Here is a 72,089-nt window from a genome sequence, read left to right on the forward strand (position 1 = left end):
TTTGAGATACAGAATTTATATCTATATTTAGTTTCTTACAAACAATCGTCCAAACCTATGACAGAAACACAGTTATTTTTTGACAGGTAAGAATTGATTGATTGATGTTTAACGCTACTTTCAGCACTATAGCGTTATTTCGTAGCGATAACTTTTTATTGGAGGAGGAAGTCAGTTGTCCAGAGAGAACCACTACCCTTCGGTAGGAAAATTGACAATCCCAGTCAATTAAGATTTAAGTCAAGCGCACCTACCATGTGCGGGATTCTGTTAAACGTCCAATGGTATCTTTAAGCACAATGTAACGATATGGTTTATAGTTTGCCTTAATAACTTTATAACTACACGTAGGAAGTGCACATGTGTACAGTGTATCTATAAAAGATAACGCACGTTTACTTCCACACTGATTATACATTATTTGTATATTTACAAACACCGCGTTTTAAAGTGTATATTTTAGGGATGGCAACGAGTACTCGAGTGTACTCGATCGACAGGCCGAGTACTCGAGTACAGTTTTACTTTAGTACTTGAATACTCGTTTGACTGGTATACATCTTGAGATATTTCTCTTCACATTCCCACTCTGACACTTTAGTTCTTTTCAAATAACCCATTCGTAATACTTAAATAAAATCAATTAACAACATAAATATAATATATTGAGGCTACTTTTGGTTATAGTAGTACCAGCAACGTCCTTTCCTTTCGAGGGAATTTTTCCATATACATTTATTGTAACAAAAATAGAAAGTCAAACAGTCTTTCGTCTGAAATTGTTGACCAGATCATATTTCTAAACAAGAACAAAATGACCTGCGTTGAACCCTACACAACTGATTACAGACATTTTTAACGGTGTTTGTACACGATCAACACTTTCATGGATTAATAATTAACTCATCACAAGCCGTAAAAACTTACCTTTCAGTTTGTTTGTTAATCAAGATTTCTATGTAAACGTAATTGGTATGAGATGTATATTTAAATTAATTTAATTACTCTGTATTTGAAACTGAACCTTAATTGTTCTATTTCCAATTTAAAGATATAGGACAAGACAAGACAAGACAAGACAATATTTTATTTAAGTCTCACCTCTTCATTATATAAAACATACAAACAGTTGCTAAAACAACATTATAAAACATACAAGAGCCACTCTAAAAAGAGTTATGAGAGACTATCTAAAATGTATATACAATATTTACACTAAAATTAGCTATATAAAATACATTTTCTTTTCAATAAAATGTCATTGCAGATTTTGGCAGTATAAAAGTACATATTTTCATTTGTGAATAAAAATATAAATTTATCGTCATCAGACAATTGCATAAAATTAACATTAAATAGAGATGCTTGATAAAATAAATAACAACGCAAATCTTCATACACAGGACAATTCATTAAAACATGTTTTTCATCTTCAATTAAAAGATTTTCATTACAAATACTGTTATAACAAATTCTATTTTCAACTAAAAGACCTTCATACCTTCCGGTCTCAATTTTCAAAGGAGCCGTACCACTTCTAAATTTGGCATAGGCACTCCTATATTTACCAGGTATAAATTAAACATTTAATAAATAATTTTCTTCACCAAATTCATTTTTGAACAGTCTGTAAGTACGTAGTTTACTACGCTCGTTTGACATTAAATCAATATACCATTGCTCTTTAAATCTATTGAAACAGATATTCTCAATATTTTTTATAACATGTTTATCAATTATAATCAAATTAGTATTACAAAAATGTTCCATATCAAGTTCTTTAAACTTTGTGTGTACTCTGAAATTCCAATTTTTCAGTCTATTATTGCATATTAGCCCATATAAAAACTTTTTTGTTTATTCTATTATCACACATTTTTGTAAATCTACTATAAGTTCTAAAAAAACATGTCCATTGTTTTACAATACATGGCATCCAGCCCATATCACCATATAGGGCTAAATTAGGTGTGTACTTTCCAACACCCATGAAAAAACGCATTGCCCTATTTTTTACAGCATTTATACAAGAGTATTCTTTACTTCCCCATATCGCAGCACCATATTCAATTACAGACATAACAAGAGTGTGAAAAAGCTTAGTAAAAGTAGAATATTCAAACCCGCCATTTGCTTTACATTTAGCAATTAGTAAACCTAACGATCTGCTGGCTGATTTTGCTACAATTTTCGCCATCTCGTTATAATCCAAAAACTCATTTAATAATAAACCAAGATACATATATTTTGATACAATATCTAACTGGTTTCCGTTCAACATAAATTCAAAATTTGTTTGTGTCACAGATTGTGTTCTAAAATGAACAATTTTTGACTTGTCCATATTTACAATTAAGTCATTTACATTACACCATAAACTTAAAACATCTAATATTCTTTGAAGGTCATTTTCATTTTCGGCTAATAAAACTACATCGTCTGCATATAACAATATACAAATCTTTTCACCATTTACATTTATACCAATATCTAAGCTCTTGATGTCATCAACTAAGTTATTTATGAAAATATTAAATAATAACGGCGATAATATGCAGCCTTGTTTTAGGCCAGAATTTACTCCAAACCAATCAGTCAAATTGCCATTTATCTTGACACAATATTGAACATTAAAATATAAAGAATGTAAAGCATTTAACATTTTGGTACTTAAACCTAAGGATTCTAATTTACTAAACAACAAATTACGATTAACCCAGTCATATGCTTTTTTTAAATCTACAAATGCACAAAATGTTGAAAGTTTATAAAGTTTTCTTGTTTCAATGATAGTTGTTAAAGTTGATAGATGGTCTATGGTACTGCGACTCTTTCTGAAACCATTCTGTTCGTCATTGATCACTTCAAGTTCGGTAAGTTTTCCGGTCAGACGTGCATTTAGGACGCCACAGTATAGTTTATACGCCACTGGTGCTAGACTTATTCCTCTATAGGACATCGGATCTCTGGGATCTGCCGTGGATGACTTGGGGATCGGTGTAATGATACATTTATTCCACATAGCTGGCACTTTACCGAAATTATAACATATATTAAAAACACGGATAAGCGCATTCAATGCTGTAGGATTTTTATATAATTCAACTGGAATATCATCAACGCCAGGAGATTTACCACATTTTGATATTATCACTACATTATACACTTCGCTACTGGTAATTTCACCATCTAAAATTTCATCACAAATTATATCACTATTACAATTTTCTATTTCATTACTAATACTAGTATCGCTATTTTTATTTAACATTTCTTCAAAATCATATTTCCATTTATTTATAACTATATCCTTATCATCACATATTAATCCATCATTTAATTTTATCTCCATTGGAATAGTATTTTGACGCTCGCTCCCTACTCCGATCCTGCCAATTTTCCGCCAAAATTGTTTTGGGTTTCCTTGCGAATTAATTAATTCCTCTTGCATTGAATGCCAATATTGACGTTTTGATCTTTGGACACCTCGATCAAATAGTTTTCGTTTTTGGACAAAGATATGACGCAGTTCCCTTTTTTTGTTACTAAGACTAAGTTTTACTTTAGTACTCGGATACTCGTTTGACTGGTATACATCTTGAGATATTTCTCTTCACATTCCCACTCTGACACTTTAGTTCTTTTCAAATAACCCATTCGTAATACTTAAATAAAATCAATTAACAACATAAATATAATATATTGAGGCTACTTTTGGTTATAGTAGTACCAGCAACGTCCTTTCCTTTCGAGGGAATTTTTCCATATACATTTATTGTAACAAAAATAGAAAGTCAAACAGTCTTTCGTCTGAAATTGTTGACCAGATCATATTTCTAAACAAGAACAAAATGACCTGCGTTGAACCCTACACAACTGATTACAGACATTTTAACGGTGTTTGTACACGATCAACACTTTCATGGATTAATAATTAACTCATCACAAGCCGTAAAAACTTACCTTTCAGTTTGTTTGTTAATCAAGATTTCTATGTAAACGTAATTGGTATGAGATGTATATTTAAATTAATTTAATTACTCTGTATTTGAAACTGAACTTTAATTGTTCTATTTCCAATTTAAAGATATAGGTGAGAGCGACATTCAAACCCAAAAGTCGAAAATAATCTGACAAAGGCATGGCTAAAAAAAAATCAGACAAACGATAGCGCAAAAAAAAAAACACACACAGAAAAAGTAAGACTGAACAACACGAATAAGCACAAGTAACTGAAGTCCAATATTGTTGTTGCCAATAAATGGACAAGTCGTAATATAAAAAAATACGAACTCCTAAGTAAACATGTTGTGTACTTTGTCGGACTTTATATGTAAATACTAGAACACACCCGTGATACCGCGGGTCCGTGACTGAATTAAAGTATATAACTATGAGTTGAACCCGTCGACCTGGAACTTCTCAATTATTGGTAATATTAATTATTTGAAAAACAAAAGGTCCTGGAAGGGAGTATTTTTTTTATCAACAGCATTGTTCTATATTAGTTATAAATAAAGTTGAATCCTTTGATTAGCTGTTTTACGTCATGCCCGCTAACAAATTGAAAACTGCTTATACACCTTATTTTAAGTCCAGAATTTTAGTATTCGTATTGTCATCTTAGAAAGTCTTACTGATTAAATACTACAAAAGGGAACAATTTGTCACTGATTGAATTAGTACTGCAACCCTGTAACTATGACCCGTGTATATAGCAAAATCCGAAATACACCGTTTGGTAGTGCACCTGTCAGATGCGGAACGTACAGATAATGTAATAGATAAAAGGTGAATATACTATAATTGGTATCGGTATCTGATTCGACCCGGAACTCGTTAATTATTGCCACTATTAATTATGTGGAAAATAAAAGGGTCTGGAATGGTGTAATTTTTAATCAGCATCATTATCCTTTATTGGCTATATATAAAATTGAATTCTTTGACTTGTCGTTTTTACCCGATGACGGCTGACAAATTTGACCTCCTCAATGAATTAAGAGTTAAAACTCGTAAAACTCTAGGTGCTAAGATCAAGATCGATAAAACCATTGCAGATAATCTGAATGACTTTTTCGCAATAGCATGAATGAGACCCAGTTCATTGAACTGACAAAGAATACAAATTGTTAAGGTTAACTAAAGTTAGAGAAGGGAAACCAAAAATTCAGAAATTGCTATGTTTATAAAGGGGCATAACTCATTACGGTAAAAGAGACTTCATTGAATTTCAAACTTAATCTGTATTATGTGGTATTTCACATGGTGTATAAGTTGAATAACATTTGGATGAAGCAAACTGAAGGTTTGAAACCAACTTTAGGACATACGTACGGACGAACATACAGATGGACTAAAGTAAAATGTATCCAAATACCCCGTACATCAACCAAGATAGCCACCATCGCTTAAATTGAAGTATAGGGGTAAAATGTAGATTAAAAAAAGGATTTTAGTATTATAGATTTTTGATTTTTGTTTGGAATTAGGTTCATGAAATCGAACACAAGCAATAATTGCTGTTATGATATAGGTTATTTATAGAAACGACAGTCGGTAATTCATTGTTTAATTGACACAAACAAAACAGCATCAAGCTATGTTTGTAGTACTACGTTTGTCTATGGTTAACATGTTTATGAAAGGTATTAACAAAAAATATCCCACCTAAAATCTAAACTTTTGAATAAACATTTAAGCTTCACCCGAGTATTCGAGTATCATGTCCGAGTATCCGAGTATTACATTTCAGATCTTTTGACATCCCTAGCACTATATTATATTTTGATTACAGATACTATGTATAGTATACGAGGGCATGTTTATGGTTTTTGTTAAATGCGTCAGAAATATTTTTTACGAATTTCGTTTCTTTTAATTGTACGTAATTAAAACCGTTAATTATATTCTCTTTATAATATCTTTTCAGTGGCAGATCTAGGGGGTCCGGGGTTGCATTTGGTTGGGGACATATGGTTGGAACACCCCTTTTCTCAAGGGTCGCCCCATCCCCTTTTTCTCCTAGATTGGGACCCCCTCTTAAAAATGATTATAACCGCCGATGTTCTTTAGGTCTCACTATAAAAGAATGTGACTATAATATAATGGACTAACGATGATTTAGAGCTTAAAACATTGTTTAGACACACACAATTGAGAATGGAAATGGGGATGTTTCAAAGCGACAACAACCCGACCATAGAACATGCAGACAACAACCGAAGGCCACCAATGGGTCTTCAATGTAGCGAGAAACTCCCGCACACGGCGGCATCCTTCAGTTGAAATCTAAACAAATATGTATACTTGTTAGTGATAATGAACATCATACTAAACTCCGAATTTTACACAAGAAACTAAAATTACTAACAAAGGCTAGAGGCTCCTGGCTTAGGACAGGCGCAAAATTGCAGCGAGGTTAATCATGTTTTTTTTAGATCTCAACCCTCCCCCTATGCCTCTAGCAAATGTAGAGAAACAAACGCACAACACCTGCATGCTGTCATCTACATTTTTGTTTATAAGATTATTATATGTGTCGTTGGACGATTGCTGTCTCATTGGCATATATATTCAACTTCTATCATTCATATGGGTTAGATTACTAGGTTACTTTCCTATTTTATCAAATAAGCCACTAAGAACTAATATTAAATTTTCGATCGATCCCCTTTATTTCTTGGTTCATTTTTCTTTATTCTTTCTATTTCCCCCCTTTATGCTCTAATCTGTAACACTCCATCCCATCTCTAAACTCACAGAGAACAAAAACAAGTCATATAAAACGAATTATAGGAATCAATCATAGATATATTTTTTGGGGTTTAGAATAACTAATTTGTAACACTGATATTTTATATTTGGACTTTATTAAATGAATTTGGATTTTACCAATTTGTTTATGTTTATTGTATTGAACTGCCGACTTGTGGGTGAATAAAGAGCTAGTACCCCGCATTGTGAATCGTTCCCAGAGACGGAACCCCACTCAAAGCCATACCGGCAATATTTATTAGGGAAAGTACAAAATATGTCTTCATAGAATCACCAAAAAAAAAAACTCTTGACATTGACAACATCAACCACTTACATCTGATTCCTCTGAAAAAATATAAATAATATAAATCATAATATTCAAGTATTAAGCAGTTGTGAGAGAGGGAGATCTTTTCTGTAAATGTGTTTTTAATAAAATTGAGAATGGAAATGGGAAATGTGTGAAAGCGACAACAACCCGACCATAGAGCAGACAACAACCGGAGGCCAACAATGGGTCTTCAATGTAGCGAGAAACTCCCGCACCCGGAGCATTTAAAAAACAAAATGAAAATACATGTGCTGGTGTCTCTTTTCGTAAACCGATAATATCGGGAAAACATATAAAGCATATAATACAAGTACTGTCTTTTGATGAGGTTAATATGTATTTTTAAATTATTGTTTTTTTTTAAGAGAAAACTGATATCCACTGAGGTCAACAACCGAAATGAATATATATCAGCTTTGTCAAAAGTCAATTTAACGATATATATCGGACAAATGACAGTTATTGTTTTATTGTTTTTTTTTCCAAGAGAGAAAATGTAAGAAATGACAATTATTTACAAAAACCAATTGTACATCAAACGTATACATGTACACGTAAAAGCACGTGACGATTTGCGTAGTGAATATATTTTTTCGCAGGTCATTAAGGGACGACATCAAAAGTTCAATGTAAGATAAAAAACTTAATTCACATAGTTTTTTCGCTGACCCCCCTACCCCCCTTCTTAACTTAATTTGGGAAAAATTGATTTACCTATATGAATATAGGTAAAATCGATTTTAGATTAACAAAACTTGCAGCAATGTTGACCCCCCCCCCCCCCCCCCCACCCCCAAACTATTTGATTTAAGTTTGTTATCCTACATCGATCTTTTGATGTCGTCCCTAAAACAATCCAATAAATATAGAAAAAACATACATTGTACTATTTAAAGTTCTATTAATATGGAATTCAATCCTGCATGATTTTAGTACTAAGTTACTGTTCGTTCTAAAAATGGACTTATGAATGAAATTTATCGTTTAGTACTACACACTAACCTTAGTTCAAAGTGTCTGCCTTATCAAATAGTTTGAGATAACACGAAATTCTCCAGGTCACAACTCCTCCAAATGTTATTTGGTCAGACATTACATAATGAAGGGAGCAAAGGAGAATAATTCACTTGTTGTTTACAGTTTAGTACTGGTTTCTATTCTCCATCTTTCAGCATTTGTTACATTGACCGTGTACCAGTTTGGCAGGATACAAGATTTGGAAAAGCAGACAGGATTTCAAAATGTAAGAGATGATTTGATTGACATATGCAATGTATATCTTAGGTTCATATAGGTACAATGCATATGTGTATGTAATGGTTCCATATCATTTTCATTTTTGTTTTTCCTAGCGTCCAGTGGCAAATATTTCATGCAAATGCAGGACGGAGAGCACTCCGTACTAGGTACTTAAAGTTGGGTCAATAAGATGCATGGCAGAACATATGGACTAAATAGCCAAAATAGAAGTCAAAAGGTTACACCTTTTTATGCCCCACCTACATGTACGATAGAAGAGGGGCATTATGTTTTCTTGTCCGTCCGTCCGTCCTTCTGTCCGTCCGTCCGTCCGTCCTTCTGTCCGTCCGTCCGTCCGTCCGTCCTTCCGTCTGTCCGTCCGTTCGTCCAGGTTAAATTTTTTGGTCAAGGTAGTTTTTGAAGAAGTTGAAGTCCAATCAACTTCAAACTTAGTACACATGTTCCCTATGATATGATCTTTCTAATTTAATTGCCAAATTAGAGTTTTGACCCCAATTTCACGGTCTACTGAACATAGAAAATGATAATGCGAGTGGGGCATCCGTGTACTATGGACACATTCTTGTTTATACTAAAAATAAAATTTGTAACTCGCAATATCTGATTTGAGAACATAGGCATTGTGAATAAGTGAACATGTTTTTTTCTGAAATATCTAAACGATCCACGAAATGATAAATTGAGGCATCCATTTATAATAGATATGCAATGCTGCTAATCAAAGGATTGTCAGTGAGACAACTCTTCACAAGAGACCAAATTACTCAGACATTACAATTATATATTTTGGGGAATCAAAAGAAAACAGGAAATGGTGCACTCAATTTTTTTCTGGAACTAATCTACAAAATGTCACCAAAACAGCATTACATTTCTTCATTGTTTTATTCATGAAGGATAATTTGAGAATATCCTAGTTAACTTTTATTTAGCTTATTGGCAAATAAGGAATTTAGCTCCTCTTAATTTGTAATTTCTAGTGCATTTCAACCAAATTATATATCTTGAAATACCAGAACGAGAGAAGAAACCATATGTTTACATGTTGAACTTAAGTATAATTGTTTGTCATGTTTTCATTACTGACTGATTTTATTCCAGGGCACATTGGCACTTAATTATAAATATTTTTATTCAAGTTATTAATTGATGACAATTATAATAACAATCCTATTTATTTTTCCAGACAGAATCATTCCTGGAAGTGTTACGGAATACAGTAGAAGGCAAACATGAGAACCATAAGCGATCCCTGGATCAAAATACCTTAGTAAGTTATGGTAATAATTTACAACAAAACAAAGTAAGTGTGTACTACCTTTTCATAAAGGTCTTTGACAAGTTTGCACATTTATTAGGGAAGAACCATTTAACTTCAAGAGGAGAGTGCAGCCACTGCTAATGTATATGGTATATTGCTGAGTCAGAAAAAAAATTCAGCACAAAGTATTTCGAGGATATCTTTTTTTTTTTTTTTTTTGTTTTCAAAATATAGCACTACAAGGCATATGAGGAAAATATGGATTCAGAATATGTTTTTTTTTGTCATCTGATTGAACACAATATTGTTTTCCATCAAATTGGGGAACAGAATAATTTTTTATGCCCCCCCCCTTTCCCCTTCAAGTTAGATAGTGTACCATGTATTTCTCATATTAGCCGTGTATAAATATTCAGACAAAACTTCTCCAAAAGTTTTTTTTATCAAACACTTTAAATATTGTTATTGCTGAACAGGTTATGGCAGTCCTGGATATTAAAAGAGCGTACCCAGGTTACGTATTGAGTTAGGAAAAGTACTCGTATTGACATAACAGCTTTTAATGATACCTGGGTAAACCTGATCTTTAAACCCTACTCAGGTTGCTGTTTTTTAAATCTTTTGGTAATTAAGGTGGTACCTAACACTACAGGGAGATAACTCTGTAAAGTCAGCTAAACGTTTTAATTACATTGTGTTGTAAAAGAAATATTAAGCTTCTTAATGATCAAAATTGGTGTTTGTCAAATTGCTATATAACCAGTGTAATTTTTCTGACAAAACGGTTGGTTCAAAATTTTTAAAAATTTTATATTTTTGTTTATGAAAATTTTATGAAAATTAAACGAGCCAAATTAATTTTAGTGAAAGTGTTGGGTACCACCTTAAGTTGATGCATATGGTGCTTATGAACCTGCAGTTAAAAGTTAATTTTCAGTTTAGTTCATAGATACTGAAAAGATTTTATAACCAACAATTATTTGCTCCTTGCTTTACATTTGTAAAGTTCTTTCAAAGTATGGTACCTGGTCATTTTATCACTAAGAGTCTTGAACACTTAGTCTTTACATTTTTAGATTAATAAAGGCAGCATGACAACCACTTTGGGTTTTTTTCATGTGCAATTTGTAACTGTCCCATCGGTGTAATCCCCGAATCTGTATTACACTCGTAGTGAAAAATGCTTTTAATACTATGTGAATGAATTATTATATAAGGTTTCGTGTTGTCTGTGTCTGTGTGAGAAAGACAGACAATTTGTTTTTAAATAGGTGCGTGTTGCGAGGGGGAAGGATATTTAGCATTATAAACTGATCAACTTTTCTTTTTATTAGACACAAACGATACGAGTAACATGTCAAGAAACGACTCTAGAAATTCTCAAAGAATTTGCAATATATCTGGACCATACGAAAGGAACTGCCAGACATGGGCGACAAACGTCAACAGGCAACGAGATGGCTAAAATATTTGAACAGCTGGCAAATGCAGAGGTACTTTAATTTTCTAAATACACCGAGTTCAAAAATAACATTATTAATTAATTTTTATTTACAATTGGGTACTTCTTTTTTTGTACATAAATAAGGCCGTTAGTTTTCACGTTTGAATTGTTTTATATTGTCATTTCGGGGCCTTTTATAGCTGACTATGCGGTATGAGCTTTGGTCATTGTTGAAGGCCATACGGTGACCTATAGTTGTTAATTTGTGTGTCATTTTGGTCTCATGTGGAATGTTGTCTCATTTGCAATCATACCAAAGCTTCTTTTTTTATACTTGTAATATAGGTGTGATGCAACAAGATTCCAATTATTCACAATTTAATTTGAGTGACATAAACGGAGAGGCAAAATAGTACAAAATGATTATCGTGTTGTTTGAACTCGGTGAAACATAAAAATAAGTCGGTCCACGTTTGAATATGCATGTGTACTATCACTAGTCCAAATTATGACGTCTTGAAAAGCTATTATATTTGTTTTCTTTAATTGACGCCTTGCGTAGCAGGTAGGCGTCAAAGTAAAACATTGAAATATATAGCCAAATGATCTTAACAGTGACAGTGTAAAAAAAAAAGCTAAGTATCTTTGATGAATTGTCCTTCAAATATTATATAGGCAAGGATTCAGTTTGCCCTTCCTGGGTTTGATCTCCATTTGCAAAATTTAAAAAAAAACTAGTATCTCTGTCGTAGTGTACGGTAAACTGCTGCTGGATTGCTGACAAACTTAATTAAGTTCTGGTTTTGATTAGACCAGGTTGAATAACTTATATGGTCAACGGCAAAAGTAAGTTTCTCTTGTGGCTATCAAAGTTCAGAATTAAGGTATCAAAAAAAGAAGATATGTCACGAAAAAATGTAAAGATCCAAAAAAAAGAGAATAAAATCCCATAAGTCGAATAGAGACAAACACTATCATCGCAAAAAGGGTCGAAAGGGAAACACCAGTCTACACAATACTATATAACAATTACTTAAGATTGAGTAACACAAACTTCAACAAAACTGGAGGTGATAAAAACATACCAATTAATTCTTCATTTAATGCTATCCTTATTTTATATATTTTTGATGTGCTCCGGAATAAGAATGGTTGTTATCGCATGCATTTGTTTTTGAAAAAAAATATATATTCTTTAATATATATTATTCTTTTCTAAAACAAGTGTCTTTTATTGCTATATCCTACCCATTTAAAATGCATAATATTGAATTTCCATTAAAAAGACTGCAACAATCGAAGCGTCACTGAAGAACGTTTCGGTGGTAACTAAAACTGAAAATTAAATAATTGTGCATTTTTATCAAATACTTTACATTGCTATTTTTATAGGTTACATTATTTGATAAATACTGCGCCAATGATACTAAACTGTGTATGCCAGGTAAGACTTCTATTTTAGTCTTAAACAATAAAAGAAGTTCTAGATTTTTGGAAGATGGTACTTGAATTTTGTATTCTTTATTCTTTTTACCCATTTTTCAGTTAATATTCTCTCTTTTTTACTACTTTAGCTTTCTATTCACTATACTTTATTTACATGGCCTGTGTTTCTCTATTCGGTATGTTTAGCCATTTATGAGGGCCCTCATGGGGTTTTTGATTATGTGATTACTTGGCCGTTTTTTTAATGATTATTTGATTATTAAGCCAAATATTTCATGATTATTTGATTACCTAGGACTGTATTTTTAGTTTATGATTATTTGATTACTAAAGATAAGCAAATATTTAATGATTATGTGATTATATTGGCAAAAAAATAGTGATTATGTGATTACTAGGACCCCCCCCCCCATGAGGGGCCTCATTTATTTAGCATTTTTGCCCATTGTTCTCTATTTTGGTAACACCATCCAGACCCTCATAAAATTAAACATTTCTGCTTTAGGTAAGATTTAATTATATGTCATGTGACTGGGAATTAGGTGAAATCGCGAGAGAAAAATAATGTATATATATTTTGCAATTCAAATTATAAATATGAAAAAGTAGGGATAAAAGAGTCCAGTCCTTTCTTGGCGCGATAGGCGAAAGTGGCAAAGTTTAAGCTTCGAATTGTCTGTATTTTCAAGTTGCATAGAAACCTAAAGATTACAGCAAAGTGCTGAACCTTCTGTTATAATGCCGTCCAACATATTGTTATATCGGTTATTGTGCTACATTATATATTTTTTATAGCATCCTCATAAAGTGTTGAACAGATAGGCAAAACAAATTGTACAACAAATTTTATTTATGAAAATTAAAAAAACTTAATAATATTTTTAAAATATGTAAATTGGTTTGTAGAAAACCTAAATATATCAAACTAACCTAAAACAGAAGTTTATTTTTTTTTATATCGACTGCAACCATTTCTATTTTTTATATGAGTTTATTTTACGAAGTTATCATACAATGTTATATTTCATACTTTTTAGGACCTGACGGAAAACCAGGACAAAAAGGAGAAACTGGGTCTAAAGGTGATCCTGGCGTTCAAGGTCCCACTGCCTTACCAGGTTTGTAACTTTATAAATAGTTGTATAGAAAATTGTAGATTGTCAGTACTAACGATTATCCTTATGCATTAATTTCGATTATAGAAATTTAATCGATTATTAGAAAAGTTTGGACGATGAATTGTTACGTAGATAAGTGATCATCGGATAGAAATTAATTTAATCGTTGCCATTTATTTTTTCTTAAATTTTTTATAGATCCTATTGTTGTTTCAACAGTTTTCTCCCTTTTGAAATTTATTTCATATGATAACTTTTAAATCCTGAATCTGAACTTGGGATAGCAGTTGATGACTTGATACAGTAATCTTTAGAATTGCGAAAATGAGGTCCATGTCCATCAAAGGTTACATTTTTATTTATAACTATAAAAAAGAAGATGTTTTTTTTTATGTTTGTATTTGTTGTTCTTCACTATCTGTATTAGATATGTTTGTATTTGTTGTTCTTCACTATCGGTATTAGATATGTTTGTATTTGTTGTTCTTCACTATCTGTATTAGATATGTTTGTATTTGTTGTTCTTCACTATCTGTATTAGATATGTTTGTATTTGTTGTTCTTCACTATCTGTATTAGATATGTTTGTATTTGTTGTTCTTCACTATCTGTATTAGATATGTTTGTATTTGTTGTTCTTCACTATCTGTATTAGATATGTTTGTATTTGTTGTTCTTCACTATCTGTATTAGATATGTTTGTATTTGTTGTTCTTCACTATCTGTATTAGATATGTTTGTATTTGTTGTTCTTCACTATCTGTATTAGATATGTTTGTATTTGATGTTCTACACTATCTGTATTAGATATGTTTGTATTTGTTGTTCTTCACTATCTGTATTAGATATGTTTGTATTTGTTGTTCTTCACTATCTGTATTAGATATGTTTGTATTTGTTGTTCTTCACTATCTGTATTAGATATGTTTGTATTTGTTGTTCTTCACTATCTGTATTAGATATGTTTGTATTTGTTGTTCTTCACTATCTGTATTAGATATGTTTGTATTTGTTGTTCTTCACTATCTGTATTAGATATGTTTGTATTTGTTGTTCTTCACTATCTGTATTAGATATGTTTGTATTTGTTGTTCTTCACTATCTGTATTAGATATGTTTGTATTTGTTGTTCTTCACTATCTGTATTAGATATGTTTGTATTTGTTGTTCTTCACTATCTGTATTAGATATGTTGGTATTTGTTGTTCTTCACTATCTGTATTAGATATGTTGGTATTTGTTGTTCTTCACTATCTGTATTAGATATGTTGGTATTTGTTGTTCTTCACTATCTGTATTAGATATGTTGGTATTTGTTGTTCTTCACTATCGGTATTAGATATGTTTGTATTTGTTGTTCTTCACTATCGGTATTAGATATGTTTGTATTTGTTGTTCTTCACTATCGGTATTAGATATGTTTGTATTTGTTGTTCTTCACTATCTGTATTAGATATGTTTGTATTTGTTGTTCTTCACTATCTGTATTAGATATGTTTGTATTTGTTGTTCTTCACTATCTGTATTAGATATGTTGGTATTTGTTGTTCTTCACTATCTGTATTAGATATGTTTGTATTTGTTGTTCTTCACTATCTGTATTAGATATGTTTGTATTTGATGTTCTACACTATCTGTATTAGATATGTTGGTATTTGTTGTTCTTCACTATCTGTATTAGATATGTTGGTATTTGTTGTTCTTCACTATCTGTATTAGATATGTTTGTATTTGTTGTTCTTCACTATCTGTATTAGATATGTTTGTATTTGTTGTTCTTCACTATCTGTATTAGATATGTTTGTATTTGTTGTTCTTCACTATCTGTATTAGATATGTTTGTATTTGTTGTTCTTCACTATCTGTATTAGATATGTTTGTATTTGTTGTTCTTCACTATCTGTATTAGATATGTTTGTATTTGTTGTTCTTCACTATCTGTATTAGATATGTTTGTATTTGTTGTTCTTCACTATCTGTATTAGATATGTTTGTATTTGTTGTTCTTCACTATCTGTATTAGATATGTTTGTATTTGTTGTTCTTCACTATCTGTATTAGATATGTTTGTATTTGTTGTTCTTCACTATCTGTATTAGATATGTTTGTATTTGATGTTCTTCACTATCTGTATTAGATATGTTTGTATTTGTTGTTCTTCACTATCTGTATTAGATATGTTTGTATTTGTTGTTCTTCACTATCGGTATTAGATATGTTTGTATTTGTTGTTCTTCACTATCTGTATTAGATATGTTTGTATTTGTTGTTCTTCACTATCGGTATTAGATAAGTTTGTATTTGTTGTTCTTCACTATCGGTATTAGATATGTTTGTATTTGTTGTTCTTCACTATCTGTATTAGATATGTTTGTATTTGTTGTTCTTCACTATCTGTATTAGATATGTTGGTATTTGTTGTTCTTCACTATCTGTATTAGATATGTTGGTATTTGTTGTTCTTCATTTGTTGTTCTTCACTATCTGTATTAGATATGTTTGTATTTGTTGTTCTTCACTATCTGTATTAGATATGTTTGTATTTGTTGTTCTTCACTATCGGTATTAGATATGTTTGTATTTGTTGTTCTTCACTATCTGTATTAGATATGTTTGTATTTGATGTTCTTCACTATCTGTATTAGATATGTTTGTATTTGATGTTCTTCACTATCTGTATTAGATATGTTTGTATTTGTTGTTCTTCACTATCTGTATTAGATATGTTTGTATTTGTTGTTCTTCACTATCGGTATTAGATATGTTTGTATTTGTTGTTCTTCACTATCTGTATTAGATATGTTTGTATTTGTTGTTCTTCACTATCTGTATTAGATATGTTTGTATTTGTTGTTCTTCACTATCTGTATTAGATATGTTTGTATTTGTTGTTCTTCACTATCTGTATTAGATATGTTTGTATTTGTTGTTCTTCACTATCTGTATTAGATATGTTTGTATTTGATGTTCTACACTATCTGTATTAGATATGTTTGTATTTGTTGTTCTTCACTATCTGTATTAGATATGTTTGTATTTGTTGTTCTTCACTATCTGTATTAGATATGTTTGTATTTGTTGTTCTTCACTATCTGTATTAGATATGTTTGTATTTGTTGTTCTTCACTATCTGTATTAGATATGTTTGTATTTGTTGTTCTTCACTATCTGTATTAGATATGTTTGTATTTGTTGTTCTTCACTATCTGTATTAGATATGTTTGTATTTGATGTTCTTCACTATCTGTATTCGATATGTTTGTATTTGTTGTTCTTCACTATCTGTATTCGATATTTTTGTATTTGTTGTTCTTCACTATCTGTATTAGATATGTTTGTATTTGTTGTTCTTCACTATCTGTATTAGATATGTTTGTATTTGTTGTTCTTCACTATCTGTATTAGATATGTTTGTATTTGTTGTTCTTCACTATCTGTATTAGATATTGTATTTGTTGTTCTTCACTATCTGTATTAGATATGTTTGTATTTGTTGTTCTTCACTATCGGTATTAGATATGTTTGTATTTGTTGTTCTTCACTATCTGTATTAGATATTGTATTTGTTGTTCTTCACTATCTGTATTAGATATGTTTGTATTTGTTGTTCTTCACTATCTGTATTAGATATGTTTGTATTTGTTGTTCTTCACTATCTGTATTAGATATGTTTGTATTTGTTGTTCTTCACTATCTGTATTAGATATGTTTGTATTTGTTGTTCTTCACTATCTGTATTAGATATTGTATTTGTTGTTCTTCACTATCTGTATTAGATATGTTTGTATTTGTTGTTCTTCACTATCTGTATTAGATATGTTTGTATTTGTTGTTCTTCACTATCTGTATTAGATATGTTGGTATTTGTTGTTCTTCACTATCTGTATTAGATATGTTTGTATTTGTTGTTCTTCACTATCTGTATTAGATATGTTTGTATTTGTTGTTCTTCACTATCTGTATTAGATATGTTTGTATTTGTTGTTCTTCACTATCTGTATTAGATATGTTTGTATTTGATGTTCTTCACTATCTGTATTAGATATGTTTGTATTTGTTGTTCTTCACTATCTGTATTAGATATGTTGGTATTTGTTGTTCTTCACTATCTGTATTAGATATGTTTGTATTTGTTGTTCTTCACTATCGGTATTAGATATGTTGGTATTTGTTGTTCTTCACTATCTGTATTAGATATGTTTGTATTTGTTGTTCTTCACTATCGGTATTAGATATGTTTGTATTTGTTGTTCTTCACTATCGGTATTAGATATGTTGGTATTTGTTGTTCTTCACTATCTGTATTAGATATGTTGGTATTTGTTGTTCTTCACTATCTGTATTAGATATGTTTGTATTTGTTGTTCTTCACTATCGGTATTAGATATGTTGGTATTTGTTGTTCTTCACTATCTGTATTAGATATGTTTGTATTTGATGTTCTTCACTATCTGTATTAGATATGTTTGTATTTGTTGTTCTTCACTATCTGTATTAGATATGTTTGTATTTGATGTTCTTCACTATCTGTATTAGATATGTTTGTATTTGTTGTTCTTCACTATCTGTATTAGATATGTTGGTATTTGTTGTTCTTCACTATCTGTATTAGATATGTTTGTATTTGTTGTTCTTCACTATCTGTATTAGATATGTTTGTATTTGTTGTTCTTCACTATCTGTATTAGATATGTTTGTATTTGTTGTTCTTCACTATCTGTATTAGATATGTTTGTATTTGTTGTTCTTCACTATCTGTATTAGATATGTTTGTATTTGTTGTTCTTCACTATCTGTATTAGATATGTTGGTATTTGTTGTTCTTCACTATCTGTATTAGATATGTTTGTATTTGTTGTTCTTCACTATCTGTATTAGATATGTTTGTATTTGTTGTTCTTCACTATCTGTATTAGATATGTTGGTATTTGTTGTTCTTCACTATCTGTATTAGATATGTTGGTATTTGTTGTTCTTCACTATCTGTATTAGATATGTTGTTCTTCACTATCTGTATTAGATATGTTGGTATTTGTTGTTCTTCACTATCTGTATTAGATATGTTGGTATTTGTTGTTCTTCACTATCTGTATTAGATATGTTGGTATTTGTTGTTCTTCACTATCTGTATTAGATATGTTGGTATTTGTTGTTCTTCACTATCTGTATTAGATATGTTTGTATTTGTTGTTCTTCACTATCTGTATTAGATATGTTTGTATTTGTTGTTCTTCACTATCTGTATTAGATATGTTGGTATTTGTTGTTCTTCACTATCTGTATTAGATATGTTTGTATTTGTTGTTCTTCACTATCGGTATTAGATATGTTGGTATTTGTTGTTCTTCACTATCTGTATTAGATATGTTTGTATTTGTTGTTCTTCACTATCTGTATTAGATATGTTTGTATTTGTTGTTCTTCACTATCTGTATTAGATATGTTTGTATTTGATGTTCTTCACTATCTGTATTAGATATGTTTGTATTTGATGTTCTTCACTATCTGTATTAGATATGTTTGTATTTGTTGTTCTTCACTATCTGTATTAGATATGTTTGTATTTGATGTTCTACACTATCTGTATTAGATATGTTTGTATTTGTTGTTCTTCACTATCTGTATTAGATATGTTTGTATTTGTTGTTCTTCACTATCGGTATTAGATATGTTTGTATTTGTTGTTCTTCACTATCTGTATTAGATATGTTTGTATTTGTTGTTCTTCACTATCTGTATTAGATATGTTTGTATTTGTTGTTCTTCACTATCTGTATTAGATATGTTTGTATTTGTTGTTCTTCACTATCTGTATTAGATATGTTTGTATTTGTTGTTCTTCACTATCTGTATTAGATATGTTTGTATTTGATGTTCTTCACTATCTGTATTAGATATGTTTGTATTTGTTGTTCTTCACTATCTGTATTAGATATTGTATTTGTTGTTCTTCACTATCTGTATTAGATATGTTTGTATTTGTGTTTGCTTGGCCCATATGGGTGTATTTTGCAAATACATTCATTATTAATTTCTCCAAAATAATTCCGTATATGCCTATCCCAAGTAAGGAGCCCCTAATTCAGAGGTTGTCGTTTATAACTGTGTATCATAGTTGTTTTGTGTTCATTGTTTTGTACATAAATCACGCAGTTAGTTTCCTCGTTGGAATTATTTTAAAATATTCATTTCGGGGTCTATTATTGTTGCCTATGCAGCATGGGTGTAACTCATTGTTTAAGGCCATACTTCTATGTCTTTGGGTCTCTGATGGAGTGGAGTGTAGCCTTATTGTGACATCTTCTTATTTTTATATAAACATATCCCAAAAACAAATGGTACTGCTCTTTTCCTGTGTTCCTATCATGCCACACTCTAGTAATTGGAGCTATAGTGTGGGTCTCATTGGGGTCTAAGCGTGACGCGGGATTGCCGATTTTTTGTAAGCGTGACACGTGAAAGTCAAATTATTGTGTCGTGAAAACGGGAAATGAGGTCTTGCGGGACCCGGGAAATGACAAAAAATGAGAATTGCTTACATACATAGTGTAAGCGGGATACGGGAATTTGACAAAACAGTAAGCGGGAGCCGGGATCGGGACCCCCCAATGAGACCCCCTATAGTGCAAACACCTTGTCCATCAGTCTGTCCTGTTGTTCTACACATATGTTTAACCCTCTTTTCTTTGAAACTATCAATATGACTTCAAGCAGCTTAACCGTATTATTACTGTTTAAATCTGCTAGATATGAAGATGAAGTAAGATTGACAATGAGACGACTTTTCATCGAAGAGAAAATGACCTATATATGACCATGGGTCACCATACGGTCTTAAATAATGATCAATATACAATACCGCATGTGAAGATATAAAATGCCATGAGATGACAGATATCCAACAAACAATTATAAACAAATATGATACTAGTATACAGCAAAGCACGACAACCACTGAATTGCAGACTCCTTCATGAATATGCACTCATATAAGGCAGCAACCATTTGATTTTCTGGGGGAGGCTATGGTTTTTTTTGAAAAAAAAGTTTGTTTCCAGTTTTTGGAGAGAAACAAAATTGTTTGTTTCACCCTCAGCTGCCACTATATGAAATGCTAAAATAGAAAGAAAAAAATTGTTTTCGACTTGTCGCGAAAAAAATAGATTGTTTTTCGCCATAGTCACAGTCGAAAAAAAAATTTGTCCCCCCCCCCCCCCCCCCCCCGAAAATCAAATGGTTACTGCCTAAATGGATTATGGCAGGTTATAACTTACTTTTCGTTGATATTAAATTTGCATTTTTATATTTTATGTTAAATCGCTTAAAACTTGCTTCCTGTTTCTGTTCTATAAAATACGAGTGGGAGTAAGATAAAAGCACAATACAAGTGTTTCATTTCAAAACTGTTTCATTTAAGAATCGTCTACAACTACAAAAATGTATGTACTAATGAGGACCGGTAGTCTGGATATGGTCTATAGACTAGAGAATATTGGACAAGTGTGCAAAACAACGGGCAATCAATAATTAAGAATAGAGAATGATTGGGTACCAAAATATACAGAATAGAGAATAATGAGCAAAATTTATAAAGAATGAAAAAAACTTGCTAAAAAAAGTCAAAGAATACAGTTCGAAGAATCCCACATCAATAGTCTCATTGACCTTTATACTTTGGCTTAAATACGGCATGCAATTCGTAACGCATAGGGGAACATGAAATGTTTTGTTCTGGTTTTGCTTAGTTTTTTGTTATTTCCAATACTACAAAAGATTTATTAAATTATTTCAAACAGGCACAAAAGGAGATATAGGATTGCCAGGATTGAAGGGAGATCAAGGTCCGTCAGGTTTAAATGGTGCATCAGGACCACCGGGTCCAAAAGGAGAAATGGGCCTTCCTGGTCAGCAAGGTCCCGCAGGACGAGACGGTATTCCAGGTCCACCGGGACAAGATGGCAGCCCTGGACAACCGGGTCCTCCTGGATCAGCGGGACAAGATGGCAGCCCTGGACCACCGGGTCCTCCTGGACCACCGGGTCCTTCTGGTGCCTCATCAAATGTTAAGTCATTTGCTGGACCCAGCTGCTGTGATATTTTAGGTAAAATATAAAAATAGATATTTGTACATAGGCATCATGGTCAATTGAAGCTGACACATTTAAGTAAATTATGAGACAGCCTAAATGTTAATAAATTACTTGTATTAATTTTCAAATTACGTCTTAGGAGTTCATAATCTATACACTTTTATAATAGTAAGAAATAAAGACAAAATTATACATTAACGTGGTACCAAACACCTTCACTGAAAATAATCAGTCGGCATGAAATTTTGACAAAATATTTACTTTGACGCTCTGACAAAAATCGGAAAAAATGGTCTGGGATATATAGCAGTGTGACACACGCTAATTTTGATCATTGAGAAGCCTCATAGTGATTTAAAACGTTCGGCTGATTTTACAGAGTTATCTCCCTGTAGTTTAAAGTACCAATTTGCGCTCATACATGTCAGTCAATTTATGACTGCTGAAATTTACAACTTATTTTGCATCTGATTAGGAATGCAAATACATGTATAATTATTTTAATTTGTACCTTTCAATTTAGCAAAGCCAACATTCACGAATACAAACCAATTAGTAAAGGTCACAGAAGGTTCAACAGTGAAAGTCATCTGTGACGTCAATGCTTCACCAACTCCTAAGATCACATGGTCTCCACCTCCAATGTCATTGGGCAGTCGATTTGACGTGAACGGAACTGTCATTACCATTACAAATGCGACTACGGCGGATTCTGCCATATTTAATTGCATAGCAACAAATGCACTTGGATCCGCTAGTAAACAGACTGTTTTAGAGGTATTCAGTACGTATTTAAAATTTAATATTTTATTTTGGATGGAAGTTTCTGTCTTTCAGCTCACGGAAATAATTAAGTCATGTGACCGTGTTTTTTCCGAGCCTGCGACTTTTGTCGCCAAAGCGAGACATAGTGATCCTACATTCCGTCGTTGGCATCCACAAACATTCACTCTGTGATTAAAGTTTTTAAGATTTTAATAACTTTCTTAAACTATCTTGGATTTCTACCAGAATGGACAGAAGCTTGTTTGTGATCATTAGATAGTATCCAGAAGTAAAGTTTAAAGAAAGAAAATATGTTTACCCGTATTTTACTTATAAATGAGCTTAGTTTTTTCTGCCAGTTAACATTACATTTGAATTTCAAAGTTTTTGAAAATATAAATAACTTTCTTAAACTATCCTGGATTTGTGACAGACTTGGACTAGGATTTACTCATTTATCATGGAATTTAGTATTAAATTACAAGAAATGAATGAATTATTTTTTTCTGTTTATTCGAAATAACCTCAAAAAGATAGTGCTCTTTTTTAAACAACCCGCGCATTCAAGCATTCCGTGTACACCTATTTTTTTCTGTCCGTAATCATTAATCTTAGCTACATGTAGTAGAAATCAAGAAAATGAAAAACAAGTCAAGATGGCGATTTGAGTAGTTGTATAGTAAGAGCACTCCCACAAAATTTTACTTTTTACATGTTTTAATTCACATTCACGTCATAAAAACTGTATAGTAACACCACATACTCATTCCGAACATTGTTTTATCCAGCCAGTGGTCCACAGGGACTTGTGTACAATCTTGCCAAAGAATTTTAACGTATTTTATGGACACCACGCATGGACAGTTTTACCTCGCACATGTATATAGTCACCCAGTGTAATATATATGCCAGCTTTAATGAACCCTTGAAACTTTTACAAGCTCTTTTTAACGCATATTGTGATAATTTTATCCAAAAGCTATTTTAAAAGAAATCTATTTTTAAGAAAATTTTAAATTTTTACCACCGGAAGTGTTAAAAATAAAAATGGCGGCCTCCATCGCCCTGACGAAACCAGCTAGAAGAGTCACTCCAAGAGAGGTTTATACACCAAGTAAGTCTGAAATGAATATGAACTATAGATTAAATGAAAGAAAAGCATTGTTTAAAAAAGTGGAAGCAACTAAAAGACACTTTAACGTCGAAATTCAATTAAAACGAGGCACACTTGTTATGACGTATAGTCCAGCTGCTTATGAAATATACAAACAAGCAATATATGAATATTATGATAATAGTACAACAAAATCATATACTAGGACAGATAAAACTAGCGCTACAGATAATAAAGCTCTGAGAAAAGCTATCGTTGAAGAATCTCTGTCTGTAAAATGTAAAAACAGTGGAGACAGACGACAGCAATATAGAATTAACATGTTCAACACCACAAGCAAGATGGACATTAATGGCCGATCTTACCAAGCATTTATAGAACATGATCTCCCACAACTTATCAAAACAATCAAAATGGATGGGGTAGATAAAATTATGGAGTTATGCGAGTCTGTCATTGAGAACATAGATACATGTAGAACTAAAGTAGAAATCCGCAGTAACAATGAAACGCCCAATATGACAATAAGTCCAAATAAGAAGACCAAAAAAGAGAGCCGAAAGGGAATCAATACTCCTCAGACAACAGATGGTTGCGCTGTAGCCATATACGATAAATCATCAAACAACATTAAGAATGCAAATACATCGCATATTCTCTGTCCTATTTGTGAAAAGAATGTGGTCGATGGTGACTCCATAGAATGTAGTACATGTAAAATGTGGATCCATAAAGAATGCTCATACTTATCAAACAAACAATTTCTGAAACAAACAAGCAACGAAAACATGGTATACAAATTTGTATTATGTGACAATCTGGATCTGGATTGCAAAGAAATAGAAAATAGTATGTTTGTACCTGAAATGGATATGGACAGAGAAGGAACATATACACCACTAGATCTCTCAATTGACAATTATGAGGAGGATACCAACATAGAAACAAATCCTGTCAGTTCAGATAATATACAAGAACAAGATGACTTAGATCATGCATGCGTAAATGACTTAAAGACAACTCATGAGCATCTGAAAGATATTAGCATATTGAATGATGAAACATTTGCAAAATCAGCTATTATTGAAACACCAAAAGCAAATAGCAAGAAAAGTGATGAAACAATTGTTAAAACTGTTCTCGTGCAGCACACACCAACAGTACAAGAACCTAGAATTGTAGGTGACCTACAACAAAGTCCAAACGCACAAGCTTCCCAGAAAGTAAGAGCAAAAAAGGCCAAGAAAAAGGATACCAATCAACAAGTCGAACAGATTGCAGCATTTAAGGCAAGAATAATTATACTTGAAGAACAAAATAAAGACTTTTCAAATACTATAAATATACTCCATAAGAAAAGGTGCATCTCCACAGCTGAGGAAAGGACAAATCTGATTCAACCACACAATGACGAGATAATGCATAGCATGAACTATAGAATGCAAAAGCTGGAAGATACAGTCTCTAACAAATTAAATGTCATGGACATAGAGATGCAACATAGACTTCACGTTAACGAGCTCAACATGAAACACCTTATAGAGGTAAATGAACTTAAAACAAAAATTAATGCACTTTCTCAAGGATATGGACAACATCCTCCAGTTTAACAAACACCGAACTATACAAATGCCCCCTGGGCACCTCCAGTACAAAAAACACTGAACTATGCAAATGTACCACCTACTATGCAAAATATGCATGGCTATTATCAAAATCTGAGGACACCAGGATATTCCAACATACTACCACAAACATTGTATAACCAAATCATAAGGCCTCCTCCATACGTACAGCCTGGATTCATCAGACCAGCGGCTCCTATAACAACACATCAGACCATCACACCTGTGTTACCCCAACAAAATATAAACCGACTAATGCATGAGAAGAACAACGAACAACAATATGCCTACTATACCAAACAACAGTTACAAAATCCTGCATCCCTAGCAAAGGGTAACCATCATGTAAACCAATTAGGGCACCCCACTCAAATAGCAAGAAATAGCACTAATGACAAAGAACTTCAACCATACAAGAACAATCAACAAAATAAAAGTGCTGACCGCAATAGGTTGTCTAATGAGATCAACCAGAAGGTTCCTAGAGAAAAAGCTAACAAAAATAGCAAACTGAGAGCACCAACTAATGAAGTACACAGCGAAACCAGGCAAACACCCTCAGCTAGGATAGGTTATAACACAACTCAAAGTAAACATGTAGAGACCAAGGAATCTCCTGAAAACAATAAATCAAATGCAGGAAACAGTCAACATAACAGGGAGCATTTTTTAGAACACGGTCGAGCCTCCACAAACAAAGGGACGAAAAGGAGATCGTTATAGGAACACTTAACGTACAATATGCAATCTCAAATCAGCTTTACGTGAATCAAGTGTTAAAAAGATGTGACATTTTATGCATACAGGAGCACTGGCTATATACTTTCGAAAAGGATAAATTAAATGATTTCTCATCTTTTCATAACGTAGAGGCAAAGTCTGTCGACGACAGAGCAAACACAGAAATTTTTATCAAAAATAGAGGTTATGGTGGAGTCGCAGTGTTTTGGAGATCATGCTATTAAATTTATGCCAGAAGGAAATGAAAGGACAACAGTTTTACTTTTTAATATGAAAGAGAGACCCTTATGTATAATCAATAACTATATGCCGTCAGAGAACAAAAATAGTGATGAACAATATAAAGACAACTTATGTCAACTTGAAGAAATAATAGACAAATACCAGAAAGACTATGATATTTTAATACGTGGAGATATGAATGCTTCTCTTGTTAGGAATAACGGAGCAAGAGATTCAACCTTCAGAAAATTTAAAGATGAGAACCAATTACTATTAGTAGAAAATTTTCCAAACAAAAACACTTTCTACCATCATAATGGTCTGTACAAATCACAGATAGACTATTTTCTACACAAGTGCAACTTCGGAATGCTAGATTATAAAGTGGAAATCTTAGATATGGAACCGCTTAATGTCTCAGACCATACAATCGTATATGCAACTATACAAGCAGATGTAGTAAGAACAAAGAGAAAAACAACAAAAGTGATTAAAAGGCCAAACTGGAAAAGGTGTGACAAGAACAAATATCAGGCCTCTATTCTCAAAAACTTCGATGAAATTAACATTCAAAATCTTAGTTCATCAGCTGAAGAAATAGAAAAATTAACAAACATATTGCATATGGCAGGAAAAGATTCCATACCAAATTACAGGAAACAAGTAACCTCAAAAGCAATCGGAAATGGTATTTGGAATGAAGAAATAAGTCAGGCTTCAAAACACTCTAAAAATGTATTTTATGAATGGAAATTGGATAGACTAAACCATGAGAAAAAGCAGGAAATGATAAAAGCCAAACGTCTATTAAGAAGTGCACAACGAAGGGCTAATGCATCTAGAAAAAACACCTTCATAGAGCAGATTATGATGGCTTCCCAAAACGACAACAAGCTATTTCATCAGCTTATACAAAATCAAAGGGGTGTCAAGAAAGTGAATACAGACGTTATGATTTTTAATGCAAAAGAACAGGCAGAACCTGAAGACATACTTGAAGGTTGGAAAAACTACTTTGAAGATCTGTACAGAAGCCACAAAACTGACAACGAATCAAAATACAACACCGAGAGGCTTATTCTCGCCACTATGCAAAATGAGATTATTGAACAAACAGAAATCAATAGTAATGAAGAGATAAAACAAGCTAACGAAGAGGAAGTTACATTATCTATCCAAAAGCTTAAAACTGGAAAGAGTCCAGGTGCAGATGGAATCTCAGCTGAACACCTTAAGAATATGCCAACTGAACTTCTACATTATATCATTAACATTATTAACCTTATATTCAAAGAAAAGGATGTACCTTCAAAAGTGAAAGAAGGGGTCGTTACGCCTGTACTGAAGAGTGGAAAAGATAAGATATATCCTGAAAACTACAGAGGCATAACAGTGACTAACTGCTTCTCCACATTGATCGAAAGTATACTTAAGGACAGAATAGAACCCAAGCTTCTACCACAACAAAGTAAACTTCAGCGTGGATTTACTGAAAAATCATCGTCGCTCAATGCAGCCTTTATTGTAACCCAAAGTGCAGATTTTTACAAAGAAATACTTGTACAACTTGTTCTCCTGACATTAGATGCTCAGAAAGCATTTGACAAATTAGACCATGAGATTCTCTTCAATAAGCTGTACCATGACGGCATAACTGGCAACATTTGGATTTTACTTAGAAATATGTACAAAAATGTTGCAGTTAAAGTGAAATGGGATAATACTTTGTCAGATCAATTTATTCAGAGACAAGGGGTAAGACAAGGAGCAAAACTTTCCACGATACTCTACAAAAGATACAACAACAACATATTAGATGCTTTGGATCGGGCTGATATAGGAGCAAAAATAGGCAACATAAGCGTCGTAGCACCAACTTGCGCAGACAACATAGCGCGGCCAGCTAGTAATAAACACGAGATTCAAGCACTATTAGATATTGTACATGATAGCACAAAGAGAGACCTTGTGACAATAAATCCAAATAAGTCTGATATAGTGCCATTAACAACAAAATGGGAAAACTTCTCTGTTCAACTTGGAAATGATGTTATAGATCAAAAGTCAGAAACAAAACATCTAGGACTAGTCAGAGACTCCAAAAATAAGCTGAATATCGAGGATAGGTTGAAAACCGCAAGGAAAACTGTATACGCAATGTTAGGTCCAGGCCTTTACGCACGGAAAGGAATGTCACCTATGTAGCACTTAAAGTATGGCAAACATATGCAATTCAAAGATGCTTGTATGGTATAGAGATCATGAATTATACAAACACTGACATTCTAAAGCTTGAAAGACTTCAACAACAGGTCTGTAGACAAATTCAGGGATTGCCAAACAGAACAGCAAACGCCGCCACATATGTTATACTTGGGGTGGAGCCAATACAGGCAACTGTCGATCGTCTTGTCCTTACTTTTTTCGGAGGCATTATTCAGGATAGTGCTAGCATCGAATTTATGATCATAGAAAGGCAACTATACATGTTACTACCAAATAGTAACAACTTTATAAATAGATTAAAAGAAATTTTGGGAAAATATGGTCTACCAAAGGCACAAGAAATAATGGACAGTAAGCCAACAAAAGAGATTTGGAAAAGGACTGTAAAAAACGCAATAAACATGCATTGGGAAAAACAGTGGTTAGTAGAGAAAGAAAATAAAACCACTATGCAATATCTTGATATAAATCAACAGCCCATTGGAAAGCCACATCAAATCTGGCAGCTAGTACCAAATACAACTGTCGAAGTGAAAAAGGCCGAAATTAAAGCAAGGTTAATCACAAGAACTTACACATTACAATCAGACAAAGAAAAATTCACAAGAGGTCGAGAAAGTGACAAGTGCCTGCTATGTGAAACTAGCCGTGAAGATACACATCACTTCCTGATAACGTGTACTGCATTAAAGATGGAGAGAGATAAACATTTGTCAGTTTTTAAATCCTACTTGAAGAACAACACACCAGTTGGAACATTTGACAGAATAGAGGAACAAGGATTGCTTGTACTATTTATTCTGAATCCATCAGCAACAAAGTTTAAAGAACTATTCAAACTAAAGAAATCAAACTGTAAAGATATTGAAGCTATTACAAGAACATTATGTTACAGTCTTCATATAAAACGTACTATATTAAATCAGACCAAGGCTTGATTGGATTAACAATTTATCACATATATATATATATATATATATATATATATATATATAAGAGCATTATACTTAATATCAGAATGACAATCTAAAGTGAAGGATATTCTGAAGGAATAACAAGTATCAAAGGACATTGTATATATTGAGAATGTGTCGTTATATAGTAATCAGGACATTAAAACTTGTGCACAGAGTGATGACTTTTATATGGGTAAGGGTGCTACTAACAGGTCCCTGTAAATATTCATATACATGTATTATACTAAATATTCATATTCTTATTCTTATCCTTCGGGAGTGCTCCTTAGATAGCAGGAACATACCAGTAACAGTAACAGTAACAGAAGAGCTCTCCCTACGCACACAATTTATGACGAGTTGTTTTATTTTCATAAGCACGAGGACGATGCCACTGTTGTTAAGAAAGAAAATTCGAAGATGAAAACAAAACACAAAAACAAATATCACGTGTATGATCATCCTTTTCTGTATGACTATGACATTGAAAAACAAACGTGACAAAGGGACATTCAAACTCATAATTCGAGAATAAACTGACAACACAATGACCCACTAAAAGATCCATAGACAAACAGACAAACAGACAAACAGACAAACAAGTGTGCACAAAAGACAACAAAGAAAACTATAAACTGAAAAACAAGATCACTTGTGACTATCAATCAATCAATTATGTATCGAACAATTTTACTCAAATTTCCAAGAACAATGAGTGACTAAAAGAGCAGCAATATCTCACGAAACAGCATTCGGTGGTATTTTCAAGTGCGGTGTATAATATTCTTAAGTACTTATATGGAGACACCCTTTTGTACGTATGTATGGAGTTCAAAACAAAATGCACGTTATCATTTTTTAAATAACATTTCCATTGATGAATATTATATCTGAGACTTGCTTTTTTATAATAATATTTCAGAGCATATTCAAATATTGGAAGTTCCTCAAAATCACACTATACTTACCGGACTTCCGGTAAAAATGGAATGTAAATTTGGCGGGAATCCAAAACCAACAATTCGCTGGTACCATATAGCAGCTAATGGTCAAAGGGTACCAGTGACACAAGGCGTGTATGGCATACCAGATGGATCACAGATACAGATTATAAGTGCCTTAGCAGGGGATGCCGGGAAATATGAATGTGAAGCCTCCAATGGCGTAGAGACATTATCAAAGTCGGCTTACTTAATAACTCAAGGTATGCGACGAAGAATAATAAACAGCTAATAATTGCATAACTAAAGGGACACTAATAGTAGGGTGCCCGGTATCGAAAAAGACGTCTAGTGAACGAGTTTAAGTTATCGGATAACACACGGCTATATTTATATGCAAACTATTGTAAAATCATTATATTTTCCAATCATGAATGTTGTCGTAAGCTACCGTGGTCACGTTTTTCAAAATTTTGTGCTTTCTAAGGGTACCCATAAATATCTACTCTGTTTATTTAACGCATCAATGTAAAAATATCGGAAATTGATGAGACTGTCATTAAAGTGAGAGGGTTAGCGCTATAGAACCAGGTTTAATCCACCATTTTCTACATTTGAAAATGCCTTTATCTTACCTCCTATACATTTCCAGGAATATGATTGGTTAAAAGCGTCCGCGTGCAAACCGTGTATATTTGATAATAGGTTAGTAGGGAGGCGGGGTTTATCTCATACACGGTTAGTAGTGGAGTTAAGTCCCTTTATATTCCATATTAGGTAAGAAGGGGCGGGCTTATTTCATACACGGTTAGTAATGGTGTTATGTCCCTCTATAAAAACAAAACGGTACTGAGAAAAAATCTTAAAAATTCCAACAGACGAAGAAATTGACGATTAAGATTGAAATAAATTCATAAAACACATTTAAACGTTACAAGACGTTATTGTTGGCATCTGTTTTCATAGGATCAATAATATTTACAGTATTGAAGACTTGCTCATTTTGAAAATGACTAGTCTTAATTTCACACGTTAAGATAGTCGGTAAGATAAATTCGTTACATAGTGTGCTAGTGACGTAATACGGTATATATGGGGTCAGTAAATTTCATATGGGGATAGTGTGCTAGTGACGTAATGGAATTTACTGACCCATATATACCGTATTACGTCACTAGCACACTATGTAACTAATAGTACCAAGTCAGGAATATGACAGTTTTTGTCCATTCGTTTTTGATGCGTTTTGTTATTTGATTTTGCCATGTGATTATGGACTTTCCCAATTGATCTTCCTCTAAGTTCAGTATTTTTGTGATTTTACTTTTTTCATACAGGCCATTTAATTCTAAATACAACTTTTGGTCTATTTTCAATCTCGGTCTATTTCTGATATTTTTCTTACATACTTTTGATTTATTAACCCTACATGCTAACATTGCCTATTTAAAATTTAAAATTGTTTGCATGCACATTGAACGACAAATTTATGTGACGTATAAAAAAATTCTGACGTCAGACACACAAATCAATGAATGTGTTTGTAGATAGATGTTTTTGTGTTCTGTTAAATTGTCCCTTTTAAATTTTTATACGATTGATAACTGATGTACCCATATTTTGATTATTTTATTTATTGTGTCTGTTTAGTTTACGCATCAATGTAAATATAACGGAATTTGACGAGACTGTCATCAAAGTGAGAGGGTTAGCGCTATAAAACCAGGTTTAATCCACCATTTTCTACATTTGAAAATGCCTGTACCAAGTCAGGAATATGACAGTTCTTGTCCATTCGTTTTTGATGCGTTTTGTTTTTTGATTTTGCCATGTGATTATGGACTTTCCGAATTGATTTTCCTCTAAGTTCAGTATTTTTGTGATCTTACTTTTTTCTTCAACACGAAAAATAAAATTATTGCTTTCTGTGTTATTTGTTCAAATGATACTGATCATCTAACTTAAAAATTAAATTTATCATATAACAAAAGCTGAAAAGATTTATATAATGTAAGTGTAAGTATTTCATGATTTTTGTAAGACTATTTTTTTAGCTGAAATTTGTCACATTTTGAACGAAAGAAAATTTATTGCGTGTAACTTTCACAAGATTTTTACTCTGATTTCATCAATAAGACATGGTTCATATGTGTGCCAAATACATTTTGTGTAATGTTAATCGGTGAGAAGAAAATAGTAATTCAAAACACAAATTTAGTGATAATACTGCCTGGATTCAAACACGCCTTTTCTCGTGCCGTTAATGGTTTTGTAGCTTACACTATCAGGTCATTAACTAGGACAATTGTCACTTACTTCATTTCTCTTTTTACTTGTTGTATGGTCGATATGCATGTTTTGAATAGTCGAGTTATTTTGAAGATCGTTGTTTTGTTTTAGGGACGTCATCAAAAGATCGATGTAGGATAAAAAAAAAAACTTAAATCAAATATTTTGGGGATGGGGGTTCAACATTGTTGCAAGTTTTGTTAATCTAAAATCGATTTTACATATATCCCTATTGGTCAATCAATTTTCCCCAAATTAAGTTAAGAGGAGGGGTGTGGGGGTCAGTGAAAAACTATGTGAATTAAGTTTTTTATCCTTCATTGAACTTTTGATGTCGTCCCTAATAGATGTATTTTTCATTATGATACTTAATTCTGATTGGATAACTGCACATCACGTGTTATTCCGAGAGCAATTGCATTGCTCAATAAAACTTTTCATTCATTATAACACGTGGTCCCACAATAAAGTGCACAGGTGAATTAAATAAAACAATAATAAAATTCGCGTTTTCATGATCATTGCTAAAAAAATGTAATTATAAGTATTTATTGCTTCTTTTTGTAACTTCATAGGGTTGTAAAAGCGTTGACCGTGCGCTTCATACAAAATGTACTTCGGTCAACGCTTTCACACCCCAATGAAGTTACAAAAAGAAGCATTCAATTCTTAGATATTTTTTTTGTTGGTTTTTTTATTTTTAATTGTTTTTTTTTTAATTGAGTTTTTGTTGTAATTGTAATATACAAATGAAATCCTTTGGTCGCGTTTCAGACCCGGAATATGGCACACAGTCCTGTTAAACTATGCCCATCAAGTCCTAAACAAAGTAGGAATGAAATACGTGTGTTAGTTATATGTCAGGGTTCTTAATAACTGAATTGCTTATTAATATGCGAGAAATTAGCACAAACAAAAGCGTTATCGAGGGTCTTGGAACACGGAAAGGTCATGTATATTTTAGTATATTCCAAGCGTCATTTATCTAGCTAGCACTTCCAAGGACCCCAATTCTGCTCAGAAGGAGTATTAGGTTTTAAGAATCATTTTGTACGCTCGATGAAGTAGATACTCGCATGATTTTACATGCTATTCATGTAGATAAAGAGTTCGGTGTAAAAGGCATATAGGGTAGGATAATAATAAAGTCACAAGATACAGATGTTCTGATCTTATGCGTTCATTACTTCTCCTCCATGCAGCATACACATGAGCTATGTTTTCAAACAGGCATTTAAACTTGCACACAAGATTTTCGCCGCTATATGCCTGTCCACGAAATATGTAAAAGTCTTGGGTTTGTCATCTGTAACATTCTACCAGGCGCACATGTTTTAACATGATGCGATACAAGGTCATCCCTGTTTAGGATCGGTAAACGCGCTGTTTTTTAGTCTGAAAGGAAAACTCAGATGATTTTTCCGATTTGTCAAACCTTTCTTATTGTGACATCTATGAATCTATGGACGCAGCTCGAGATCTTGTTGTTACGCTGAATGAATTCAAGTCAAAAATCAAAATAGATAATTGTGACCTAAACAAATTGAGCGTAATATTGGCTTAAATTGTCTGTTCTATGGTCGGGTTGTGGTCTTTTTGGTACATTCCCCATTTCCATTGTCAATTTTACAATTTATAATTCTCCCTTGTCAAACTTCGTCCTTGTAAATTTACTTTTAAATAATATGTAATAATAGCTTCAGACATAAATTTGATGTCTACCCATATAGCAAAAATATACTACATTCTCCTCTTAATTTAGGATAGGAAAAGAAGAATGACTTGTTCCTTTCTATCTCAAAGGTCAGATGTCATATGAATTTCTGCAAGATAAGTTTGCATTTGTTTCAAACAAAATCTGTCATGTACTGATTTATGCCCATGTCAGGCAAATGATGTTTGTCAAAATGCAAATACTCGTCTAATTGCAGTTAGAAACATTGATGACTACGAAGATGTACAAATGTAGATGTATAATATTTCATTTTTCTGTTTGTACCTTATGAATCATTGCTAGCTATTGAATGAAAATTAAGCAGTCCATAATCTTTTCTAAACAATAAATATAACATCTACTCAATTTTGAAATCGTTGGAGATATAGTAATAATCTATCTCGTGGGGAAAGATATGTAAAAAAAATCCTGCCATATGGTCTCTGACCTGGCCGTGGTTGGTGGGCTTAAACCACAGGAGATCATTCAACGTAGTAGGAAATTCCAGCTTCGATCATAATTTTCTATTTGCATTTGTTCTTTTTTTTCGTGTTTTTGCAATGGTGTTGTCAGCTTGTCTTTATTTTATAATGTCCCTTTGGTTTCTCACGCCTTTTTTGTTTACAATTGTTTGTAAAATACATCTGTGCTGTACATTATTTTATTTTTGGAATACTTGTAAACAGCATAGCCAATTGTTGAGTCATCTGTAAATGTAGAATGGTGTGTTTTACCTATTTCTAATAGACGTTTTCTTATAACTTTAACCCCCCTTTTTCTCCGTTTGCACTAATTTTTACTTCTGTAAAGCAAAGCTATAGACAGAGCTTCATATTCAATCAAGTTTGACGTTAATGTTACACAGATTTCAAAACAAATCATCTTTCACAACCAATAACAGAAGTTTGGTATTTACCTAGAAATTGAAGAACACCGGACTATCAAAAGACGTGAAAAACACATTTTGTTTTCGAAAAATTATTAAAGTTAAGATCTAAAAAAAATCTTTAGATATTACTTGTAATGAATTAAATACAAAAATTTCAAATTTTTCAAATTTAGAATTTGAAATAGGTCAAGGTTACTGTTATTTAACAGCTCTTTGAAAATTTCAAATGTGCACCCTATATGCAAAAAAGTCAATCTAAAGTCATTTTTGGGGATAAAAATATAAAATAAGTTTTAAATGCAGATACAAAAGATATATTTCTATAAATTAGTTTTTGTTTTATTTTGCTCCAAACGCATATATGTAGGAGAAACCAGCTATCTAAAAGTGACTGTGCATTTTTCTGAAATTTTTGCTTTGACCTTTGACCCTGATTTAAAAAAAAACGTGACCACGACAGACAACGACGACAACGATATTTCGATGAGGTTTCTTCTCCTATTTCCAGTGATATAAAATATAGCCGTGTGTTATTCCGTTAAGGACAATCGATAACATTTGTTGATTGGGCACCCTACTATAAGAAATGATAGCAGCTTACATATTTATTTAATCCATGTAATGCACTGTTCATATTTTTGTCGGACCCTTAAGTATTTTACCAAATCCTAACATATTAATTTAATCGATAGCTTCAGTATTTTGTTTTATGTTTTTGTTGATATTATTATTACAGATTGAAGTTAAACATCATTGTTGTTAAATGAGGGTGTGCATGAGGTTTACAGAAAAGAGAATAATCGACAAAAGCTTCATGTTGTGTCCAGCAACTAATATTAAACATTATCGCTATTTTAAGAAATTTTCGTTTGATCTTACTGGCTGATTATTTCCTTTCTCAGCACAGTAGAGTGATCTAAAAAGTTATCGCTAGAAACTAAGGGTGCACGTGCCATTGCAAATGAAATTAGGTCAAATAGCGATAAACAGATTATTATTGGTAATCCGTACCGGCTCAAGCAAGAAAATCGATCTCGTTGAGATAACCAACGATAATAATAATCTACAAATATCAATACGCGTACATCTATATAATCGATTTATCGGGCTGTATTTGCGTATTTTTCATGCATGAAACATTTTTTTTTCTTTGTTTCACCGGCAAAGAGGAAGATGACTCAGTACTGATAAGTTTAAACTAAGTCGGTTCAATCATTCATAATGACTTTTGTCGTTTTATTTAATTTGACAATGCTAGTAGTTCATAAAGTAAATGTAGCTAAGATGTTGACGATGGCAAAGTTCTTACGAAATTAAATGTGTAGTACATACCGAATCCAAATAGCACGAATTTGATGAAGAAAGATGGTTTCAACGAATAAAAATATATCACCATAATAAATAATATAGTTCATGATGTATTGCTACTTTAAAGGCCCTCCAAAGGTACAAATGCCAAGTGTTATCACTGCTGTAGCAGGGGAAACTAAAATAATTCACTGCAATGCTGTAGGAGAGCCGAAACCCACAACCTCGTGGTCTCCACCGGTAAGTATTGTAACAACCATGTTTTCACCACCTGCACATAGTTATCAAAGGTACCAGGCTTATAATTTGATACGTCAGACCCTGTAAGTTTCATAACAACTATGTGGACTCCAGCACGATATTTTTCACCACAACCACGTGGTCTCCAACATTAAGATTCATAACAACAACGTGGTCTTCACCAGTCAGTTTAAAAACAAGCACATGGTCTCCACATGTACAAATTACATAACAACCACGTGGTCTCCAACGGTAAGTATCGTAACAACCATGTTTTCTCCACCTGTAAATAGTTATCAAAAGTACCAGGCTTATAATTTGATCCGTCAGACGCTGTTAGTTTCATAACAACAATGTGGACTCAAGCGCTATAATTTTCAAACAACCACGTGGTCTCCAACATTAAGTTTCATAGCAACTACTTGGTCTCCACCAGTCAGTTTAAAAATAAGCACATGGTCTCTACATGTAAGATACATAAAAACAACGCGGTCTCCACATGTAAGTTTCATAACAACGTGGTCTCCACCGGTAAGACTTGTTGGAACCACATCCTATTATGGTGACTTGAGTAACCCCGGTATCACTCAGATTACAATTCTACCTTGATAGGTAAGTTTGTATTTAGCCTATAAAATACTTATTTAGCCTTGAGAATTGAAAGTTCAGTTTATCCCATTCATACAATAGAAGTTGATAAATTTGGCTTCATGCCATTTACCTTGTCCAAAATTTAGGTCACTTTATTGTTATTGTGATATTGTTTAAAGTACAAAAGAACCCTATATTCTGACCAATATATACTTAAAAAACTTTGTGCATCTTAATTAAATTGTTGAAAATCTGTTAATGTTGAATTTTTGGGGTTATTTTTAGCCTTTTAATGGCATATTTCTTTACATGGTAGTTTTTTTTCAGATATAAAAAAAACTATCTGCTTAACTTTATAGAAATAGACTATGCATGCAGATTATCTATTACATTCTTGTTTTTTGTTTACACCAAATCTGACAGATTATTATTTAGGTGCAAAATATTTTAAATGAGAGCTGAAATTTTTTCTATCTTTAAACGTGCATTGAAGGTTAAAAAAAATCATAATGTGAACAAGAATGAAGAAAACATCTTGGTCCCCCCAAAAAAAAACATCAACTAGGATATAAAATTCAAAATATTAATTTATTATACTAATATCAGTTGAAATCTCAAGCCACTGTTTTGCATGTTAACAATGTAGGTCATGTCCCAACAGAAAATCAATAAATATGACAGTGCAATGTACTTTTAACACAAACACATAAGGTCACTGTGAAATAGACATATATGGCAAGAAACAGTCAGTTATACCAAACCAGTTTGACTAGATGTCTAGTTTAAAACCAGTTTGACTAGATGTGTCCTATGTTTTGACAATGTAAATGACATGAGGACCTGCATGGGTTTTTTTAATATCTGTATTCTTTAAATTTTTACGGCATTTTTCTTTTAGTAGCCTTAAGATAACTCTCATTCTGTAAAATTCTCATGAAATTGATTTTACTATTTAGTCTTTCTTCACAAGATTATTTATGAATTCTGTACATTGATCATTATATTATCAGTATTGCATTACAGTTACCTAAAGTAACTTTTATTTTGCACAATTATTCTTTATACTTTTGCACCCCATTAAATTATTCTCTATTCTTTATTTTGTTGTTCATTTTCTCTATTCTCTTTTTATTTGTTGCTATTACATACATGTATTCTCTGTAAACCCCATTCTGACCCTTATAGGTAAACTTCTATTGTATGACTGGGATAAACTGACCTTTCAATTCTCAAGGCTAAATAAGTATTCTATAGGCTAAATACAAACTTACTTGTCAAGGTAGAATTGCAATCTGAGTGATCCTGGTGTTCCTCAAGTCACCATAATCGGTAAATTTTGTTACAATCAAATGGTCTTTTTTAGACGCAAAATGTTGATATATACTCTTATCGACTTTGAGCTTGACGTTGTACAGTCACTGTCTATAGTGTTGAAGAACGTACGTTGACACTTCGCTCATAATTGTCGTTTGAAATATTGTCTCATTGACGTCTCACAATCTCACTCAATTTGATAAGTAACTATCGTCGTAAGTAGCATGATCTTCGTACTAGTATACAGTGTATTTCTGCTGAGTGATTTTAGCTTTTAGATGGCCAGAAGGATTGTAATACAGCCTGTTTTTATGTCCATATTTTAATGTAGTTACTCCATTTCTAAGCCCCTATTTTTTAAAAGACAAGTATCATATGGCGGTCTGGATTGGTATTTACATAATAGAGAATACATAGTTAACAAAGGTACCAGGATTATAATTTAGTACGCCAGACGCAAAAATTGAGCAAAAGGTGCAGAATTAAGGTGGTACCCAATACTTTAACTAAAATTAATTTGGCTCGTTTAATTTTCTTAAAATTTTTACAAAGCATTTACTTTGACCCTTTTACAAAAATATAAAAATTTCAAAAAATTTGAACCAACCGTTTTATCAGAAAAATTACACTGGTTATATAGCAGTTTGACAAAAACTTATTTTGATCATTGAGAAGCTTGAGATTCCCTTAACAACACAACGCAATTAAAACGTTCAGCTAATTCAACAGAGTTATCTCCCTGTAGTGTTAGGTACCACCTTAAGAACAAAAATATAGAAAATTAAGGAAAATAGACAAAAATAATAATAATAAACAGAAGAAATACAGTAAGGTCTTTCCCTTTTGAAAAAGGAAAGACCTTAAATATAGAATATAGAATACTGGGGTGTAGAAATAAATACAATAGAGAAGAGTAATGGTTAAAATGAAGAATACCCTATCCGGACGCTCATATATTTCCGTCAGTCAACCATCAGTTAAAGTCTATATTTTTTGCAGCCTAACGTTAATAATATATACGAGAACAAAGACAAAGATCTAGTTATGATCAATGTTGAAAAGAAAGACCAAGGACCATACCAATGTACTGCTACTAATGTATTCGGAACCGATACATTCACGGTACTGTTACAAGTAAAAGGTTCGTACACTCTTGTCCTTTTAATAAGAGGATTCCTTTTTCACCTTTTTCATATTCATATATTTATTACAGAGCATGCCAGTATTTTTATTTATGTATTGTTCAATAAGTGTATTATGTCTGTAAAGGGAGACAGATTTGTAAAAGCAAATTGCTTGTTTCTGAATCCTTAATATTATTTCATTGTATAATATGTTTAATGTTGATTTATCTGAATAAATATTGTTTAAACTAAGAGGATACCGAATACTTTGACTAAAACATTTCCAAACAATCAAACCAAAATATATTCTTTAAAATTTTATAAACAGGAATAATTTTATTAGATGTATAACAGTTTGACAAATGGGTCATTTTAAAAAAATGTCAAATTTTCAGTACACCCATGCTAAAATTTTTATTTCTAATTGAAATTTCAGTTGTAATGGTTTAAATGAAAGCTTGTCGGATTTGTGATTCAGAACATTAATAATAAACACACCTAACATCTATTTTGATCAGATTAAACTGCATATAAGGCCAATTTTGGGGGTATTTGTGTGCGTACAGTGTCAGAAAAACACAATTCAAATGATTTTTTTCCGATTTACTGATCGCCTTGATATCTGCAAAAGAGATTTTTTAAGAACGTTTATTTTTACTCTAACGAAAAATCGTAGCTTCCTTATCATTGTATGTAACATATTATCTACAAACTAAATTCAATCAACGTACAGGAGGTTCATGTTCATCCTGTTACCGCTACTAAAATCAGCCGCAAAGTAATCTTTACATTTAAAACGCCTCGTTTCTTGAACGACATTGTAGAGAAAAGAAATTTCAAGACATTTAGTGAAAAAAATAGAGTGTACTTTTTCATGTCTATGCTGTAACCAACAATTTTGATTAATTACACCAACAGTATGCTTGTAAAAACTGCAATAACGTGTTGGAAACCGAATTCACAATAGAAAACCATAATCATTTCACCAAAGGGAGTAGTTATTTCACAACAGCAATCAAAAACGAAGAAATTTGTCTATCCTGTTATGTCTATCCTGTTACTATGGTTGCTATGGTTACAGTAACAGGATAGACAATTGTAGACGAAACGTCGTTAATTTTTTTTATCTTAGCATATAGGTGCAAAACGAAATGTTTCATTGTTTGAACTCATCTATAACGTCTTAATCTTCCCAATTAAGCATTTGCAGGTGCAATACTGATATCGGTAACATGATAGACAAAAAGATAACAGGATAGACTTTCATATAGTGATATATCAGAAACGTACGTTCCTGTTACCAATGAAATAAAGAGAAAAGTAAACTAACCTATGATGGATTTACTTGATGTTGGGTTTATTTGAAAGGGTGAAAAATGCCGAACAATATAAATTGCTATCTTAGATTTGCATTAATGGTGGTAATTTTTACAACTTTTGAAAACCAATTTTTAGAGGCATTTTTCAGTACAACCTGGAAAATTGGAAAACAATCTATTATTTTACAGAATGAATATATATAGAAGTTTATTCTCTTAAAAACCATCTAATAGACTACGTAAAACAAGCTTAACATTTTTTTGAACCTTTTCTTAATACCCCAAAATTTCTTTTGAAAATGGTAACAGGATAGACAAAATATTGTACCACCGATCAAAATATGTTTCAAGATATTCTTGTATGACATCATTAAGATTGCATCTTTTAATATGTTGTTCTTTAAAGTACTGCGTGTTTTGATTTGCTTATGTAGAGGGTTGTTTGAATAAGTAACTTTTAATATTTTTTTCAATTTCAAAATTCGACATTTTTTTTAAATGACCCAAATACTAATTTTGATCATTGAGAAGCTTGAATTTTCCTTACTTTTATTATATAATAAAAACAAAATTCAGTTGACTTTCCAAGAGTTAACTCTCTTATTTGTTTTATTACCCCTGAAGCCAAAAAACTCTTTCTCAAAACTATTTTATTTATTATATATTAAGATAATTTTTTAATGAATTTGTTTTACTCTTGGATCAAAATCTGAAAGTTACTTATCTTATAGTAAAGATTCAAAATTAAAAAATATATTCAAGAATTCAACTTATATGTTCAAAAAATCAAAAGATATTCATGTTACTGCATACAATTCTGTATCTTTAGATGTTTTTTTTTTATTCATACATGTAGTTTTTAAATAGTGATGTAGAGTTAATAATGATAAACTCTTGATATACGCATTTATCAAACGTTACTTTTATATAAAAAATCCAATTAGAAAAACGGTATCAGAAAAACATTTTGTTGAGACTTTATTTTTCCTAATTAACTAGATAAATGTTTGTTTGTTTCTATATTTAGAATCACCCGTCGTTAAGATCAAAACAAAACACATTGCTGTTGGCAAATCTACCACCAACTTTGGAATCGACTGCGAGGCTACTGGGGAATCCCCTTTGAACGTTCAGTGGTATCACAACGGGGCACCAGTTGTCAAGGACGGTAAACACATCATACTTCCGGACAGAACTCTACTGGTCCTAGGTGTATCGTCACCTAACGACCTTGGGAATTACATGTGTGTTGCGTCTAATAACCTTGGTTCTGCCAATAGAACAGCTGTAGGTATGTCTAATAATAGGAGATAAATAAGCTAAGGGATCAATCATTTAACTTCAAAAAAGGGGGAGTTACATTATAAAAATATGGGGAAAATCTTGATTCAGAATATTCTTTTTTGTCAACTGTTTGACTACTATATATTTTTTTCTATATCAAATTGGAATCAGAATATTTGTTGTAGGAAAAACATAAATCCCCCCTTGAATGTAAATGGTCGTTTCATTAACTATAGCTTTCGAGACAAGGTGTTGAACTTAACTTTAATGCAGTATTGGTTTTCTCCAATTAATTGCTTTTTCCAAATACGAACGGTTTCTCTAGATTGCAAAGAGAAGTGTTGATAGCTGATCTACATCATTTCTCCGTGTGCTGGATTTTCTCGCTGAGTTGCAGACACATTTTTGACCTGGGTTGTTTTCTTCTATATGGTCGGATTGTTGTCTCGTTGACATATTCCATATTTCCGTTCTAAATTTTACATTCCGTTAACCTCCATTTACACCTGGGTTGCGTTCAATACCGTAGCATCTAGTTGTCCGCTATATCCGTGATATTAAATCTATTTATGTTTAACAATATGCTACGTAGCTAGCCTAAAAAAAAAGGATGTCAAATATATAGAATTTTGGCTTCCTTAGAAATCATGAATATTTGGGGCTATCTAGATCTATTCAGCGACTAGGCTAGTTATACATTCAATAGCCAAAATCTAGGTAGCGCTACATATCATCTATGATATTGAACGCAATCCTGGTATCGTTCATGACAGTGCAATTTATATATATTTATTATAACAGAATAGAAAATGTACTTGAAAATTCAGTTCTTATGCATTTCTTTGAAACTGCAACTAAATACAATAAAAATACTAATATTGTGTTAATTTTATTGTTACACACATTGTACAGTTTTCATCATTGGATATTTTTTCAGTATATGAAGACAAGGGAACCGTTACTTGTGATTCCGTGTTTTTACCATGCGAGCTAATGTGTGGGTGAGACAATTTAAACATTTATATAGCAAGCTATTAAATCCTGCTGCTATTATTCAATATTTTGCGTATAATATTCCATACAATGATTTAACATTGAATGGTTTTAAAAAAAATCAGGCAGACTTTGAAGATATACTATGCTAATGTTATTAAGTGCCAGTCTGCCTAGGAATCAGGCAGTGATGAAAACATGACCAAAAAACCCCACCCAATTTGACATTGATTTCAGTTTATAATATAAAGTTATGCACAAAAATAACATTCATTTCTGTTTTATGTTCTGGTAATAGAAGATATAATTTGGTTGAAATGCACTAGAAATTAACAAATGAGGGGAGATAACTCTGTAATTTGCTATAATTTGCTATCATTCTAACCAATTTTCTAACCAAGTTATTTGATATTACTAGACACACACAAACGAAAGACTAATTATTTTTAACTCAGGATGATGGTTAGTATTAAATAGAATGATTAGCTCGATGGTTTTTTTTCTGATCATGTTTTGATTTTTACCTAAATTGCCTGATTCTTACAAAGACTGGCACTTAACACAAGTGAACTTTTCTGACAGTTTCAATGCGTCATTTTTTTTTTAAACTTAACATCGCCTATGATAAAAATAGTGCTTTAGAATGAACCAAAATCTCCAAAATTCTAAGTTTTGGAAGATTTGAAATTTGTTTGAACTCGTACTTTGTTTAAATTATGGAGGTAAACCTAGGTTAAGGGAAATAACTCTTAAAATCATCAGTACGTTTGTGTCAACCATTTTCATAAATAGATTCTAAGCTTCTATGTTACACAGATTATTTTCAATCTGTTTCAGGTAAATGCTTAACATACGTTGATGAAACTTGACTTTTACAAACACATAACTGATTTAAAGAGTTATCTCCCTAAACCAAGGTCTAACACCTTAAATAGCTTCTGTTTTATGAATATAGTTAATATCTGATTAAATGCAATACTAGTAATTCTGAAGTGATTTGTATATCTTCCAATACTTGAATATGATTGTTCCGTGATCTATTTTTTCTTGGTTTACTCTTCGACACCGGTTAACGAATTTTCTTTCGTAGTTAGTCCTAAGGTTTAAATTCATTTTATTCTAGAGGCAATTAATTGTTAACCTGGTTGTTAATGGAGAAACGGTACGTTGAGTCTGAAATTCAAATACAATCTATTTAACCAGATTCTATTTGTTTTATTAAAGAGACATACGATGATGTGGTATGAGTGCCAATGAGAGAACTCTCCATCCAAGTCACAATTTATAAAATTGTAGGTAAAAGTACGGTCTTTAACACAGAGCTGTGGCTCACACAGAACAGCAAGCTATAAAGGGTTTCTTAAATAACAAGTGTAAAACCATTAAAAAGGGAAAACCAACGATCTAATCTATATTAAAAAAACGAGAAATGAGAAACGATTATAACCCGAATCAACAAACGACAACTACCGACCTTCTAATTCCTGACTCAGCTCTTCAACTTTGTATTTGTTTGGCTTTTTAACTATTTTGATCTGAGCGTCACTGATGAGTCTTATGTAGACGAAACGCGCGTCTGGCGTATAAAATTATAATCCTGGTACTTTTGATAACTATCAGGACAGGTCCATCTAACATTCTGACATTTGTTTTTTAACCTTACCAAGGGAAGACTTGATAAATAATTGAACTTTAAGAAGTTGATGATAGGTACAGGACAACATTATTAAGACACTGTCAAACATTACTGACTTTACATAGTCAAGACACTGTCAAACATTACTGACTTCACATAGTTAAGACACTGTCAAACATTACTGACTTAACATAGTCAAGACACTGTCAAACATTACTGACTTTACATAGTCAAGACACTGTCAAACATTACTGACTTCACATAGTTAAGACACTGTCAAACATTACTGACTTCACATAGTTAAGACACTGTCAAACATTACTGACTTAACATAGTCAAGACACTGTCAAATATTACTGACTTTACATAGTCAAGACACTGTCAAACATTACTGACTTCACATAGTTAAGACACTGTCAAACATTACTGACTTAACATAGTCAAGACACTGTCAAACATTACTGACTTAACATAGTCAAGACACTGTCAAATATTACTGACTTTACATAGTCAAGACACTGTCAAACATTACTGACTTTACATAGTCCAGTCACTGTCAAACATTACTGACTTCACATAGTTAAGACACTGTCAAACATTACTGACTTTACATAGTCAAGACACTGTCAAACATTACTGACTTCACATAGTTAAGACACTGTCAAACATTACTGACTTAACATAGTCAAGACACTGTCAAACATTACTGACTTAACATAGTCAAGACACTGTCAAACATTACTGACTTAACATAGTCAAGACACTGTCAAACATTACTGACTTCACATAGTTAAGACACTGTCAAACATTACTGACTTAACATAGTCAAGACACTGTCAAACATTACTGACTTTACATAGTCAAGACACTGTCAAACATTACTGACTTAACATAGTCAAGACACTGTCAAACATTACTGACTTTACATAGTCAAGACACTGTCAAACATTACTGACTTCACATAGTTAAGACACTGTCAAACATTACTGACTTAACATAGTCAAGACACTGTCAAACATTACTGACTTAACATAGTCAAGACACTGTCAAACATTACTGACTTCACATAGTTAAGACACGGTCAAACATTACTGACTTAACATAGTCAAGACACTGTCAAACATTACTGACTTAACATAGTCAAGACACTGTCAAATATTACTGACTTTACATAGTCAAGACACTGTCAAACATTACTGACTTTACATAGTCAAGACACTGTCAAACATTACTGACTTTACATAGTCCAGTCACTGTCAAACATTACTGACTTCACATAGTTAAGACACTGTCAAACATTACTGACTTTACATAGTCAAGACACTGTCAAACATTACTGACTTCACATAGTTAAGACACTGTCAAACATTACTGACTTCACATAGTCAATACACTGTCAAACATTACTGACTTTACATAGTCAAGACACTGTCAAACATTACTGACTTAACATAGTGAAGACACTGTCAAACATTACTGACTTTACATAGTCAATACACTGTCAAACATTACTGACATTACATAGTCAAGACACTGTCAAACATTACTGACTTAACATAGTCAAGACACTGTCAAACATTACTGACTTAACATAGTCAAGACACTGTCAAACATTACTGACTTAACATAGTCAAGTCACTGTCAAGAGACTGTCAAACATTACTGACTTAACATAGTCAAGTCACTGTCAAACATTACTGACTTAACATAGTCAAGACACTGTCAAACATTACTGACTTAACATAGTCAAGACACTGTCAAACATTACTGACTTAACATAGTCAAGTCACTGTCAAACATTACTGACTTAACATAGTCAAGACACTGTCAAACATTACTGACTTTACATAGTCAAGACACTGTCAAACATTACTGACTTTACATAGTCAAGACACTGTCAAACATTACTGACTTCACATAGTTAAGACACTGTCAAACATTACTGACTTAACATAGTCAAGACACTGTCAAACATTACTGACTTAACATAGTCAAGACACTGTCAAATATTACTGACTTTACATAGTCAAGACACTGTCAAACATTACTGACTTTACATAGTCAAGACACTGTCAAACATTACTGACTTTACATAGTCAAGTCACTGTCAAACATTACTGACTTCACATAGTTAAGACACTGTCAAACATTACTGACTTTACATAGTCAAGACACTGTCAAACATTACTGACTTCACATAGTTAAGACACTGTCAAACATTACTGACTTCACATAGTCAATACACTGTCAAACATTACTGACTTTTCATAGTCAAGACACTGTCAAACATTACTGACTTAACATAGTCAAGACACTGTCAAACATTACTGACTTTACATAGTCAATACACTGTCAAACATTACTGACTTTACATAGTCAAGACACTGTCAAACATTACTGACTTAACATAGTCAAGACACTGTCAAACATTACTGACTTAACATAGTCAAGTCACTGTCAAACATTACTGACTTTACATAGTCAAGACACTGTCAAACATAACTGACTTTACATAGTCAAGACACTGTCAAACATTACTGACTTTACATAGTCAAGACACTGTCAAACATTACTGACTTTACATAGTTAAGACACTGTCAAACATTACTGACTTTACATAGTCAAGACACTGTCAAACATTACTGACTTTACATAGTCAAGTCACTGTCAAACATTACTGACTTCACGTAGTTAAGACACTGTCAATCATTACTGACGCTACATAGTCAAGACACTGTCAAACATTACTGACTTTACATAGTCAAGACACTGTCAAACATTACTGACTTCACATAGTTAAGACACTGTCAAACATTACTGACTTAACATAGTCAAGACACTGTCAAACATTACTGACTTTACATAGTCAAGACACTGTCAAACATTACTGACTTCACATAGTTAAGACACTGTCAAACATTACTGACTTAACATAGTCAAGACACTGTCAAACATAACTGACTTAACATAGTCAAGACACTGTCAAATATTACTGACTTTACATAGTCAAGACACTGTCAAACATTACTGACTTTACATAGTCAAGACACTGTCAAACATTACTGACTTTACATAGTCCAGTCACTGTCAAACATTACTGACTTCACATAGTTAAGACACTGTCAAACATTACTGACTTTACATAGTCAAGACACTGTCAAACATTACTGACTTCACATAGTTAAGACACTGTCAAACATTACTGACTTTACATAGTCAATACACTGTCAAACATTAATGACTTTACATAGTCAAGACACTGTCAAACATTACTGACTTAACATAGTCAAGACACTGTCAAACATTACTGACTTTACATAGTCAATACACTGTCAAACATTACTGACTTTACATAGTCAAGACACTGTCAAACATTACTGACTTAACATAGTCAAGACACTGTCAAACATTACTGACTTAACATAGTCAAGACACTGTCAAACATTACTGACTTAACATAGTCAAGTCACTGTCAAGAGACTGTCAAACATTACTGACTTAACATAGTCAACATTACTGACTTTACATAGTCAAGACACTGTCAAACATTACTGACTTTACATAGTCAAGACACTGTCAAACATTACTGACTTCACATAGTTAAGACACGGTCAAACATTACTGACTTAACATAGTCAAGACACTGTCAAACATTACTGACTTAACATAGTCAAGACACTGTCAAACATTACTGACTTAACATAGTCAAGACACTGTCAAACATTACTGACTTTACATAGTCAAGTCACTGTCAAACATTACTGACTTTACATAGTCAAGACACTGTCAAACATTACTGACTTCACATAGTTAAGACACTGTCAAACATTACTGACTTTACATAGTCAATACACTGTCAAACATTACTGACTTTACATAGTCAAGACACTGTCAAACATTACTGACTTTACATAGTCAATACACTGTCAAACATTACTGACTTTACATAGTCAAGACACTGTCAAACATTACTGACTTAACATAGTCAAGACACTGTCAAACATTACTGACTTAACATAGTCAAGTCACTGTCAAACATTACTGACTTAACATAGTCAAGACACTGTCAAACATAACTGACTTTACATAGTCAAGACACTGTCAAACATTACTGACTTTACATAGTCAAGACACTGTCAAACATTACTGACTTTACATAGTTAAGACACTGTCAAACATTACTGACTTTACATAGTCAAGACACTGTCAAACATTACTGACTTTACATAGTCAAGTCACTGTCAAACATTACTGACTTCACGTAGTTAAGACACTGTCAATCATTACTGACGCTACATAGTCAAGACACTGTCAAACATTACTGACTTTACATAGTCAAGACACTGTCAAACATTACTGACTTAACATAGTCAAGTCACTGTCAAACATTACTGACTTCACGTAGTTAAGACACTGTCAAACATTACTGACTTAACATAGTCAAGACACTGTCAAACATAACTGACTTAACATAGTCAAGACACTGTCAAACATTACTGACTTAACATAGTCAAGACACTGTCAAACATTACTGACTTTACATAGTTAAGACACTGTCAAACATTACTGACTTAACATAGTCAAGTCACTGTCAAACATTACTGACTTAACATAGTCAAGACACTGTCAAACATTACTGACTTCACGTAGTTAAGACACTGTCAAACATTACTGACTTAACATAGTCAAGAAACTGTCAAACATTACTGACTTTACATAGTCAATACACTGTCAAACATTACTGACGCTACATAGTCAAGACACTGTCAAACATTACTGACTTCACGTAGTTAAGACACTGTCAAACATTACTGACTTTACATAGTCAAGACACTGTCAAACATTACTGACTTTACATAGTCAAGACACTGTCAAACATTACTGACTTCACATAGTTAAGACACTGTCAAACATTACTGACTTTACATAGTCAAGACACTGTCAAACATTACCGAATTCACATAGTTAAGACACTGTCAAACATTACTGACTTTACATAGTCAATACACTGTCAAACATTACTGACTTTACATAGTCAAGACACTGTCAAACATTACTGACTTTACATAGTCAAGACACTGTCAAACATTACTGACTTAACATAGTCAAGTCACTGTCAAACATTACTGACTTCACATAGTCAAGTCACTGTCAAACATTACTGACTTTACATAGTCAAGTCACTGTCAAACATTACTGACTTTACATAGTCAAGACACTGTCAAACATTACTGACTTTACATAGTCAAGACACTGTCAAACATTACTGACTTAACATAGTCAAGGCACTGTCAAACATTACTAACTTAACATAGTCAAGTCACTGTCAAACATTACTGACTTAACATAGTCAAGACACTGTCAAACATAACTGACTTTACATAGTCAAGACACTGTCAAACATTACTGACTTTACATAGTCAAGACACTGTCAAACATTACTGACTTTACATAGTTAAGACACTGTCAAACATTACTGACTTTACATAGTCAAGACACTGTCAAACATTACTGACTTTACATAGTCAAGTCACTGTCAAACATTACTGACTTCACGTAGTTAAGACACTGTCAATCATTACTGACGCTACATAGTCAAGACACTGTCAAACATTACTGACTTTACATAGTCAAGACACTGTCAAACATTACTGACTTAACATAGTCAAGTCACTGTCAAACATTACTGACTTCACGTAGTTAAGACACTGTCAAACATTACTGACTTAACATAGTCAAGACACTGTCAAACATAACTGACTTAACATAGTCAAGACACTGTCAAACATTACTGACTTAACATAGTCAAGACACTGTCAAACATTACTGACTTTACATAGTTAAGACACTGTCAAACATTACTGACTTAACATAGTCAAGTCACTGTCAAACATTACTGACTTAACATAGTCAAGACACTGTCAAACATTACTGACTTCACGTAGTTAAGAAACTGTCAAACATTACTGACTTTACATAGTCAATACACTGTCAAACATTACTGACGCTACATAGTCAAGACACTGTCAAACATTACTGACTTCACGTAGTTAAGACACTGTCAAACATTACTGACTTTACATAGTCAAGACACTGTCAAACATTACTGACTTTACATAGTCAAGACACTGTCAAACATTACTGACTTCACATAGTTAAGACACTGTCAAACATTACTGACTTTACATAGTCAAGACACTGTCAAACATTACCGACTTCACATAGTTAAGACACTGTCAAACATTACTGACTTTACGTAGTCAATACACTGTCAAACATTACTGACTTTACATAGTCAAGACACTGTCAAACATTACTGACTTTACATAGTCAAGACACTGTCAAACATTACTGACTTTACATAGTCAAGACACTGTCAAACATTACTGACTTAACATAGTCAAGTCACTGTCAAACATTACTGACTTCACATAGTCAAGTCACTGTCAAACATTACTGACTTTACATAGTCAAGACACTGTCAAACATTACTGACTTTACATAGTCAAGACACTGTCAAACATTACTGACTTTACATAGTCAAGACACTGTCAAACATTACTGACTTTACATAGTCAAGACACTGTCAAACATTACTGACTTTACATAGTCAAAACACTGTCAAACATTACTGACTTTACATAGTCAAGACACTGTCAAACATTACTGACTTCACGTAGTTAAGACACTGTCAAACATTACTGACGCTACATAGTCAAGACACTGTCAAACATTACTGACTTCACGTAGTTAAGACACTGTCAAACATTACTGACTTTACATAGTCAAGACACTGTCAAACATTACTGACTTTACATAGTCAAGACACTGTCAAACATTACTGACTTAACATAGTCAAGACACTGTCAAACATTACTGACTTTACATAGTCAAGACACTGTCAAACATTACTGACTTTACATAGTCAAGTCACTGTCAAACATTACTGACTTAACATAGTCGAAATTCCGTCTTTCCGTCATTCCGTCATTCCGCAACAAACCATTATACGGACTTTTCTCTAAACGCTTTTAGATATTGGGCTGATTTTTGGTATGTGAGTTAACCACGATGAGTTACAGACCAAGTTAAAGTTTCGTTCTGCTCCACTAATTTTTGCCGAAATTATAGGCTTTGGACTTTCAGAAATTGTTGAAAATCACAGTTATACAAACTTTTTCTAAACGCCTTCAGATGTTGAAGTGATTTTTGGTATGTGAGTTAACCATGATGAGTTATAGGTCAATCTTAAGTTTCGTTCAGCTCTGCTTATTTTCCCTGAAATGACGGGCTTTGGACTTTATTATTGAAAATCACAGTTATACAGATTTTTTCTCTTTTTCCCTCCAGATTTTGAGCTGATTTTTGATTTGTGAGACTACCATCATGTTGGTGTCCACATGTGTTTATATTGAAATTGCAGGTTATTCAACTTTTTGGGACGGGGCCATTCGTGTCACTTTGACACATTTAGTTTAAATAGTAGTATCTGTATGACACACATATTTGTTTTCAGAGTACATTGCCCGAACGATTGTCCATTGGCGTCAGCACCTGTTTATGGCACTGATAGCTATGATGTGGTAAGACATATATATACGTCAAACGTTTCAATTTGATAATTTTAAACAATTTGAAATTGCTTTTCCGATTATTAATGACCTTATCGAAATGCAGTTTGTTCTTGTATTCAACAATAAAGAAACAATTGAAAGTTTATGCAATAAAGCTACTTGTAAAACGTACTAAGACATGTATGTGATCAGAATTTTATTTCTCATTAAAAGTTGGTTTTTATTTATAACTATAAAAGAAGGTGCGGTATGAATGCCGATGAGAAAACTCTTCACAACATACAACTTAAATTAAGGCCATATGTCAACTTACAACCTTCAACAATGAGTAACTGCTCGGCTATAAAAGGCCCTGCAATGACAAATATTAAACTGCATACGAAAACCACTAAATTACAGGTTTTTGCCTTGGGACAGGCACATACAGAATGGGGCAGGGCTGAACCAGTTTGATGTATCGGGTATTGTAAAATATCATATACTTATACTCTGCCCTCTGTAACACAACATAAACATGCTTATTAAGACAAAGTATGCATAACTGCGACAATATTTAGTCCTCAAATATAATATTGGCTTCATAACATATTTCCTTTTTAGAGTTCATCCGTATGTAGAAGCGGAGTTCATAGTGGTGTGATCAAAACACGTGGTGGTGAAGTTATCTGGGAGAATGCAGCAGCATCACCTCCTTATACAGCTTCCACTAGAAATGGTATCTCTAGTTCGGCATTAAGGTAAAAATTGTCTCTAGTTTGGCTTGAGGTAATATATGGTGTCTCTAGTTCGGCAATGAGGTAATATGTGGTGTCTAGTTCGGCATTTAGGTAATACCGGTATATGGTGTCTCTAGTTCAGTATTCATGTACTATATAGTGTATCTAGTTCGGTATTCAGGAAATGTACGGTGTCTCTAGTTCGGCATTCAGGTAATATATGGTGTATTTAGTTCGGCATTCAGGTAATGTACGGTGTCTCTAGTTCGGCATTCAGGTAATATATGGTGTCTAGTTCGGCATTTAAGTAATATATGGTGTCTCTAGTTCAGTATTCATGTATTATATAGTGTATCTAGTTCGGCATTCAGGAAATGAAAGGTGTCTCTAGTTCGGCATTCAGGTAATATATGGTGTCTAGTTCAGTATTATGGTAATATATGGTGTCTCTGCTTCAGAATTGAGGTCACATAAGGTGTGTCTAGTTCGACATAGAGGTCATATATGGTGTCTCTAGTTCAAAATTGAGGTCATATATGGTGTGTCTAATTCGACATAGCGGTTATATATGATGTATCTAATCCGGCATTGATGTAATATATGGTGTCTCTAGATCGACATAGTGGTTATATAGGGTGTATCTAATCCGGCATTGATGTAATATATGGTGTTTCTAGTTCGGAATTGAGGTCATATATGGTGTGTCTAGTTCGACATAAAGGTCATATAAAGTGTCTCTAGTTCAAAGTTGAGGTCATATATGGTGTGTCTAATTCGACATAGATGTCATATATGGTGTCTCTAGTTCAAAATTGAGGTCATATATGGTGTGTCTAATTCGACATAGCGGTTATATATGGTGTATCAAATCCGGCATTGATGTAATATATGGTGTCTCTAGTTCGACATAGTGGTTATATATGGTGTATCTAATCCGGCATTGATGTAATATATGGTGTCTCTAGTTAGGCATTCAGGTAATATATGGTATCTGTAATTCGGCATTCAGGTGATATATTTTCAAAACAGAAGTGAAATATACCAAACTCATTAGTCGAATGTAAACAGGCAATGCCATAGCTCAAAAAGAAATATACCAATAGACAAACAGACAAATAACAGTACACAAAACACAACATAGACAATTAAAGTCTGGACAACAGGAACCAAATCAATAATTTTGAGTGATCACATGTACTTCAGAAGGGTAGGCACATCCTGTTCTACCTGTTACACCTTATTTACAGACATATCAAGAAAAATAAGTTAAATAAGGGAATTATCATAAGTATACGCAAACACAGTTATATGGCAGATAAAATAAACTTGCGTACAGAGTGAATGTATGTGCTTTGAAGTTAGTGCAATCATTGATATGTTTGTTTTGGCAATATTTTATTATCATGTCTGACTAAAATGAATTATTGTTATATAATACTTTCATTCTTGTTTTAATCCTCTTTTCGTTTGTTTATTATTTTTAATAAGATACATTATCAAAATAGAATAAGATGATGTGGTTTCCAAAAAAGCAATTATAAACAAAAAACACTTTCGAAAGTATAGGACAGAGAAATTGGGGAGGATATAAAATCGCATATAATGTCTGTTAACAATTTGAACTTGGGTAAATCAAGTCCAAAATTTTGAATTATTGCATTACATGTATGTTTCATCAGAATCGGTTATTATCCGTTAGTTTTCATTGGCTAGCAAAAATCTCGTGTCATAAAAAAATATCAAAATCAATAGTTATATTTCTAATGACACGTGACAAATGCACAAGTAAGTGAAATACAAAATGTATCAAACTATTTGTTCATAGTCTCAGCTAAAAGATAATAAATACAAGATATGAATACATCTTTTAATAATTTGATAGGGCCATAAAAGTGTCGATAATGCACACATTTCTACAAAATGTGCTTTGTGCAACAATTTTACACCCCATTAAAATCTCAAAAGGCGCATTCGATTCTTAAATCTTATACTACTTTTCTACGCTATGTGTTACATTTTCTACAACTTTATATCTTGACATATATAAAGATTAGATTTTGAATGCACTCCACACTAATTATTTATGTGCACCGTATTGATTATATGCACACTTATTGTTTGTGTGCACATATACTGTTTGTATGCACACATACTGTTCGTATGCACACATACTGTTTGTATGCACACATACTGTTCATGTGCACACTCATCGTTTATTTGCACACTTATTTTTTAGGTGCACATTTATTTCTTTGCACACTTATTTTGTATGTGCACACTTATTCTGAATGCACTCCCATATTGTATATATGCACACTTATTTTGAATGATTTATATTTCAGTACGTCAACATCCTTGTCTGAAGCTATTGTTGTTTCCGTTTGAGCTGATGATGCATAGGATCAAAATAAACATTAAAAACGTTAGTTTTCTCGTTTGAATTGTTTTACACTCTTATTTCGGGGCCTTTTAAAGGTGAGTATGCGGTATGAGCTTTGCTCTTTGTTTAAGGCCGTACGGTGACCTGTAGTTGTTAATTTCACTGTCATTTTGGTCTTTTGTGGAGAGTTGTCTCATTGGCAATCATATCACATCTTCTTTTTTATAAAACTTGTTGAAAATGTGTGTTATTTTTAATCCCAACTTAAAGGCATTATGTTTTCGGTCTGTGATTTCTTTCGTCCGTTCGTCCGTCCGTTCGTTCTTCTGTTCGTCCCGTTTCAGGTTAGATGTTCGGTTATTTCTTTTTGGTTGATGAAGATGTGGTACTGTAAAAATAATTGTTCCTGTAGCCCGTCTAAATTTTGTGCTGGAAAACTGTGAGTCTTATCTGTTCATCTGTTCATCTGGTCTTTTAAGAATTTTCTTGCTTTATTTGTCATGATTTTAAGAATTTTTTATTATAAGGTTTACACACAATTCATGTAACTATGCCTTCATTGTACGAATTTGAGTTCGACAAGACAAAGACAAAAAATTGTATTTCTTCAGACACAAACGTGTACATTAATCATGATCAGTCAGATTAAAGGAGTTAAGCCCCTTATTAATTACATTTTATTCTGGTAAATTGAATTGTGCACTCCTAAGAATACATTTATCGAACAAAGTGTATGATATTTTAGTCATGGGTTAAAATCTAGCACATCTTGGACGAGATCGTAAATATATCCCGATAAATGAAATTAACTGAAATAATGTCCATTTTAAAGATAAATTATATTTGATGATTTAAGGTAATACCTTTTTTCTGTCTATGTAGGAGAAACACCAATCAACAATGCTATTTCGAATGGACAGATTAAAATATTACTTATAATTTAATTTAAAATTTCATTTTTTCAATGAGAAATCTAGAAAATTAAGTCTGGTCACTAGACAACATTATTTCTTTGAGCTAATAGTAAAAAAAGTTCAGCCAATCAGATATGTTACATATAAAATTTGATTATTTATAACTACACTGTAAGCACTCGGAATAAAATGAAGTTAAAAATACAAGTTTTACTTTATAACAGCAAGGAATTTGATAAGTTTATAAACAGAGCCGACAGTAAAAATAGTATACTCACAGTATGTATAGAATTTGCCAAACATCAAAGCTTATCATTTAAGGCAGTAACTCTAACATTGCCGTAAAACAGAAAGTTTGGCATGCCACAAACCAGGTTCTACCGGCCATTTTTTTTCTTAAAATGTCCCTTACCAAGTCAGGAAAATGGCCATTGTTATTATATATTTCGTTTCTGTGTGTGTTACATTTTGATGTTATGCTTCTGTTATGTTGTAGTTCTCCTCTTATGTTTGATGTGTTTTCCTCAGTTTGCGTTTGTAACCCGGATTTTGTTTCAATCGATTTATGAATTTCAAACAGCGGTATACTACTGTAAAATCTATACTATTAAACGAGAAGACCTCATTTTGGGTGTCGCTTCTCTTTCTTCCACAGTAAATCAATCATCATGTCTCTATGTCATATGGGTAACATGCATTGCCGCATTTGTCATCCATTCTTATGATTATTCAGATTGAGTTATTTTGGGAGAAAAACGACAAAAAAGGAGTCCGGATATGATTCCGTCATCGGACTGACTTTTAGTCATAGTCAAGACTTCCGGTTTGAAACACAACCAATCGTATGATAGATAATAAAAATGAAAAAATAAATAAGCCAATCAGAGCGTTCTCCATATCATGGTGTTTAGATCGCAAGAACCCCAACTATTATACCTCCTTATAGAGGACAATTATTGTTCGCGTCTATCTACATGTAAACTACGATTGTACTACTTTAATATATAGAGACTCTCTGTATTCTCTCTTCTGTTTTCTTTGAATTTTTATTATTTAAGAGGTCATACCAGTTGCATATATATATTAAAATAAGTAAAACATGTGACACAAGTACAACCAATCGTATGATGGATAAAAGCCATTTAGAGCGTTAGCATGGTGTTTAAATCGCAAGAATCCCAACTATTATACCTCATTAGAGAGGACAATTACTTCTCGCGTCTATCTACATGTAAACTACGATTATACTACTTTAGTATATAGAGACTCTCTGTATTCTCTCTTCCGTTTCGTTGAATTTTTACTATTTAAGAGGTCATACCACTTGCATAGATAAATTAAAATAATAATGCTCAACTTTATCTAAAACTACCTCGACCAAAAACTTTAACCTGAAGCGGGATAGACGGACGGACGGACGACCGAACGCACGGAATCTTAGACTAGAAAACATTATGCCCACAAATAGAACATACAAATTTATTATTGAAAGGGGAAAATAGTGATTTGGCAAAAATGAAAGTAAGGTAGAGATGAGAGGCAGGTAGGACCTTTTTCGAGGCGTCGGGATCGGGTTTTTAAGCTCGGGATTGGGGTTTGATCCTTACAGGATCCGGGAAAATATTTTTCGATTTCGGGATCAGAACCCCTCAGACCACCCCTCAAATAAGCTTTAGTCGGTCTTAGTGATTTATACATAATTCATATCCTACCATTGGCATGTTAATAAGGCTCTCATAAGAAAAAGCACTGATAGAATTGTCCTAGAAGCATATTTTATTACACTAATAATGGTCTATATATCAGCAGTTATATTTAATTCATGTTTGAAACGGTGCAATTATTTATTTGATTTGACTTTTACCAAAAGAAGCATTGTAGCAATGGAGAAGAATAATTGTGGTCTGAGGCCAGACACACGAAAGTAATTGAATTTAACAAAAAGGAAACAAATATCGGACTTGGGAAAAAGGGAGAGAGCTTTTGATACCTTTTATGAAATTCTCCATACATAATATATTCTACAAAAAATCTTCCTACAACAGTTCACAGGCTATATATGCCCGCGATTTCGCGGGTGTGTTCTAGTAAAATTTATGTAAATAGAACACTAAGAAAATTTTTATAATGTACATTGAATAAAGTTGAGGATGGGATACACTCTGTGAATTAATGTCCACTGTATGTTGATAACAAAAATAAGTTTTTTAACTGAAATTGCTTTAACCTGTATTCATTTTCATTCGTTACACAATATTTTGATGTTTGTATATGAACATTTTGATATATATAATGTTTCGGAAAGTATTTAAATAAAAGTCTTGAGATAGGAGATGTTCAAAGATAATAAATGCAAATTAACAAATAATTGAACGGTATTATTATATAAAGGTTATTTGCATTATCGGGATCTGTACTGGCCTTATAGATTAGTTATTATAAAAAAAGATGTTGTTTTCCTTATTAACAAAAAGGCAACCATGCCTGATGTATCAAGTTGAATGAACAAATCTTTTTGCAGGTTGTTCGTCATATTATTAGTTTTCTGTTGTCAGTTTGTCGTCTGGTTAATGTTTACACTTATATATATTTTGTTTAAGTACCATCATGGTTTTAAGAATACAATTTTGTTATTATCAATTCACAGTCAGTTCATTTGATTTGTGTTCGTTTAAAACATGCTTATTTTAGTTTAACTGCGGAAAATGATGAGTATTCTTCATACAATTCAACATCACTATTAGCATTTCTTATGTTCAAAGCATCATTAACATTAAGCTCAAAAACAGCTGTTCCTGTTCCTGAATGACAATCTTGTTTTAATAAATCCGAACGTCCAATAAAATATTCCATATATAGCTGTTTGTTTTTATAAATGCGAAAAAATGAATCACTTTTAGAACAAACCATTACTGTAACAATCACAAGATAAAGTCCTTTCTTCTCACATATAAACGTCCCAGTATTTCTCATCGATGAAAGGTTAGATATGCCAATGGAGGATGTGATGACAGGGAATTTCAACTGGTACCCATGTGATCTTGAACCAGAGCCTAATCCAAATGCTGTAAAACCAACTGAAATAAAATGTTTTTTTATAGTATGATATATCTTTCAAAATGGCATGCTGTCTAAAAGGTATGTAGTAACTAGTAACAATGGAAGAACAAACTGTTGGGATCCCGCTAACATGTTTAACCTCGCCACATTTTTTTATGTATGTGCCTGTCTCAAGTCAGAAACCTGTAAATTCAGTGGTTGTCGTTTGATTATTTGTTACATATTTGTTTTTCGTTCATTTTTTTATATATTTGAATTGTTTTACATTGTCTTATCCATGTTATCGGGGCCTGTTATAGCTGACTATGCGGTATGAGCTTTATTCATTGTTTAAGGCCGTATGGGGACCTAAAGTTGTTAATGTCCGTGTCATTTTGGTCTTTTGTGGATAGTTGTCCCATTGACAATCATACCACATCTTCTGTTTTATATTGAAGAAAACTTGCTGATCTCTTAATTTTATTTAAGATTCATCAATAGTATAGATACCGATCTACTTTCAATATTAATATAAACAGATGTTGTTTAATGTAAATTGACGGGTTCGTTAAAAATCATTTTCTTAATATCTAATATCCAGAAAAAAACAGAATTGAAATATCAATATATTTTATCTTCTTTTGAAAATTCAAAACAAAAATTTACGACAAAATAAACAACAATATCCAAAACCTTTAACACATAACACTCATGTCATTAATTTGTACAAACATGTGAAACGAAGAAAAAGGAAATGAAGGAAATCGAAACGAAGTAAAAAAAGGATTAATATAAATTGCAAGAACTTGTTTCCCAATCCACTATAACTAAATATGTTTTAAAAAACCACGAATGCATGGCTATATGGCTGACAGTAGTAATTTCAGTTATTTTCCGCATTTAAAGCAATTGGGTTACAAGTTAAATGAAAATCGATAGTCTTTTAATGTCTAAACAATATCTTATTAGGTGCGGAAAAATTGTACATGAATAAAGGCAACAGTAGTATACCGCTGTTCAAAACTCATAAATCCATGGACAAAAAAACAAAATCGGGGTATCAAACTAAAACCGAGGGAAACGCATTAAATATAAGAGAACAACGACATAACACCGAAACGTAACACACACAGAAACGGACCAAGCATCAGACAAAACACCACGAGAATAACAAATATAACATGAAAACCAAATACAAGAATTTGAGATAGACAAGTACCGTGCCACGTCTTATCTCAATATCTCAAAAAACACACACATAAACAAACAATAATATAAAAATGGCCATACTCCTGACTTGGTACAGGACACTTTTAAAGGGGAATAAAAGTGGTGGGTTGAACCTGGTTTTGTGGCATGCCAAACCTCGCACTTTAATGGCAAAGCTAAATATAACATTGAGATGACAACATAATATTACAGGACTACAATACAAATAAATAGGAGAACATATTAGACAAATAAAAACATGATTAATAGATAACAAAAAGCATCAGGTTTAAAATTCAATACGCCAAAAACGCACCTTGTCCACACAAAAATCAACAGTGACGCCCAGATATAAAAGATCGAACGTGAAAAAAGTACAAAGTTGTACAGCACTGAAGATCAAAAGTTGAAAAGGTTTCGCCAAATACGGCATTGTTTTTATGCACGGGATAAGAACATTCTTACTATATAGAACAATTCATGCTATTGCAAACAGTAAATTTTATCAAATGTATATGAAAGAGTTAACATAAAGAAACTGAGGTATTAACTAATTACAGAAAACTAAACCCGAATACATAACGCCAAGATCACTGTGTCTAAACCACACCGGCAAAATTTGATCGGACTCGATGGTATCTAACATCCGGCACAATGACGGAACATTAATAGACAGAAGAAAGCTAGGTTTCTCCTTATTTTCTTAATTTTTTTATGACATCGAAGAATATAAATACACATACAACTATTTTCTATTGTGATATGCAATATTTTCTACAACCGTTCTATATTAATGGAGAAATAAGTAAAAATGCACGTCAAAATGACGAATTGAGTGAACCTTGCCTCGAAATTGTTTAATTTCTCGTTAAATTGTTCACATTGTATGGAAAGAAAAGTACGGGAAGATAGATATTGACACGGAGATTGCAAATTTAGTTATTATGAGCATCTCAATAATTGTAACTCTGTGTATGGAACGAAAGAAATGGGTCATGTCAAAATGGAACTTGCCGGTTTCGTCAATGTATACAACCCGGTTTCGTCATAGATTTCAAAATGCATAACCCGGTTTGGTCAAATAAAAAAAATCATAATCGCGTTACATTATAATTGATTATTTAACTTCAGCGTTCAAAAGGAGTTTTGTGGGTCGTTCGAAAACAAGTTCGTTCACCAGACAGCGGCTTATTATTTATATGAGTCTCAGATTCAAATAAATAATAAGCAAATTCCTACTCTTACAGAACACAAATATTTTAATTTTACTTTGCATTCCGAACTTTTTTTAACAGCATATTGAGATTAAAGCTCTCTTAATATGCGTTTTCTATATGAGTTGTGGGAAAATATGTTGAACATGTTTAAACTTGAAATTAAAGTTTACGGTCTTAAAAATCGAAACACACAATTGATATGTGATTTTCTCGCACTAAAGAATGGACACCTTTATAAGTAATCTAATCATTCCATCGTTAAAAATAAATCTTCTTAAGGATAAACGTTGATAATAAGACAAATGTATATGCATGCATAATCGACATAGAAAATGAATGTAGGATTACAACTACCATGCATTAAAATAAAATTTATTTATCACTAATTGTAACTTTACTGCTATGTACAAATTAGTATAATAGTCTCAGGTCATCGATAAAATTCAATAATAATTATTTTGTTAACATTATTAGAAAAAACGAGTCTGTACTGTCGCCATTGTGTTATGATGATCGTACACTTACGTTGGTCAATATATTTTGACAATATATACGGACAGACGGATTCAGTTTATTTCAAAGTGGGCGTATTTCGAACAACTTTTACATACCGCCGAGCGTAGCGAGTCGAACAATATTTTGACTATTTTTTGCTTTACAAAATCGTTAAATAAGGAATCAATATAGTTTTGGCAACCGCAGGTGGGGTCGGGGCGTGCAACTTATACGTCATCTAGATTCGCCACTTATCTTATAAAGTGTATACCGAATTAAAATATTGTAAGAAATGAGAAAACAGGGACACCCGGGAAATCGGATTATGTGAGTTGGATTATGTTTATTATAATAAATGCCGAATATCAAGTTTTTTTTTATCGATTTCTATACATTTTTCTCAAATATATATAAAAGTTATATAGGAAAATGACAAGGCAGACAAATATACAAATAAATCGACTTGGCCGATATCCTTATAAAACTTATTGACCTTTAATTACGATTTTTTTTTCATTTCTTTGCGTTTTTACACGCCCGTCCAAATTTTGACAGGACGTATTATTGTATACACCCTTCTGTCCGTCCGTCCTTCCATCCGGCCGTTCCTCCATCTATCAGTCATTCGGTCCGTCCGTCCGTCCGTCCGTCTAGCTATCCGTCTATCTTTCTGTCCAGCGTAAACATGTCGCACCGTAACTAGAGAACAGCTTATCTAGTTTTCATGAAACTTAACAAAGTTATTTCTTGAAATGGTCAAACGATTTGTAAACCTTTTAGTGAAAATCAAATTAAATCTTTTTGAGTTACAGAACTTTAAGTAAAACAGGAGTGTGTTTTTTTTAACATGTCGCGCCATATCTCAAAAGGATTTATCATTATTGCATCAAACTTTACACACTTCTTAGTAATATAAATCTTAACTTCTGCATACTTTAAGGTGATGTTTTAAATTTAGTTTTTAAGCGTTACTTAGGTTTTCTTTGTAAAAAAAAAGGGGGTCACATACTGCGATGTATCTCAAAACCTATATAAAAAAATATCATAATGTTAATGTTAAAAAAATAATTAGATATCAGTGTTTGCTATTGAGTATTTATATTCCATTTAAAATTAGTTTGATGATCAGTGAAATAACGGATACGACTTTCATTAGGAAAATGTGTAGTACTATAATTACCTATGTAAATAAATGTAAACACGCCAAGTTTACTTTATAATACATATATATTTAAATTCTTTCGAAAGACAATGTTCAGATCCGTGTTAACGTTGCTTTTCATAAATTGTTGGTTTTAAAAAAATATAAAAAACCGGGTGATATATATAGACGAAACCGGGTGTTGTGTAGTAAATAACAATGACGAAACCGGTGTATTTTTATTTGACATGACCCATTTCTTTCGTTCCATACACATAAATACAAGTATTGATTTGCTCATAATGACTAGTTTTGCAATCTCTGTGTCAGTATCTATCTTCCCGTGCCTTTCTTTCCGTACAATGTGAACAATTTAAAAAGAAATTAAACAATTTCGAGGCAAGGTTCACTCAATTCGTCATTTTGACATGCATTTTGACTTATTTCTCCGTTAATATAGAACGGTTGTAGAAAATATTGCATCTCACAATAGAAAATAGTTTTATATGTATATATATTCTTCGATATCATTAAAAAAATAAGAAAATAAGGAGAAACCTATCTTTCTTCTGTCTATTGATGTTCCGTCATTGTGCCGGATGTTAGATACCATCGAGTCCGATCAAATTCTGCCGGTGTGGTTTAGACACAGTGAAGATATAAAAGATCGAAAGTGAAAAAGGTACAAAGTTGTACAGCACTGAAGATCAAAAGTTGAAAAGGTTTTGCCAAATACGCATTGTTTTTTTATGCCCGGGATAAGAACATCCTAAATATATAGAACAATTCATGCTATTGCAAACAGTATATTTTAACAAATGAATATGAAATAGATATACATAATGAAACTGAACTATTAACTAATTAAAGAAAACTGAACCTGAATACATAATGCTATTAAAGTTTAACACAGAATAGACATAACCGAATCAGTCCAGGCGTCAACGTAACTAAAAAAAATGTGACGTCACATACGAGAGCGAAACGGCACAATCTTTATGTCACATTTGAATTTATAATTAATGAAATTTAGAAACAGCATGACGTCACATATGAAAAACTATCAAAGTGAGATAGAATTAGGATTGATTTAAGATTTTATTAGAACTAAATACTGATAATACATTTAAATAAAATGCATATAGCAATACTTATTAATAGCAATTAACTGTAATATATATATATATATATATATAATATATATATAAAAGTCTATAAAAAGGACCAACCAGCAAATTTACTATGTACCGGATCGTCTAGAATAGGCGATACTATGCAGATAAGGAAAAAATTATATCAGTCTAAAGATTTGCACAACGGAACTGATATAAGGTGTTATTAAACGAAAATGTTGTTATAAAATCGTGTTGACAAATATTTCGGCTCAACAAATGGCCTTCTTCTTGTGTCACAAGTTTTAACAATACTGATATATATATATATGTCAAGTTTGTTATGAATCCAACTTCAAACGTAAATAATCGTTCAAAATTTGATATAATTAATAAAGGCGGTGATTAATTTTTTTATCCGTAACACCTAAATATAATAAAAAGACGACAACAAATGATGAATATTTCATAGAATCAGTCAATGTAATAGCAAACATTATAATGCATAAAAGAGTGGAAATGCTTGATAAATATGATAACAGGTATCGAACTAGTGATTTTTTACTTTATAAAGGTCGTGTTAACCATGGTACGTGTTGTCGTTTAACTGATTTTGTAGGTTACATATAGACGAGTAGAGTATAGGGCCTGAATAGTCGTTAATTGGTCTATTGTCGTCATCATATACTGTCCGAATTTAGTTTTTATAGTTATTTTAACAACCTATTTAATTACTTTGTAAAGATTATCCGATGCATAATTGATGTATCACCAACTCTCCCGAAAATATTCTCCTTTCATTTACAATTGTCCTTTCCTTCCTGTGAGTCTGACAGATTTCAAGCTAAAACCAATCTCACCAGAATTTATTTCATACCAGACAATTTCAAAGAATTCTCTCAAACTTTACATAGATTCAAAAGACCCACACCTAATATGTATTATTCTATGTTCAAAAATAATTTGAATATGATCAAATATTTTAACTATTGTGATGGTTTGTAAATCATTGTGTTTAGGTTTATCAACCCCTTTACCCAAATTATAACATATTCTAAACGTTGGTTCAATATTGAGTGCATTTCAAGTAATCAAACTCTTTCAAAAATGGGTTTAAGTCAAGTGAAACTTAGAATATGAAGAAATAAGATAATACACTGATTACACTTAAAAAGACGCCAGTGCATATAAGTACAAAACGAGGGATTCAGATAGATGAAGTATATTCCCTGAGTTTTTCTAATGATTCATATATATTTACCCGTATCTGTGCTGTCAGTAATCTGTTTTTGTAAACTAGAGAATGTAACATTGTATCGATTATTCATTTCCTGATCCTTCATGTCGCTTTTTCTTTCAACATCTTGTAATTTCTTTTCAATTAAATCCAATGTAAAATGCTTGAGCTGAGCTAAATTTAAAAAGATCAAATTGATTTCCATTTGAGACTTTTAAAACTTGTTGCTGCGACTCGATTATAAAGATGTAAAGATGTAAAGATGTACAGTTGCTATAAGTTAATTGCCATACACAGTCTTTCAGGAAAAAATATATGAACACTGCGCCCCATTCTTGAATGTTTGCACTCATGTACCGATCTTGTGCGCTACTGTGTCATTTTTTTTTAAGTAAACAATAGTTCAAAAATTATCTACCAACCCTTACTCTTTCGTTAAATACTGGATATGTTCACAGTCAATCAACGATTCCTATTGAATTGTGAAAGTTTCCTGTTAAGTACTTGATTTGGTTTAATTAGCTTTTACATCTTGTTTGTCTGTAAAAAAAAAACTGTTAATTGAACTTCGAAACCAGAGAGATTCGACTGCAGGGGTCACTTAATGCTTTGTAAGAGTTATTGTCCCTGTCTTGTTTAAATTGTAACAAATGTCTTTATACACATGTTATACACGTTATAGATACACTTGAAATAATTTGATGACCAGTTATTTAAATGATTAAGATTTTTTTTTACTTATTTGTGTTACACTAGTATATAAAACTCTGTTAAGAATGTATGCGTGTAGCAGATGCATGTGATGACGCTGAAGTGCCCTTTTTATTTATGCAACTTTCTATTTACAAATCATAGCTTGGACAATGTCATTCTTATTGAATTGTTCAAATTGTATAATTATAATTGAAATAATCAAATTGACCTCGCTTTAACAGTTTAGCGTTTTCATATGTTTTGTGGTTATAATAGTTTTCCAATCGAATATGTCATACACATGTTGTGAGTCTAAGTATAACGTTTGACTCGGCTGAAAATTTTGAAGAATTATTACTTGAATTTGATATAAAATATATGAAATTGTTCACAAAGAAATATTTTTAATTTAACCGCACGTTTACATTCCTTTCTTCATCGTAATTTCTTAATGCGAGTATTCGTTTTCATGAGGTACCTTTGTTTGAGATATAATAAACTGATTACACTTAAAAAGACGGCAGTGCATAGTTGGACAAAACGAGGGATTCAGCTAGAGGATATATAATCCCTGGGTTTTTTTTTATAATTATTTATATTTACCCGTATCTGTGCTGTCATTAATCTGTTTTTGTAAACTAGAGGATATTATATTGTATCGCTTTTCCATTTCATGTTCCTTCATATCGCTTTTTCTTTCAACATCTTTTAATTTCTTTTCAATTAAATCTAATGTTAATTGCTTGAGATGAGCTAAAATTATAAAAAAAAAAATGGATAACATTTTGAGATATTAAAACTGTTTGCTGCATGCGACTTGACGATAACGATGTACAGATTTTATAATGTGCTTGCCATACACAGTCTTTAAAAAAACAAATAATTGAACGCTGCGCCCCATTCCTAAAATTTTGCACCCATGGATCGATCTTGTGCGCTACTGTGTCATTTTCTTTTAAAGTAAAATAGTTTCAAAAAAATTTACCAACCCTTACCCTTCATCAACAACAAAATACTGGTTATGTTAACAGTCAATCAACGATTCCTATTGAGTTGTGACGAATTCCTGTTAAGTACTTGGATTTGGTTTAATTGGCGTTTACATCTTGTTTGTCTAAAAAAAAACTTAATTGATCTTCGAAGCCAGAGGGATTCGACTGCATTGGTCAACAAATGTTTTGTAAGAGTTATTGAAAAATAAAACAATGACTAAAACGCATTTATAAGCAAAAAATACCACTTGCTACTTACGCTTATAAATTAAGGTTAATTTTTGTTTCCAGAAAGTTTACAATAATTTCATGTTTCACTTGAGTGCGAACTTTTCTCAAATTCCACGTCATGGAAATATGTATTCTCGAATGTAATTCGATAGTGCACGTTTTCACATGAACCCTGGTATGTCTGATAAGTTTATTTTTGAAGTGGTCCAAGTATCTGTTGTTCGAGATATGATAAGGGGATTTCATCAAAATAAGTGTCTGCACATATTTTCATCAAACGGTGAATTTAGACAGAGTAAGAACATATATTTATTCAATATAACAATTCATATTTACCTTGATCTGTGCTGTCATTTATCTGCTTTTTCATATCAACTAAATCCAATGTTAACTGCTTTAATTGAGCTATAATTAAAAAAAAAAGAATCTTTTCAAACCAGGGAATACAGTGTATATCCTTGGCCCAATTTGGAGATCAAAATAAATAAATTAAGATATTAAAACTGTTTGCTGCGGTTTAACAATTGTATTCTATAGTTTCTTCTGCTTTTTTCTATACAAAGGCTGAAAGAGAGGAGAAATTATAGGAACGCTGTCTCAAACTCTCGATATTTTGCATTCCTGAGTACTTCTTGTGCATTCCTGTGGCGGTATTTTCTCTTCAGAAATTAAAAAGTTTTAAACCATTTGAATGTCCCTTACGACTTATCCCCCGCTCATTGGTTGTTTTCACATCCAATTTAAGCTATATGTTAAGTTGTGTCGAATATACCTAATTAATAGCTTTGATTTGGTTCAATTTACTTTTACAGCTTGAACGTCAAACATATAACCGTTAATTAGATTTCAAAGCTAAACAATTGCACTTTTAATTGTTGTATTGAGCTATTTCCCTTGTCTTGTCCCAAATTTATATTAAACTTCCTACAAATGTGTTTATCGATATAACATAGAGAAAAAAATGATATTATAAAATGGGTGAACAATGGCTTTGAGAATATTGTTTAAATCCTTTAGATATATACTAATCAACAAAAGTAACGATACACGACTTTGGAATAAAATTTATCAAAAAGTCTTAAACATGAAACAAAATGAGATACACCATTTCAAAAAGCTTTCATTTGCAATGTATGCACATACGATAATGAAAATTAAAACCTGTCGGAAAGTAACTAAATTCTGTGTAACCGATCATAGGATGCAAATTATTTTTGCAGAAAGTTGGATAAAAAATCGACACACAATTTTCTAAGTACTAAACGAATTTTCAATTTTGTTTAAAAATATTCAATATGCTATTCAATTTATGTTCATGTTGAAACAAATGGGTAAAAATAATGTTTTTTTTTTAATTTTGGTAAACAAAGTGTTTTTTACAATCTCAAAAAATGCAAAAAAAAATATATTTTTTCCTCTTAAATCAATGTTTTAGATATGAAAACAGCACAATGTAAATTTGGAACCTTAAGGATAAGTTTTAAGATTGTTACCGTTTTTTTTAATTTCACTTTACATATATTGTCTATGGTAAATCAATTGATAATGTATACATTTTTACGATTTCTTGTGGGGCCGAACTTTGACTTACAAATAAATTGTATGATTTAAAAACAAATGATGACAAACAGTGTCTTAACCTTTAAATGAGAGGTAAGCATCATAAGTGGGAACTTCTGTTTTTAAAATTGTCGATTTATGAAAATTTTGTTAAAATTTTTTTTTTTCGCCAAATGACGTCACGAAAGCAAAAATTATTATTTTTCAAAACAGATTTGTACTTCCATGGTCATTTAATATTACTACCTTAAATATTAAATATTAGACCTAAAAAAAGAAAACTTCATCTTTAAAATGATAATTTATTGTTGTAGAAATTTCTGTTATAGATGAATAAGTATAAAGCATGCATATGAATTGAAACACCTCTAATTTCTGACTGACCACACACCGTTAAATACATTATAGTCGAAGCAACACCGGCAGAAAATACAGATATTAGCAGTATCAGAAAAAACTGTTTTAACCACTGGATCTTTGGATTTACTACCAAATGGTTCATTTCAGTTTTCTCCTTGATCGTCTTAATTTCATCGTAAGTGACATCTTCTTTTTGTCTAAATTCTTCATAATTCTGCATTTGTAATTCTGCCATGTTAATGGTCACATCAGTTTGTGCACTTAACGATATATCTCTAATTTAATGAATGAAACTATGTCCAGCTTCCCGTTAATTTATACTTAGACTAGCAACACGGAAATATTATGGGTAAACCAAAGAACGCGCGACCAACAACAATTACATTTGGAGTACATGACATGATGTTGAATTTGAATACTTGTAAAGATAACTTCAACATAACTGGCTATTTATAAATCATCATTACTGATGGTCCAAAATAAAAGTAGGAAAATCTTTATAAATCGTATATACTAATTAATCTGAAATATATATAGAAAACGCGTTATGATTCTGATTTCACGCAATTTTGTATATCTGACTACCAATGTAATATGAGGCAAAGGTAACTTGATAATCTGAAAACTAATGTTAAAAACCGATATGTTTATTAAATCCGAGTTTAGGTAGAAATAGCGAACACGGCGTTTATTTGCTTACATATATAATAACGTCATTACTTAAATGTATAATAACATAACCAACAACTGGGTCGATTCCGTATTACATTTTTTTTCAAGCAAGCGTACATCAGCGGACTGAGCAATCGATAAACAGAATTACACCCTTTGTGCAACTGATTGTTCATGCAATTAAAAGGGAATGAATTGGAGTTTAGAGAATAGAGATTAGAGATTAGAGAGGCGAAAAATATAAGGAATGGAGAAAATGTACAAAATAAATAGAGAATAATAAGTCCTAAATATAGATTGAGAAAATGAGAGTCAAAAAGTTTATAGAGTAGAGAAAAATTACCTAGATTTAATAAAACTGAAATAGAAGGACGGGGTACTGACAATTCATTATAACTTTAAACAAAATGTAGGATCTATTTGAATATGATGATTTAGAACAGATTTGCCCTCATATACATTTATATCATTTGATAAATATACTAAACAAAAGTTTAGATATTTAAAAAAAAAAAAATGCTGGCATTTACTATATCTTCGAGTTTTACACTCTGAGATTTATCAATAAAAAGGTGGGTAGAAAAAAAAAATAACAAGAAAAAATGAGCAGATACAAAGCACACAAATTATGACAATTTACTGAGCCTCAATACTGTGCGGTCTTCAATTGTTACAATATAGATGTGGTGTCCCTTTTCTTACAAAGCATCATACAACAACCCTTTCTACGTTCTTTTTTGATTACAAAACACCATCCAGTGAATATTTGGCCTCCATTTGAAGGGTTTTAAGAATTATTTCCAAACATAATTGTCTTTAATTTTTCTTTTTTCATAAGATTTATGCCAACAAAGCATGAATACAGCAAATTTATTTTAACCAATAAATCAGTCTAACAGTGGACATGGGACATGGTACTTATGTAGGAACGGTATGTTAACAATAAAAATGAGCCTCTCTGTCACAGTAAGAAGTGCCCTAATAGAATTGTGTTTTTTTGGCATGTTTTTGATTACAATTTTCCTTACAATGTTGTCAAGGTTTTTTCATGCGATTAGCATTTTTCATTTAGTGTCTAGATTTTTGTATGCAATCAGGATTTTTCTTTTAATGGAAATCCAGAGTTTTTCGTACGATAAGAATTTTCTATAATACTGTCCATATTTTTGTATTTGATCAAAATTAAAAAAAAGATATTGAAATCTGTTTTGTAGAAGCTTACTATGGCAAAGTTTCATACATAAATAGTTAGCACGTTAGTATAGTTAGTTTTTTAATCTCAAAAGATGAATGTAGGCTCACCATATCATTTGTTTTGCGTCTTATCTTCATGTTAATTTGATTGAATGATAGAATTTTATTAACAAACAACAGATAACGTAAGACTCAAGTACTAAGAGCATACATTAAATAAAAAGGAAATCATAATCACATACAGACAAAAGATTTCAAATAGAAAAATATTCTTCTTAATCTAGATATCAAGGCTACATGTTGTTTATTTTACAAAAATAACTGTACTTTATTGTGGATCGTTAAAACAGTAC

The 72,089-nt window shown here is 32.2% G+C and overlaps 1 protein-coding gene across 3 annotated transcripts; it reads left to right on the forward strand.

The window, feature by feature from the left end:
• Nucleotides 1-8,125: 8,125 nt before the first annotated feature.
• Nucleotides 8,126-55,685, forward strand: LOC139495632 (uncharacterized). Of its 3 annotated transcripts, none has more exons than XM_071283923.1 (15): nt 8,126-8,333; nt 9,537-9,653; nt 10,946-11,104; nt 12,448-12,499; nt 13,539-13,619; nt 21,416-21,721; nt 22,233-22,493; nt 30,281-30,562; nt 36,627-36,739; nt 39,644-39,785; nt 42,115-42,378; nt 43,309-43,372; nt 52,517-52,583; nt 53,175-53,311; nt 55,633-55,685. In XM_071283923.1, the coding sequence occupies exons 1-15, from the start codon at nt 8,190-8,192 to the stop codon at nt 55,673-55,675; spliced, it is 2,232 nt and encodes a 743-aa protein (XP_071140024.1). In that variant the 5' UTR covers nt 8,126-8,189; the 3' UTR covers nt 55,676-55,685. The 3 variants fall into 3 exon arrangements, 2 of the variants coding, with proteins under 2 accessions (XP_071140024.1, XP_071140025.1); XM_071283924.1 differs by having other exon boundaries at nt 9,537-9,620; XR_011657414.1 differs by lacking the exon at nt 52,517-52,583.
• Nucleotides 55,686-72,089: the final 16,404 nt, after the last annotated feature.

Source organism: Mytilus edulis, chromosome 11, assembly GCF_963676685.1.
Source record: "Mytilus edulis chromosome 11, xbMytEdul2.2, whole genome shotgun sequence".
In the NCBI taxonomy this organism is placed as follows: Eukaryota; Metazoa; Mollusca; class Bivalvia; order Mytilida; family Mytilidae; genus Mytilus; species Mytilus edulis.

Excerpts from the sequence above, each read along its gene's own strand:
- LOC139495632 (XM_071283923.1), top strand. The coding sequence starts at position 8,190 with ATGAAGGGAGCAAAGGAGAATAATTCACTTGTTGTTTACAGTTTAGTA. Across the intron at positions 8,334-9,536 it reads AGCAGACAGGATTTCAAAAT|ACAGAATCATTCCTGGAAGT; the intron begins GTAAGAGATGAT and ends TTATTTTTCCAG. Across the intron at positions 22,494-30,280 it reads GACTGTTTTAGAGGTATTCA|AGCATATTCAAATATTGGAA; the intron begins GTACGTATTTAA and ends ATAATATTTCAG.